General features: G+C 33.5%; 4 protein-coding genes across 4 annotated transcripts; 3 read left to right on the top strand and 1 right to left on the bottom strand.

Moving 5' to 3' along the window:
* Nucleotides 1-89: 89 nt before the first annotated feature.
* On the top strand, nt 90-1,023 carry LOC134237836 (histone-lysine N-methyltransferase set-17-like). The gene is made up of 2 exons (XM_062719980.1): nt 90-282; nt 736-1,023. The coding sequence occupies exons 1-2, from the start codon at nt 178-180 to the stop codon at nt 1,021-1,023; spliced, it is 393 nt and encodes a 130-aa protein (XP_062575964.1). The 5' UTR covers nt 90-177.
* A 32,706-nt stretch (nt 1,024-33,729) lies between these two features.
* LOC134237837 (microfibril-associated glycoprotein 4-like) lies at nt 33,730-37,512 on the bottom strand. The gene is made up of 6 exons (XM_062719981.1): nt 37,198-37,512; nt 36,661-36,797; nt 36,392-36,488; nt 36,020-36,187; nt 34,089-34,348; nt 33,730-33,939 (listed from the first exon to the last, which is right to left on the bottom strand). Exons 1-5 carry the CDS (start codon nt 37,484-37,486, stop codon nt 34,089-34,091), a joined length of 951 nt encoding a protein of 316 aa, XP_062575965.1. The 5' UTR covers nt 37,487-37,512; the 3' UTR covers nt 33,730-33,939.
* Nucleotides 37,513-41,921: 4,409 nt separating this feature from the next.
* LOC134237835 (uncharacterized) lies at nt 41,922-43,557 on the top strand. The gene is made up of 2 exons (XM_062719979.1): nt 41,922-41,981; nt 42,084-43,557. The coding sequence occupies exon 2, from the start codon at nt 42,163-42,165 to the stop codon at nt 43,555-43,557; it is 1,395 nt and encodes a 464-aa protein (XP_062575963.1). The 5' UTR covers nt 41,922-41,981; nt 42,084-42,162.
* Nucleotides 43,558-47,161: 3,604 nt separating this feature from the next.
* Nucleotides 47,162-48,151, top strand: LOC134237838 (uncharacterized). The gene has a single exon (XM_062719982.1). The coding sequence runs from the start codon at nt 47,162-47,164 to the stop codon at nt 48,149-48,151; it is 990 nt and encodes a 329-aa protein (XP_062575966.1).
* Nucleotides 48,152-55,821: the final 7,670 nt, after the last annotated feature.

The raw sequence follows: 55,821 nt of genomic DNA, 5'->3' as shown, positions 1-55,821 counted from the left end.
AAATCATGTAAGAAGTTGATTTTATACTTAAAATCATGTGTCCTTGACCTCTGTTTCGTGTCCTTGACATTATCTTGTACATGTAAGATTCCTCTAGGTTCCCTGCCTCACGAGAGAGCTAATTTAACCACGCCCGCAGGATTCGCCATCAAATCTTCGTCACTTCCGGGAGCGGGGATGGGCGCATGGGCGGAGACCTTTGTTCCGAAGTTCACGATCCTCGGTGTTTATGAAGGACTTATTCACACTGTAGACAAGAAGGAGGATTTTTATTCATGGCAGGTAAAATTATAAATCGAATCAACCAAAATGAAAAACGAAATGAAGTTGCATATTTTAGTTACATATTCCTAGACCCCTGTCATTGAAACCAGATGGACTAGAAAATTTTCCTCTGCTTTCGTTTCTCCCTGTCCGCCTGTTTATCCGTTTGACTAGCTTCTGTGTATTTTGCTTGACTTTGATGAGTTATAGATAAATTTTTATTTTTGATCCACTTCAATGATTTCAGATAAAATTTTCAATTTAAGAGGAAACCAGATTACACGGTAGGGGACTAGTATTGCTAATGTAACACTCTCACGCTTTATTTTTCAGATTCTTTTAATCCCTAAATATTCATTACCTCAAAGTTATTTTGATCAACATGGATCTGATTGTCATCAAGTATAAAATATATAACATATTCTGAACTAAAATTCATTCTTAAACATAAGGATCTTATTGTTTTCAAAGGTAGATAAACAGGGGAGCGATGGTACTTACAACATAGATGCAGAAGATCCGGCCTGTAGTAACTGGTTACGATTCGTTAATTCTCCCGCCAAATATCAACAGGAAAATGTCGTTCCTATCACGTGCGAGGGCATCATCTTCTATATGACGTCACGTGATATAGAGCCGGGTGAAGAGCTTCTTGTCTGGTATGGGGATGGATATGGGAGGTTTTTAGGCGTAAACCGCATACATCCGGGTAATGAAACAATACACTTTATGGTTAATTGTTTCCATCCGGGTATTTAAACAATCTACTTATCAGATAACTTGACCGTATACAATGTGGTCATTAAAACATTTTTATGCCCGCATGAACAAAGTTTCGGGGGTTTATAGTTTTTGTCGTGTCCATCCCTCTGTCTGTCTGTCTGTCTCTCTCTCTTTCTCTCTCTTTGTGTGTCTCTCTGTCTGTTTGTCTGTTTGTACGCGAAAACTTTAATACTGCCCATTGCTTTTGATTTAGTGGAGCTTTGACTATCATATTTCACATGTGTATTCCCAGTTTTACATAAAAATCCAAACTTTTACTTTGGCCATATCATTTGAACATTGGATACCAGGGTTGTTATAATTTACATATAAGTCACATATATATTTTGTTAAGAGACATTTCATTGGATACCAACAACTTTGACCTTGGAGATTTTAGTACTTGTGAAAAAAACGTGTATCCTTGTTATAACTTTTGAACAGTAAGGCCTAGGGCTTTTATGTTTTACCTAATTGATCCTTGTGACAAGAACTTTCATTTGATATTAAAATTCTTGACCTTGGAGTTTGACACATTTTTACACAAAAAATCTAACTTTTACTTTGGCTCTAATTTTTCAATGGTAGATTCTAGGAATATCATATTTTAAATATCAAGTCTTCGTGACAAGAGTTATCTATTGAAACCAACAATTTAAACCTTTTGGCCTTAGAAATTACGCATTTACAAGAAAACTTTACCTGGCCATAACATTTGAATTGTAAGATTTAGGTCTTTCAAACTTCACTTATGTAGTCATTGTGAGAAGACCTTTCATTGGATTTCTATATATATATATATATATATATATATATATATATATAGGTATATGAGGTTGTTTGTGGGCACCGAGCTTCTAAGCTGGTTTGTGGGATCTCGCATTTCTACATTACATAGCTATGCCATATTCATGATTTAGGCGTTATATATGGTCCTTATATAATATATAACATAATTTTTGAGTTTATATTAAAAATATTGTATATAATTGTGGGTCAAAACATTCATATATATAGAACATTGTGGGATAAACTATATAAATCGCACAATGCTCTTCATATATTAATTCTATGACCCGCAATATTTTTTATGCTATATAATAATATTATTTGCTGTAATTTACAATGAAAAGACATTAGAATTAATGTTTGATAAAATATCAATAAATATATTCATGTGTGTATATTTACTTATGTACAAAGTAGAATAATCCATTAAAAACAGTTTCGCTGATTTCAATATAAAATTTTCATATTAAATAATATTGGTTTACTGCGATACATTATTTATAAGAATCGTAACAAGATATTCTATGGATATCCTAGTGTATTTTATTTTAGATTTTAGTGTAATTCATACAATCAACTGCCCAACAATGTTATATATATATAGTGACCCACAAACAGCGATAATCATTACATTTATTACACATAGGGTGTCCCACAATAATGTATAATAACGTGCGGTATATATATCCCATAATTCATTATATACATAAACAATGACCCACAGTTTTAACTACCTGTAATATATTAAACCAACAATTCATTATTAACATACAATGTATATACAGGGACCCACAATAAGTTTTAATCAAGTGCAATGTATTTATTGCACAATGCGTTATAAACTTGTATACAGTGACCCACAGACTGGTATGATCACTACATTACCCCCCCCCCCCACCCCCCATTTTTTATATACATACAGTGAACCACAATCAGTAATATATTTATGTATTTTTTGTTCTAAACATAAAGTAGAGAACGAGTGCCACGTTTTATTAAATTGTACAGAATACTCAAAATACAGATCAGATTTATCAACTAGCGTTTATTGCAACCCAACATTTTCTATGTCGGATCTAAATACTTTTATTTTCCTTTTAACGCATTTTCCTAGGCACACCTGAAAATATTTATATTAATCATACATGCAAATGCAAGCTTTGTTGTACAGAAAACCGCTATGCAAAATATTTTTGTGTAGCGGTATATATATTTCATTTATTTTTTGTTTAATGTGACATATAGGTCTGAAGGGCCGAGTGTTTGAATATTTCTATTAAATGTTTCTGTTATGATTGTATTGTATGATAACACATGCCGCTATAATAGACAATTTACGTACTTATTTATCCAACAATTCTTTATAATATATAAACAGTGACCCACAATCAGTTATAATCACGTGCGATAATTTATCCCACAATTCCTTTTATATTTATAAACAGTAACTCACAATCAATTTTAATCAAATGCAATATATTTATTCCACAAAATTTTCAGTACTACTTTATAATTACTTTCGGGTCATATCAAGAACGAGTGCCACTTTTATTAAATTGTACAGAATACTTGAAATACAGATCCGATTTATTTACCAGCATTTATTGCAACCCAACTTTTTTTATGTCGGATCTAAATACTTTTATTTTCATTTTAAAGCATTTTCCTAGGCACACCTGAAAATATTTATATTAATCATACATGCAAATGCAAGCTTTGTTGTACAGAAAACCGCTATGCAAAATATCGTTGTGTAGCGGTATATATTTTTCCTTTATTTTTGTTAAAAGTGACATATAGGTCCGAAGGGCCGAGTTTGAAAATTTGTATTACCGTAAATGTTTCTGATATGATTTATTGTATGATAACACATGCCGCTATAATAAACGATTTACGTACTTATTTATCCAACAATTCTTTATAACATATAAACATTGACCCACAATCAGTTATAATCACGTGCGATAATTTATCCAACAATTCATTTTATATTTATAAACAGTAACTCACAATCAGTTTTAATCACATGCAATATACTTATTCTACAAAATTTTCAATATTACTTTATAATTACTTTCGGATCATATCAAATAATGATTCACTGCGATACATTACTTATAAGAATTTTAACAAGATATTTTAGGGATAATTTTATCCTCTCTCGAAATATAATTTATACAATCAACTGCCCCAAGATGTTATATAGATATAGTGACCCACAAACAGCGATAATCATTACATTTGTTATACATAGAGTGTCCCACAATCATGTATAATAACGTGCGGTATATTTATCCCATAATTCATTATATACAATATATACAGCGATCCATAGTTTCAACCACCTGCAATATATTATTGCACAATTCATTATGTACATATATACAGTGACCCACAATCAGTTTTAATCAAGTGCAATATATTTATCGCACAATCCGTTATAAACTTGTATACAGTGACCCACAGCCTGGTATAATCACTACATTAACCCCCCCTCCCCTTCATTATATATACATACAAACAGTGACCCACAATCAGTAATAATCACGCGCAGTACATGTATATTTAGAAGTAGAGAACGAGTGCCACTTTTTATTGAGTTATACAGAATACTAGCGTTTAATGCAACCCAACATTTTCTATGTCGGATCTAAATACTTTTATTTTCCTTTTAACGCATTTTCCTAGGCACACCTGAAAACATCTATATTAATCATACATGCAAATGCAAGCTTTGTTGTACACAAAACCGCTATGCAAAATATCGTTGTGTAGCGGTATATATTTTTCCTTTATTTTTGTTAAAAGTGACATATAGGTCCGAAGGGCCGAGTTTGAATATTTATATTACCGTAAATGTTTCTGATATGATTGTATTGTATGATAACACATGCCGCTATAATAATAGATTTTCTTACTTATTTATCCAACAATTCTTTATAACATATAAACATTGACCCAAAATCAGTTATAATCACGTGCGATAATTTATCCCACAATTCATTTTATATTTATAAACAGTAACTAACAATCAGTTTTAATCACATGCAATATATTATTCCAAACTTCATAAAATGCATATATACAGTGACCAACAATCAGTGAAAAACATGTGCAATATATTTATCCCTCGTCCATTATATACATATATATATATATAAACAGAGACCCACAAACCGGTACAATCACTACATCAAGCCCCCTCCCCCTTCAATTCTTCATATGCATAATTATACAGTGGCCTGCAGTCACTTTAAATCACATGAAGTATATATTTATTAATTTATTTATTATACATGTATACATAAGGGGTGTTAAGAAAGTTCGTTCCAAGATGACATATTTTCAAAAATTTCAATAAGTGCTTAACTAAAGAGATGGATTTTCAAGTCTGACAAAATCACAAGAGTGTGCTTTAGATTTATAGCAAATAATTTCTAGCAGAAAATTATAGGATTTTTCTTCCATATGAAAAAATATATAACATCTTTTAAGCACTCGAATGATAGAAATACTGGCCATTTTGAGTGAAAATAAAGGGTAGTTTACTTTTGTTTCTTCATAGCTTATCTTGCATCAGACAAGCTGATCAGCGTAGGTATAAGAACGATATATCACTTTTCAAAAGAATATGTTTGTTAATTTGAAAATATTTCACAGATTTGATAATTTTCGCATAGTATTTGAAAGGATGTTTTGACCTGCTTGCTGAATATATGTTACGAATATGTATCATCCGTAATTTTTCTGAACAGACATAATCTGTTTTTTGGAGTCTGTAAACAGGAAATATCACAAACTGTAAATATCTTTTCATCATATTTCTTTTTGAAAATAAAAGAAAAATGTGGAACGGACTTTCTTAACACCCTTTATATTCAGTGACCAACAATTTAATTAGTTAAAATCTTGTGCAATTTATAAATCCCATATTTCAGTATATGCATATATATAGTGACCCACAAACAATAGGTTTTACGGTATGCGCATTTAATTATAGTGAATCTCAGAGTGGTATGCATGTAAACTAACTTTATTTATCCCATAATATATTATACATGTATATTCAAATGTACAGTGACCCACATGTATAGTAACTATAGTTGTTGTCATATTATAATATGCAAAAGTTATGACCATGGTAAAACTGTTTAATTTTGAGGTTGTGAATGCCTTTAACCTAATAAAATAATCCATACTAAGCCGAAAATTCAACTCCTTTTTTCAACGTTTTTTCTCGCTTCATATACATGTATTTACCATGTTGACCATCGGAATTCAGCGCAGCACAAACCCGATCTTGAACCATTATGAAAAATTAAAAATGCCATAACTCTGTCAAAAATCAATGAAGCGAAACGACGTTTTAACTTGATCTGTAACTCATCAAGATACACTCACATACTAAAATTCAGCTCAATATCTGCAAGTGTTTAGAAAAAAAGTGCGGAAAACCAAGTAGAACAGACTGACAGACAGACGGGGGCAGACAGACAGACGCAGAGGAAGCCTATAGTCTTCTCCGATTTCACCGGTAGGGGACTAATAATGGTTATCTAACAACATGCAAAGATATGATAAAAGGTTGATATAAAGTCTGGGTACAAAACTGATCACTCTATTATTGAACTTCATATTTTATTTTCAGAGTTTAAGATGGGTAATGGGTTGTGGAAGTTTAATAGCTCTCTCTGAAAAGATAAAAGCTATATAAGTTTAGTTAAAGACACAGTAAATAGGATTAAACTCCAGTATGCAGTTACACCATATAATCGTGTAATGATTAAGGACATAGTATAACTGATAACCAATTATTCCTAGAAATTCTTCTTCTTGATATAAGAATTAACACTCCAAATTATCGTTCTAGAAAGAAATAGGAAAGAAAATGAGAAGAAAATCTTTTAGAAGAAGAAATACAGGAATTAGAAATCATCAGAAATTTCAGTGATTCTCACAAAACTGTTGAAAAATTTTATACTGCAAAATCTAAATTTGAAGAAGTTCATATATTCACATATTAATGGTCTGTTTGTAAGAACAAAAGCTAAATGGGTAGAATATAGTGAGAAACCTAAAAACTATTTCTTGAGTCTAGAAAAGATCTAGAGAAATTACATCGATAAACCAGTAACAATATTTATACCCCCCGCTTGAAAAGCGGGAGGGTATATAGTAATCGTTAATTCCGTTAGGGCAGTCCGTCCGTCTGTTAGCTTTGACCCATCTCTTATCCGTAACTCCTCTCATACCACTGAATGAAATTTGATGAAACTTTCACAGAATCTTTATTACATATTGCCATTGTGCACCTCCTATTTTACTTTTTGATCCGACACATATTTTGGGTTTCCCGGCCACAGGAAAACATGGACTTTTTCACCAGTTATAACCATATGGGAGGCGGGGGGTATGATTTAGTGAGCTCATCGCTCACAATACCTCTAGTTATTTATTGAAACGGTTTAAAAATAAACTCGCAACAAGAATTTCTTAAAGAAATTAAAAATATTAATCTTAATCTATACTCCTCCTGTGATAACACTTTATTAGATATAAATTTAAATAATTTACAAGTTAAGGACAACATTCACTGGAGTCAGCTTCCAAATTAGAGGGTCTGATAACCAAGGAAGAAGCATCACTTGCATTGAAAAACAAGAAAATGTATTGTTCAAGACTTTAGAATATTTTAAATTTGGTTGTGATTATTAGATGGGTTTAACTTTTATATAAAAATACCACATTATGTGTTTTGCAGAATGGTATTTTTCCCAGATTCTTTTCATAGGCAGAGAGTGTCTTCAATGAGACCCTGTCTCACCATACATTTTCAATCTTTGTGTCGAGATAATGGGTCACCTTATTAGACCAAATAAAAATATAAAGGGTATAAAAATTTGTAAAGAAACAGTCTGCTTATTGCAATATGCAGATAATACAGTGATATTTTTGAATGGGTCTGAAAAGAAGTTTTAAGAGTGCACTAGATCTTTTTTTCCAGTTTACTAAATTTTCAGGTTTAAAGCCTAATCTTTGTAAGACAAAAGCCATATGGACTGGTTCAAAAAGTAATTGTAATGAAAAATTGTGCAATGAATATAATTTAGAGTGGACATCAGAGAACTTTCCAATATTGGGAATAACATTTAATGCCAGTCTTGACAATATTGAAGAGATACATTTTATTAACAGAATTATTGATATAAACAAAGAAATGAGTCACTGAGGAAAATACATATAACACCTCTGGGTAAAAATATCTTTTTCTTTCAAAAATTACCCATTTATTGTTAACTTTGCCAAAACCATGTGATGAAACAATGAAAAACCATGAGAATTTTTTTTTAAGTTAGTATGGCACAATAAAAATGATAAAATAGCTCGAAATATAATGGTTTTAAATTATGGTGACGGTGGCTTTAGAATGCCACATTAGCCAACATTTATCAAGTCATTAAGCTCACTTGGATCAGGAGGTTGATATATACGGTCTCTATAGAACATTTATGGAACCTACAGGCTGTAATATGAAAAAAAAAAAAAAACATTTACAGTCTGGTTCAGAATATGCCTTATTTTTTAGTACAACAATAAATAATATGTTTTGGAAATAAGTTCTTTCTAACTATAAAGAATTTATTAATTTATTTGAACCAGAAAATATTCTTCAGGTCATGAAAGAACCTTTATTGTTTAGCAGTAGTACAGAGTATCAGAGTACACATGTACAATGTAAATCTGTTTATACGAACAATTACAAGCAAATGGTTTTCATATCGTGTCTGATCTATTGGATACCGAAGGTAATTTGTTATCCTTTAATTGTATTTTCATTAATCCCATTTACTAATTATGATGGGTTACACTTTCCATTTTGAAAAAAAAAATGGTCCGAAGTCAAACAATGTAGAACATCAGCTATTGGAATATACATTCCTACAAATAATCAGGTTCTTTGTCGTGATGATTCCGGCTGTAAATCATTATACAATTTCTGTCTATCTAAGCGTTATAACCAGTTAACCGGTATGTGTTACAAAATGGACAAGAGATTTGGGTTTGCAGAATGACTTTAACTGAAAAGACCTTTTTCAAACTTAAAATGCTTAAGTTAAAATTCAAATCTCAAATGGGTCAATTGTAAGATCATACATAGGATTCATGGAACTTGTACCTTATTGTTTTTATCTAAAATTAAAGATAAGCCACTGTGCTCTGTCTGTAATCTATAGAGCAGGAAACTTTGAAGCATCTTTTTTATTACTGTCTTTCAGTTAAGGGAAAATCAGGTATGGAATTGTTTAGAAGAATGGATTTTACAAAAAAAAAAAAAAAAAAAAAAAAAAAAAAAACTGGAAAAGATATTAACTTAGACCCAATTTCTGTTATGTAAGGTATTTCTGGCAAAGAAAACACATCTTTAAATGTTATTATCTTGCTTGTAAATCTAGAAATTGTACCTTTGATATTCAACGAAGTTAAAAATACAATATGTAAATACTATATAGTTTTGAAAAATACTTGCTTGCATTAAATATACATTGTATATGGAAGACACCCAGTTCAAAAAGAGATGGCTATTGTTAGACAATCTATTTGAATAATAGTCAGCTTTATAACGTTCATAAAGAAACATTGTAATTTTTACATTTGTTTGTTTTTTTCTCTTTTTTCTTATAGTGATAGTAAACATAATGTAATATGTATACACACATATATATTTGTGTGTACATGTATATTGAAGAAACTTTTTTGTATATTATATATATAGGTGATACTGAAATGGATGAGTGAGTGAAAGAATCAGTGAGTGAATGCTTAATAAAAATACGCAATGATTATTATTTTTTGTGCGCAATAAATTTACAGTTTTTTTTAACAGGTGGCATTGTAGCTCTCCGGTCTGCCAATATATTTTTTTCGGAGAGCTACAGTTCTGCAGATAGGTCAGAGAATCAGAGAAATCTAACACACACCCCTTGCCCCATCATGCCTGAAGATTTTTAAAAAAAAATCCAATATTACATAATGCGGTTTGGTTTTGTTTTTACGAAACACATTTCTTAAGATTTTCCCTAATACTAATTGTATGGTAACAATTGCCAGCCCTTGTTTAGCGGTTGAGAAGGGTACGTTAAATCCACTTGGTACTGGATATGTCAATTCACATTTTAATTTTTTAACACACGTTTACAGTGTAACGATTGTGTATATTAATTGTTAAGAATACCTGTTTATGAAACGGTAAACAATCTTTATCACATGTTTACCCCTTTATCCCACAGGTACATGTGGACAGGCCCTCCCCCCCTTTCGATTTTCAACCCCAGGGCTTGCTGGTTATTTTTTTCATTAATTATATTTATTAAACTTATTCATCATGTGTATCTTAGGAAAAATATTGTGAAAAATCCAAAAAAAAATCTTTCAACCACAAATAAATACCCCACTACTCATTTTAAGGGAAACTATAATGGGGTCTTTTAGTGTGATGGATGGAGTGTTTATGTGTGTGGAACGAATTTTTGGGGATTTTTCACGAGTATTGCCTATGGTACACATTATGAATAAGTGTAATAAATATAATTTGTGAAAAAAAACGTCCAAAAACTCTCGAGGTTGAATGGGGTGGGGGGGGGGGGGTGCAAGAAAATGATGAAGTAAATAGTGTGCATTCATAATATAAAACACAGTGTAATATATTGATTGTTATTTTAAAAAGATATGATAAGAAGAATTGCTTATAAATCGGGCTTGGGGATAAAAATCTTATATAATATCATATAAAATCAATATGAATGATATCCATCTACAAATCATTGAGTTCAAAAGCATTCAAACATTTTGAATGCCTCCAATCTAAAGATTCGTTTTATTAACAACTGAATGTATTTAATTTTCAACCTTCGGAAAATTGTCATCTTGACATGTTATATGTACATAGTGTTTGTGCATCCGATTTCCAAACCTAAAAATATCTTCAGAAACTTTTAGGTTATCTGTATGCTCTATAGGGCTTCTTGCTGATATGAAATGTCGCTTCAAAGTTCACATCAAAAGGTTATACTCCCAGAGAGGGAATCGATCCATCTGAAGCTTCTTGATGAAGCCCAAACCCTCCCGAAATTACCTAGCTACATCTGATATGGAATTAGTTGTCTTCAACAATAATTCTCTTGGATAATGTTTTAACTTGAAATACACACAGTCTTTCAAACACGTACACACCATATAATGTTTATATTAATAACGTGCATTTCAACTTGTTAATTAGGCATTTTAATAAGTTTAATAATCTACTGTGTAGAGCTACTGTATTTCATTAATTCAAATTTCTCTGTGTATATCAATCATACGTGCGTGTATCCACGAAAATCGTATTCAAATCGAGAATCAAATGTATAGATTTCATGAGATTGCATATGGTCACTAAATGACAAATAATTTTTTTTCAAGCATTTTGGCATTTATTAACTCCATGGAAGCAGCTGCAATAAAATGCTATATTGAAATTTAATTATAACGTGTAATCGGGCTGTTGTAGATCTAAAGAGGATGCTTAATTAAGAGATATGGATTCTTAAAATAGTCAAGAATCTAGCACTTTCTTCGACACCAGTAAAACATTCTTTAATTATTTTTTTTATAAACTATGCAGAAGTTCGCTGCGCAGACTTTGTGCTATCACCTTAAACATGATTCACTTTAACTTATTTATTGTTTACTTGTTTATTCCCTGCTATATGTCCATTTTATAGTTTTACTCATCAATATTATTGAGCATGTATAGGATATTGAAATCCCCCCCCCCCCCCCCCCACACACACACACAATGTTGAAAATATTTAATTAAGTCCTCAAATTGTTCTCTGAGAATAAAGTTTTCAAGATTTAATTTGTAATTTGAAACAGTTTTGCACCCTTTCCTCAAAATTGCGGACATTATTAATAGTTGCCTAGCACCACTCCCATGGGTAATATAAAGATTAGCGTTGATTGCACTTCGATTCAGTTCAGTCTAATGCCGAAGAAAATCACAGAATTTCTTCCTTCGAATCAGCATGCACGATTCACACTCACTAGCAGCCGACATCGGAATTATATACAGCACTACATGTATATGATTGTGGGTCATGACATCTGTGAAAGTGCAATTTAATAGTGGGGCAGTAAGTTATTAGAAAGAAGTTAAAAAAAACATGCGTATTTCTATTGCAATAGATTTTGAAAAAAATTGTTATATATTCTATGAAAAACTTGGATCACCTATTGTAGCCCCATCATTTCCCCATGAGACAAAAAATGTTTAAAAGATGTCACTAAATTTTCAGTAATTCATAACTACTTTCCTAGAAAGAAGGCACGGCTCTTCATTTGAACAAATTTGATGCCCTTAATCCACTGATGATTTGTGGCAAGTTTGGTTGAAATTGAATAGAAGAAGCTGAAAATGTGAAAAAATTACAGGACGCCAGACAAAATGTGATCAGAAAAGCCCACGGGCTTTCAGCTCAGTCGAGCAAAAAATGTCAACCCAAACACCAACAAGAAGTCTGTGACCCGATGCTCACTATATATATATGCATATGGATACACTATCATATTAATATATACTATTAAGTTCAGTTAATACAGGTAGATGCATCAATAGAAAGTTGATTATATTAAAGAAATCCCACCATATGGCATGCCTCAACAAAGTGTGTGCTAACATTTCAAGCATCTGTAATAAGAAGTTGCTGAGAAAACTGCGACAAAAATTATTGATATTTATGACACGGACAGACGCACGGATAAACAGGAAGCTGACATCAGTAGTGAACAAAAATGAATATCACCATATGGCACGCATCAACACATAATGTGCCAAAATTTCAGGCATCTGCGATATGCACAGTCGTTTGGCCAGTTCCAAATTTTGACGGGAAAAAATCAAAACTTCGCATAATTCGAGCACTAATAAGTATGCCTTCTTACCATAGGTATCAGTTTATTTTTACACATTTTAATGTATTAATTATCAGCTCTTAAATTAATAATTATTCGGAACTGGTCAAAATTCGGAACCAGCCAAAGGACTGAAGTGATAAAGACTAAATCCTGGACAAATGTTCTGACTAAACCCTTTTCCCTACTTTTTGCGACTTATGCAGGATAATTACAGCTTGTTTACTTATCTATCTGCCTTACACTTTGTCTATGCTTATGTGTAAGTGTGTGTGTCAATCTCTCTCTCTCTCTCTCTCTCTCTCTCTCTCTCACAAACGTAATAAATACACTCTTCAACACAATATATCTGTGACAAAATGTGCAAATGTTCACAGTACACACGGCATAATGTGCTCGACACATTCCGGCCAAAACATTTCAAAAGTTGAATTTAAATTCAAAGTACGTAACATCAAATTGACCATGTAAAGTGATAGAATAAACTGACTGTATTGAATATTGATTTTGTTCTCCCTTTTCATTGAACATGTTGAATTGTATTCTTAACTATAAAAATGTGTTTATGATTTTAAGCTAATGTTTTATTGATGTTGAATAAATGCTGTTATGGTAAAGACTGAATCAGCACAAGCTAATGTGATGATGGCGGGGATGGGGGTGGATGGGGGTGCCGAGGGGGGACACTTTAACGAGGATGGGCGGGGCCATGGGGAGTTAAGATATAAGATAAGATTGCAAAAACTTTAAAAGCTACCTGAGATATGGCCCGGAAATTAAAGTTTTATATACACACAGAATGTATGAAATTACAACTTAACCTTTTGACTTCAAAATCAATAGGGGTATTACTTAGGCAATAACTTTAGTGAGTTGTTGCATAAAATTTTATAGGAAAAGCTCAACTTCTTCTCAAGATATCGCACCAAAACGAAAGTGTTAAAATAGACAGAATTTATGATTTTGCGACCTTGACCTTTATGAACTTTTAATTTTAAAATTTATAGGATTCTTATAATTACACCAGGGGAAGTTTCGTTGTAAAAACCAGAAAGCTTTTCGAGATACCGCGCGAAAAAGAAAGTGATACAGACAAACAGAAAAACAGCTAGACAGTTCTACAGACGGACGGACCGAAAGTAATATTCCCCACTTTCAGTAAAAGTGGGGGACAAAAGTTCAGTCTTATGATCTACACATCTATTATTAATTGTAACATTGGCTTGATTAGGGACCTCAGAATAAAGGGATGATTAATATAATTTACATATCGCAGTGGATGTGAACTTCATATACAAGCTAAGATCACCTGAATCAGCACCCACACTCCCCGCCCAACGCTTCATTCTCCATAAGTTATTTGTATCAAAGATATTCTCTGTCTAAATTAGCGAATATATTATACATTTCTTCTATACTTCATACAATTTACAAAGCTATAACACATAGTTTTTTTTCACTAATTAAGTTTCCGAGCTTATACTTAAAACTGCAAATTAAATATATACACAATACCTATATGGTATTTAGAAAACGTTATTAAGATAAAAAGAAGTGTTAACTTTGCGTGTGATCGAGTCGATCACATGAAAGTTCGTGAACTTCTGTCATATCTTTTCCGTTTTCATATAACTTATTCTTCAGTACTGAGTTCAGATGTGTGACCAAAGGGTTATTTTTTTAAAATAATCAATTTCATAATTTATGTATATTAATTGAGTCAGTATCCTTCCTGCTTCTGAAAAAAATTGATGGGAAGATAATCTGAAGTCTTAAAGAGGAGATAGGTGTCCAAATGTACAAGCATGTCTGAAATTTTATGTACGTAACTTGGTGTCCACAGTGACTGTTTTTAAATCAATAAGCTATTCTTTTCTGGTTTATCCTTTTTGAAGTATATAAACACATGTTGGCATGTTTTATTGAATAACTTATTCCTGCCTTATTCCATTATAATCAGAAATTATATCCAAGATTACCAATGGACACCGTTACTTACATAAGCACTAAACAAGTAACATGTTACTAGAATTTAACAAGTTGTTAAAATATGAAAATAATGTAATCAAAAAGGTATGATGAAATCATGTTTAATTTTATATTAAATGGAATTTATTTAAAAAGTCACAACTTTTATTTCTACTTTCAAAAAAGGAGAAATTATGTAAGTAACATGGACACCAAACTCCGAATCAGGCTTTAAAAAAGACCAAAAAAAATAACAAGGCAATCGAACACTTGTCTTTAATACTTTAATATTTCATTTCAAAGCTATCTAATAGACTAGCTTTCAAAGAGAATTAATGCAGACAAGTAAATTGTCAGATGGATTGCTAAATATCCTACTGGTCTTCTATTTTGAGTCTTGGATCTTTGTGTCATTGTTACGAACATAATTCAGTCATTTCTTGTAAATCTGAAAGAAAAAAATATATAAAAAACAAAATACAACATGATGTAATCAACACATATGCTGTTTAATTATATTTATTATATACCTTTGATAAAACCAGAAAGAAGGCAATTAAAGTACAAATTATGTCACTACTTCAAGTTTTCGTGTCTCTGTTATGAACGTAATTGCGTAAATGATATGGCAATATTAAAACAAATATTCAAAAAGTATTCATCCTTTGATAAGAGCAGAACAAAACTAACAAATATAGAATAAAATATAGTACAATATAACTTTATCATTGATAGATTATACAAATAATGCAAAAACACATGTTCGTAACAAAAGACGCGAATCAAAAGTCAAATGTTAAACCAAAAGTACTCGACTCGGACAGATTTATGCATTTTGTATGGTCATAAGCGACATATTTCAGTTTCTGATTAATGGCTACATGGTATAGAGATACAATGACTGTATTTATGTGTTAAAAATTCACTAAAATTGATACAATATGAAAATACTTACCGAATCTATTATGTACGTAACTTTTGTCTTCCACGTGGACACAATGAGCATCGCCATGTTTTTTTGCAGACAGCTGCGCAACCTTTCTACTTTCGTTTTCAATTTATAATTATACCACTGCTACGGACTTCCTGAGCCAAACTTATGATTCATTGGCTGTTATTTTAGCAATCATACTGAAAGCTATTATGTTCGTAACGGTCAAGACACCAAACATTTTACAATCTGAGTTCATTTTAAAATTACAAAAAGAACTGAGTTATGTTCATGAAGCATATTGTTAAAAATAATTTATCACACATACTCATTAATTAAACACAGAAATTGAACTTGACAAATTATTTAATGTTTGTAGAGAGGTGTTAAAAAGTTCAATGCCTATGGACACCATGCGTTACGAACATAAACCACAAATTTTTAAGTTCAGAAAAAAATAATTAGGATAATTTTAGCATGTTTGACAAAATAAATATATTATTTCACTTATATGCTAAGATAATGTACACATATATCATGCCAAATGATTTTATTTTTAAATAAAACAACATCTTTATGCCTATTCGAAAATTATGTCACATTTTCTGCAATTGAAATCCCGTAAATGCAATACAACAATGATCAATATTTTTTTATTCCTCAACTCATATCCATAAAACTATTTATACTATATCCTTACACAAGTATCCAATCATATCAATATCAATCTATCTGCTTACACTTTATTTATTGGAAAATAAAGGAGAAAAGGAATATATTTTAAAAATACACCAGTATTGAAGAATGAGTTATATTTTATCCTAATTTGGTAGAAATATTTTTACAATAAATTCCAATGATTTTTATTAATCTTTTTAAAAGTATCATTATTTATTTCAAACATATCCAGATATAAAAACTGCAAAAATCGGTTCGTGGCGCAGGTCAAAATTCCTAAATGGAGCAAAAGCGAAAAAAAAACAATCCTAGACTTTTAAATTGAGAACTGTTACATTGATTCATTTTCCAAGTTATGCCTCGATATTTTGCTTCGTTGAATATAAATCCATTTGAGAAAGAGGTACATGTAGTCCTCATTGAAAACGGCAAAACAAGATGATGTTGTAGAACGTCACAGAAGAGCAGATAACGATGCAAATTTATCTTATACTCAGGAAAAATCCGGAATATACTCTTAAAATGTTAAAAGAATCAAAATATATGCCCACTGGTCACAAAACATGTTAATCTTAAAATGAAATAAATTGATTTCTATTAAATCATGAGTCGAAACCGGGGGGGGGGGGGGGGGGGCTAGTAGGGGAGGGGGCCCCCTTTTTCTTTGCAAAAATAACTATTATATAGGCATTGAAAATTGGGATTTACCTTTTTTTTTGTTGGTTAAGCCCCCCACTTTCGGTTAGTCCCCCTCTTTCAATTTGCTCCCGACGCCCATGGAACGAAACTTCACTAATCAACAAAACAGATTTGTACACATGATGTTTATTTTAAATGTCTTGAAAGTAGTTTAATGAAGATCGACATCATCCACAAATTTTTCGAACAACCCTGGTATTCGTACGTGTGAATATTCGAGTTTCTCGATGGTGAGTCCATTCTGACGGGGTTGCATAGTCATAAGGGTGAGTTGTTTAAGCGACCTGTCAAGCACTTACATGTAGGTACATGTTTAAGCTGCATTGCATCCAGTTTCAATTCGCTTATATATTTTTATTCTGTGTGAAGCTTAGAACCCTACACCCTTAAAGAAAAGTTACATTTGTCAAACTCATGAATTTTTAAAAGTTGTGAGATTATATCTCATTATATTCTATGTATACTTTCTATGTCCCAGAAGGTCGAAGATCTGGGCATAATGATTTTGTCCATCCGTCTGTCTGCAAAGACTTTAATTCTTTAATTCTTTAATTTAATTTAAAGACTGTAATTCTTTAACCATATTAAGTTTACTGGAAGATTGGAATACATTTTCCAAGCCATATTAAATGTATTCATAAGTTCCCATTAGTCCATCTGTTGTCTTTGTATAGCTCGGAAAAAACACCTCAAATGTATTAAAAGCAGCAGTTGTTAAAATTTTATGCAAAACAGAGTCGCTTCGTATTCAGTTGATTATCCCCTCCTTTGCAAATTTTGCGTAATATTTAATTTACATTCTTTAAGGTATGGACAAGAATCTACAAATCAGAATCCACCCAACATTTATTTCAATGTTGTTGAACGATTTTGTAACACATTCGAGGTTGTCTTTCCGCTGATCGGAGAGCAATCGCATCATCTCGGCTCTTTCCGTCAGAGGTCGGAAAAACATCGACAATCCTCGGCTGACTCCGCTTCGTCCACTCAAACCTCGGGTGTAATAGGTGATGGAATACGGGTCAGGTCGATATATTTTTCTCCGCCGGAAACTGCCTAGTTACTCATTTTATAATTTCGTTATGCATAAAGTTCATCAAAAACTTTTTTTAATTTTTCTAATTCTTCGATGTAAAAGATGCTTTTAATTACAACCATTTGTTAAGGGGACGATCATTTGGTTCTGAGGGGGGGGGGGGGGGGGGGGGGGGGCTGGCAGATTTTCGAAATAAATAATCTGTCCCTGAAAATATTGAAAATAAATAGTCTCTCCTCCACTACAGAGAAAATAAATAATCTGACCTTATAACTTATGATACTTAAATATTGTGAAAAATACCTTTTTTATTTACGTGTAATTTAATCTCAAAAGTCTTCAATTCAAATTTTTTTTCGCTCGCTTCGCTCGCCATTTTTGAACCAAATAGTATTTAAAATCAGATTACCAGACTGGATACTAAAGTCAGTTTGTCAACATGACAATGTGCACTTCGTAGGTGTGATGCATAACAGTACTTTAAATACAAGCCAATTCTTATACACCACAAAAGATAAATTTTCTTGTCGAAGAATTACACTTCCCCGATAAATTTATACAAAATATATACTGGTGGATTTAAGTGGGACGTACATGTGTACAACCCCTCCCCTAAAATTTCAAAGTATGATACGAATAATAATACTAATGCCATACTTTGGGACAATACCAATATTTTTGTGTCTAGTTTTACTCTTAAAATACACAAAAACCCAAGAGCTTCAGGGGGCTTTGCCCCCTGGGCCCTTTTCATTCAAAGTATATGACTAGTATTAATAATGTCATACTTTGGTACATATCTAATCAAGTCCTACACAATTGTTTTTGGTTTTACTCTTTTACATACAGAAAAACCCAAGAGCTTCAGGGGGCTTCGCCCCCTGAACCCCCTTCATTCAAAGTATGGTATAACCATTAATAATTATGTCATACTTTGGTTCATAATAACTTATACCACTATAAAAGTGTCTGGTTTTACTCTTAAAATACAACCCAAGAGCATCGGGAAGGGGCCTCCACCAGGGCTTTGCCCAGGACCCGGGGGCCTTACGGCAGCCCCAGACCTCTTGCCTAAACGAAGTTATACACGCCCCTCCCCAAATCCTGTATCTGCCTATGATATATAAATGATTAGTCCTTTAGAATCAATTGATCACGGTACTGGAAGACAAAGAAGAAAATAAATAATCTGTCTTTGATAATCTTGAAAATAAATAATCTGTCCTCGACAGGCATGAAAATAAATAATCCGTCTCAAAAAAATTTGCCAGCCCCCCCCCCCCCCCCCTCAGGATCAAATGGTCGTCCCCTAATAGTCTTTGAAAGCAAAAACTTAGTGTTGTGCGTACCACAATTCAAAGTAACTCAGACTTCAAAAGTTTAACATTTGAATGAAATTCAAATATGATCACATGACTGAATCATCAAGATGGTAGAACCCCTTTGACGTCTGAGGTTAGTGTGCGAGTCGCCTGGTTCCCTGTCCCTGTACTCCTTGGAAAGGATGAGCCAGGTGATCAGGCTTTTGTGCTAGCTTTGAGTGCCTCGAATGTATTAACATAACATTAAAAAATTACCTTTCCAGTTTATTCAAAAACAGAATATACCCGTCGGAGAGAATGAATATACGGACTTTAAAGTCCCTTCTACTGTATATTTTAGGTAATATCAAAGTTAAACTCCATAATCCACATACTAGTATAAGAGGTACCAGGTATTTCAATTATTATTTAAGTAATACATTGAAGTTGTTTTTCCGCTAGTCGGAAAGGCCAGAGAAGATGCGGCTTATCTTCGAAGAGATTGAATTCGTTGCCTTTTCAATATACATATGCAGGTATATAATACTAATGAAACTGGAGAGTTCCTATCAAGGAATAGTTTTTGGAAAAAAGAACAATCTATTGAAAAGTTCAGTTTGATATAGTTTGAATTTTGAAAGTCCAGGTACATATACATGTAAATGGATTTTGATATGTAAAAGTAATTGTCAAGTTGGTACGGTGGGACAGACTACATTATCATGGTCAACAGGTATACCTGAGGAATGGTTGGCGTTTATTTACCTGCTAGGAAGTCATTACGTACACCACTTTGTTTAAATCCAGAGATAGCTAATATGAACTCCTTGGATGTGTAGCACAACGTACAATCATAATCTCATGATTAGGTCCCGGTGCCAGTAAAAGGAAAAAAGTTAGAAAAGACCCCTCAAAATTAGGACAGAACAATCATTTTGACCGGTGTTAAGGATGTATTCTTATGATACGCGGAAAAAAACGTGCATTAAACTTTTCAAATGCTTATATTTTTCTGAAAGTGTAATATCCAAGGAATAATTTAAAGACAAGAAAAGTGTATGTTAGTGTACATCTAAGAGAGGTTCAACCCTTTGAACATAGGCCAAAATAAAGCATGGGAAATTTCCTTAAAAATGCTACTAGACAATAAAATACCTCATAAAACTTATAAATACAGTGAATTAAAACTTAATTTGGCTTAAATGTACTTGAAAGTATTGCAAAGTTGATTTTTTAAACAAAATATGAGCAAATAAATACCAATTAGATAACTTGTACCCAAAAATGTTGTTCACCCATGTCAAAATTAGGCACATTTTTCCCTATAAAATTGCTCGAAAAACCAAAGAAAAACATATTTCTACAATTAAACTTTTTAAAAAAATTGTTGTACAGTTTATTTAGGTATTATGGCTTCTTTTCATAGCATGAAAAGTAGGGGTTAGTGCACATATAAGAAAGTTTTGATATTTTTTATATCCCCACCCCATGTTTCTTTTTCAGAATTAAATGAAAATAAATCAAGCACTTAGGCATCAAAGTATGTGTTTTATTCACCAGATATTCAAAATTAGTGTGATAATTTCAGGTAATAATAACCATTTTGTTAAGAAAAGATTTTTAAGAACAAAAAGTAATCAATTACGAGATATTAAATTAAAATGATTTATACTTTTTAAAATATCGAATAAAACACAAAATGCGATTATGGTAGTCGCCGCACCTTAATAACGTCATAAAACGGATATGCGCCGTCACACACTTTTAAAAACGCCTTCCCATCGTTTTATTAATAAAAAATTAATAGTCACAAAACATTCATATATTTAATTTTCTTTAAGAACAATTGGCATCAATTGTACACTTTATCTATAATTTAATCCTTCATCAAAATTCTTTGAACAATACCACAAGACAAACTTAAAGGTGTCTCATATCACTCAAACTGCCACTAATCTCTTTTACGACAACGTCGACGCCATTGAACGTTTCCACCCGACCTCCTATCATTCGGTTTTTCTGTCCCCAAATGATCATCTATTTACCTATTACCTGCCCAAAATCTCTGAAGTCATCTATGAACAAGTCTCTCGTTAACATTCTTTCCTCTGCGAGTTTGATTTACCATCATAAATGTTTCTACTTCTGATTTCCCGATTTTGAAGGAAAAATACATTACAACTCGTTTCGGTGTTTTATTCCATTTCGACATTTCCTTTCTGCAATACATCAGATATAAGCAATACTGTTTATGATGAAAAAAAAACAATGCTGCCATTTAATTTTTAACTGAAGATTAGAAAATTTCTTAAATTTTGTCTTTTAGAATATAGGACGATTAGACGATTTTTTAGATGCTTTTTAAAATGTATTTGTCTTTTTCCATTCTACTAGTATTAACTTTAAAACGTGACGTTTAGTTGTAACGCGGCGACACCCCCTATGTTTGATGTTTTAAACATCTATAAAATGAATTCAATTGAACATTATTAGATGAAATTTTCAATTTTGATTAGATTTATGTTTGTGCATCTTTTGGTGCATTATATTTGATAATATGACGCCAAATATTAAAGATATGGACACAGTGACATTACTTTTGGATCAACCCTCGTGCGATGTGACAGTATTCTATGTATTTTGAAACCTTTGTATCTATAACGCATAAACATTGCTATTTTCAATAAGTTTGAAAGCATTGTAAACCTACATTTTCGCTTTTCCACTGCGTCAACACACTTCGGCGCTCTTGGCTGGCATGTTTGGGTACCGCTTTCGAGAATGTTCCTGAAGGCTTAAGGGGGATGTACGGCCATATTTAGTGCAGTGAGAACAAAATGTAAACATTTCTTCAAATGGCTAAAGTACATTATATTTTGATCAAATTCTAAACCCTTATGATAAAGATACAATAAATATGCATAACTGAATGCATGTTGTGCATATATAATCTATACTTTTGCAGAAAAATGCTTTTGATATGCTCCTAAGAACTGCGCAGCTACAGAATTCAGCAGAGCCTTAAAAAATCCAAAAAAATACGCAAAGTGTGCATTAATGTTCTCTCTACAACCATTTGTTGAGAAAATGTCTAAATTTTGCACTTTTAAATGATAATTTTAAGTTCAAAACAAGGTATCGTTGTCTTCAAAAAGAGTGTAAAGAACCCTGAAAGTAGTTCATTGATAGCAGCACGTGGTCTATTTTTAGCACAGAATTTTGTTTTCCAGACCTCTTCTTAATATGGAGGGACATAACAATCTTTAAATGTAGAAGAGAATTACAGTTGAAAAATATTTCAAATAATATGAACACTTTTCAAAGAGGAATTGTGTTAAAGTGTGGCTTGAAGTAATTTATTTTAGTATTATTATCAACCAGTTGTTAAATAGTGTACGTATTGAAATAAACTTTTTGATTCCAAGTAAGGAAAAATGAGCACCATCAAAGTTTAAAATTAAGAGTTTGTAAGTTTGCCACAGATGACTTACAATATCTATCAAAAGTTTATTTATCACCAATGAAACACAAAGAAATTAAACACATAAAATCGATATGAAAAACCTTGTGTTAGTATCTACTAGTACGAGGGGTGATCGAACTATCTCTATATCTACAAAACCACAATTTAGATTAGAAACAAATATGGTGCACACTCAAGTTCTATAAATTGCATATGCCGAATAAAGTTTTGCTCACAATGTGAAAATAAAGTCATTATGCAGGTACTTGTGACGAAAAATGGTTGTCTCAGTGGAACTCATTCAATAAACAACTAAAATAATTATGGTATATCTTAAAACTGCATTTGAAGTAACGTATAAGAATTTGTTCATAGTTTATTAAGACAAATGACTTCCTAATAATTCAATCAATGATTGGATAGATCGTTTAAGTGAAGGAAGGCAGATGGTTGAATATGATACTTGTTATGTTGCCCGATGAAAGCAAGTTTGAAAAGGGTTTTTTTTAAATTAAGCAATATGCTATCAAAGGTCTCCAATTTACACTTTGAAAAATACTTGAATATTTCAACAATAATATAACTATCAAATACCTAAGATATCGTTTACTTTTGATCACCCCCCCCCCCCTCCTATATACTCTGTCAAATAAACATTTACAATTTTCATTACAGCGTAGCAACATTTGAAAAGGAATAAAATCATTCAGAGTGGGTTAGGAGATTTAATGAGTAATTTTTTTCTATTTGCCCATTTTGTTAAAATTACAATTTTACAGAGTAAAGAAAAAAATCAACACAATTAAATATTTTATAACATCTTTAAAAAGACGTTTGCTGGACCTCCCAACTCACGGAAAATTATTGGGTCCGTATTTATGGTGAGAAAAAAAATTCCTTAAAATTCAAACATATTTGTTGACGGAAGAAAAAAAAATCCTGTAATTGGATGTAAAATAAAATTGAGTCGGGCCATTTTTAGGCAGTAGATCGGGAGAGAGGGCAACCAAATATATTTACAACAAATGGTCTTATAAGGCTAGTACATGTTCCATCACATACTTAGTAATGCAAAATTTTTTAATCTTTGGCACTATTTTGAAAAAAGAACATAGGATTTTTGGAAGGGGGGGGGGGGGTAGTCTCTCATTTTTTTGCGATGATAGATAGACATTGCATATGCAATGGACCTTTGTTTGCAAACATTGTGATTGCTTCTAAATTAAAAAAAAAAACAACTCTATATATTTTATCAAGCTTCGTATGTTCAATGATCGAGAGCTTACAACGTAGTCAACATAATGAGCCATGATGCGTTTTTATGTCCAAACATTACTCCATACGATGTGTTGGTCATTGCAAACAATCAAGCTATTTATGTGAGGTGCCTGAAGGAAATCCTTTAACTGCCTATTTTTTCTATCTAACTGCTAAACAAAATAGACATATGTACCAACTTTTCGAATGTAAGACATGTAATTGCAATTTGTTTTTCATGCACCGCATATTGTTTAACATTTTCAAATTAAATGCTAAGCATCCTCCTTGCAGTGCCCCATTTCAAAATAACCTCTATCGCCACAGAAAAAAAGACCCGACGTAAACACATATGTTTAGGGCATTTTTTAGCGTTTTCTTGAGTTTTAAAGAAACCAACAAATTATCAAGACTTGTTCCACGAAAAATTAAATATAATCATGGTTATAAACGCATCTATCCACAGCAGATATATGCACATGTCAAGCACGTGCTCAGTGTATTAATATTTACTAGGAAACTCGAGCTGTGAACAGAACAGTTTTTCCCGATTTGCTGGAGTGGGGTTAAAATCGCGTTTTTTCATTAATCAAACGAAGCGATGCAACAAATAAAAGTAGTAAGTAATATTACCTAATGATTATTACTAAGTAATGTCTTGTCTTGATGTTTTTATGGTCGCATTTATTCTAAAATCAATGTTATTCGAACTCTGTGCGACAGAGGAATGGCGGACGAAATAAACACATGGTCTCAGGAAGACACACATATGAAAAATCAAATTTTCAAGAATTCTAGATAATGACAAGAAAAAAGCGAAACAAATGGTTGTAGCCATATTATCAATGAATCAAACTAACACCATTTTCAATGCATTTTTCATCTCGTGAATGCTGTAGCTGCGCAGTTCTACAATGATTAATTTCCTCCTAATTAAAACAAAATAAACTTAATTATTTACTAATTTTGGTCTCTAACAGTAGGTAACTAGTGCATTAACACTTTGAGTAACTTTGGGCTAGTTTAGACGAGTATTTAGCGCATTCTTGGCATTTCTTATTTCACACCAGACTAGATCCAATTGGCTTGTACATCCCCCTTAATTGTGATCTCGACAATTTTTTAAATGTTTTAAAATTTCTGTCGGTTGGCTCTTTTAATGGAGTGTCATTCGGCATTCCTGTCGCTTTGAAACGGGCGATCCCGTCTTGAGTCTTCCCCTCTCGATGTCGATTTCACTTGTCGACTTTCTTAGGCCTATGTCGTAAATATCGTAATTTTGCACACGTTTGGTCATTTATACAACATAGAAAGACTTTTTATTTAAAAATAAATATAGTTAAACATATAAATCATAAAAACTTTAAAAACTTCTTTGTAAATTGTTATCAGTTTGAATTTTACGACATGGCTAAGTACGAAGACCCACTTGGGGTAAATTGATCAGAAGAATTCATCCTTAATGTACATCATGTAATAGGCTTGTAAAACAACATTTCCCTGATCTGCGTCTTGCATTAATTTTATTGCCTATGTTGTATTCACGTTGAAATCCTCCTTCGAAGCGTAGCACCCTGTTTGTTTAAAAGATTGTCTTCCTTTTCTTTAAGTATTTTGAAATTTATATTGTTTAGAGACAATTTTTAATTATAAATCTTTACAAAAAACGGAACATGATATTAATCACCGAAATATAGGTAAGATAGGCTATGACTACATGTACTTTTGATAAAGCCATACATGGCGTATCTGATCTTAAAAAATGAAAATTCGGTGTAGATTCGGTTTAGATTTACTTGATATTTGTTATTTACGTTAAAATTAAAATTTTCATCGATTTTGAACCTAAATATACCGATGTTTCTATGCTTAATTTGACTTGAAACTGTGTGTGATATTTAAGTCCGAGTCGGAAATAAATTGGTTATTGTTTTTAAAATCTCTGATATCTATGAAACGAGATTGATTTTAACTGTGTAATTTACAGGAAAGTCCTATCTTAAAAGTATTTTGCACTGGTGTATAGAGGGTCCTAAATAATATATAAACATAGAATATAGCGACCTTGCTGATTTAAAAGAATTTAACTATTCTTTATTACGGTTCTGAGATTTTTTTATACATCCGATGCATCATTTAATTTCATATTTTAACTAAGACGATTTGGAGAAGGGGAGAGGGGGTATTCCCACTCAGGGACGTCGTTTACATGCAGTATTTACATAACATCTGGTTAATTTAATATTTCTCTATAAAAGATTGTCATAAAGGGATTTATTCGACTACTTCTCTTTAGTTCTGACTATTCTGCATATATACACATTTGGTTGTTTGGTTGTTAGTATTAGGTACAGTAAATCACAGGAGCTTGACGTTTTTAACATAAATAAATTAAAATATCCCCTATACTATAATGATAACATTAAAGGGTATATTTTTATTTATGAAAAGAAAGGTTAAAAACGTCAACCGTAGAACGTAAACCCCTGTTAAAGAGTTACATGTAGAATCTAGAAGGTTGGTAGGATGAGCCATAGTTATGAAATTTAATTAAATGAAAGGAGCTCATCCCCTCCTAATAAGTTCTGGTTTGAGAAAGAATTTTTTTTAGCTTGTCAAAATGTTTCTCAGATGGAGTTTTTGTTTACTGATCACCCCCCCCCCCCAAAAAAAAATCAAATCAAAACAATAAACATAAAAAAACCCAATCAATTGTGGGGCCGTTATTGCGGCTATAGAAAAACCTTGAAAACCTTCTAAAGACGAAAAAGATTCCAGTTTATTTCGTCAATATACTAGAAAGTCATAATTTTTCCTGATATTGACAAAATCATCAACTCTTTACTTCGCTACTGTAGAGCAGACGTTCTAACCACTGCGTCACATAGGATATTTTTGTTAATTATGTTTCTCTTTGTCTGTCTATATGTACACATTATAAGAAAATTAAAAATCACCACATTGACGGAAAAAAGGTGTTCCGAAATTGCAGAAATTGCAGAAATTCTTTCTAGGCAATTCCAGGAGTCCTCTTCAATTTTATTGAGACATTTTAATTTGCTTCCGTTGCTTTCCATTTCAGTGCAGGGTACATCCAGGACTATTTGATTTACTACGTGTTTTATAAAGCTTATATTTCGACAATAGGCAGGTAATGGACGAGAATTATCCAATAATTTCGGAAATTAAATCTCAACGACTCCGGTAGGAAAATTGTATACAGTAAATAAAATTATTAGCATCTTGGCGTCGGAAGCAAATTAAAATTGGTGGGGGGGGGGGGTTAAACCAAAAAAAGGTAAGCCACAATTCTCAATCCCGTTTTTATGTTTATCTTTTCAGACGTGGGCTGGGGTTCAGGGAGGGGGTAAGCCCTCTCTAGCACCACGGCTGCAACACCTATGTATAGTGTGGAGCGAGACACTCCCTGGTATTCAAGAGGTCGAGTGTCACCCTTTCTTGGAAATATGATTTAAAAAAAACTAGTGCTAATTGTAACGGGAACCGTTACAGATGTTCCCCAAACGCTCCCCAAATCCCTTTTTGTGCCATATTCCCTGTAAGCTTCATTAAATAAGACAAACCCTGCATTTGAGACTTTAACAACTTTTACCCAGAAGTGTACCAAGTTCAATCAAATTTTAGCATTGCACGCGTGCGCATGTGAATGCATGTGCGTAATGATCATATCATCTAGTTTACACAATCTATATATTTCAATATACTAAATATTTAAGTATTTAATCAAAAAGTATTAAAAATATGCTCATTCAAGTGTATTTTTGAATGTACTCATTTCACGTGCATGTACGGGCATACATGAGCATGGTGACCATACCTTATTGTAGAAGTTCATTACATCTATCTATGTTCTAAATCCCACCCCGTTTGGTTGAAAACCAAGGAAGTTATAGCTGTTTTAAGTTTCAGCCATTCGGATTGCAGCCCAAGTACACGCACGTGTATGCATGTGCATGGTGACCATACCTTCTTGTAGAAGTCCATTATATCTATCTATGTTCCAAATCCCATCCTGTTTGGTTGAAAACCAAGTGAGTTATAGCTATTTAAAGTTTGAGCCAATCAGATTGCAGCGCACGTGCATGCACGGGTTTTTATGAAAATTGCTATATATCATGTTGTAGAATATCTTAATGCATGGCAAAGTTCAAAATTTCAAAGGATTTTGTCAAAAAACAAGAAAGATATTGAGACTTTAGTTTCAGCCAATCAGAGCGAAGCGCACGTGCATGCGCGTGAGATCTTGCTATTTTGACCATGTCATATTGTCTGTGCTACTAATATATCTTAATGTTATGTTTCAGTACATTTAATAAAAAATGTACAAAGTTACGCTTACATTCATTATATTGATCATTTCTCGTGTTGCACGTGCGCGCTCTTGCAAGCACGTGCGCGCAAAATGACCTTCGTTCCACAAATCTACATAACATGTCTACTGACCCTAAAAACATTTCACCTTAGTCGGATGTATAGTTAACGAGATCATTCGCGGACAAAAAAGTGCCCAGGAAGAAGAAAAATAATAATAATAAGAAACAGAGTAAAAACAATATGTTCCCCAACTTCGTTTGGGGAACATAAATATATGGATTTCAGTGATTTCAGATTTTCAATATAACACAAGTGAACTTGTGTTGAAAATTTATTATAACGAAAATCAAGCAATGAAAGTAAAAGTTGTATTTTGAAAAATAAATCAAGTCAAGTCACATAAATCAAAGACGAGTTTTATGCTCACACACGGACACATACACAAACGTTTTGGTAACTCGGCATAGTCCTGAGTAAAACTATATATTTTCTTGATGACGGAATGTCCAGTGCATCTGATATTCACGCCCGGGATTGTCCACGGCGGATCTAAAACTAAACGCTCTCACACAACATACGAGATTAAATTTCACTCAAACTCTTTGAGGTAGAGGATTGACACTAATTTCTTAAATAAATATTGAGTGACAAATTACTTTTTACTGTATAAACATTAATTGACTGATAAATAATTTTCGACATATGTTAAAAACAGGCATTAAAAATAATTCTATTTATAAATTAAAATTCTGTTACATTTTAAATAAATTTAGTAAAATTTACTTTGTGACAAATATAATTAAGTGAATTTAATCACACAGTACAAAAAATACACAATCCTGGAACCAAGCCCCATTGACTAATATTTGAGTAAGGTATATCTGTCTAAGCATAAACCAAAGAAGACCGAGTACGACATTTTTTTTCTTATTTATGCATGATCATGAACCGATGTGTTTATGTCTTATAAAACAAATATATGGTCAGATGCAGCAGAATGTGTTTTTACTCTTTACACGTAAAAGCAAGCATATACCGGTATTACTTAATCCAACTTTTATTTTGTAAGAGACATTTTCTGTCATAAATGATGTTTTTTTTAAATTAACTTATATTATTTAAGATTTATATATGTATGTATGATATACCGGTAATTGTAGGTCATTAATTAGAAGTATATATATAATGTTGCGGGATCAATGTACAGAAGCGAGTTGTGGGTCAGTATACAAGTATAATTCTGTTCCATTTCTGGCTGATTCGATATGTATGGTAATGAGTTTTAATCGGCAATTGTCTTATTGATAAAATATAGCGATATTGATCACCCGAAATTTAATTTCAAAGAAATGTAGCGTAAATAAATTGTAATTTTCGCAATGTAGCAGTAATGTTGACCTCCCCAAAGATATAGAAATTGCGGGATCCAAATACAGGCAACTATACATTATTCTGGGTCAATACATTGAATAATATAGAACACCGTCGGATACTGAGTATATACTTTTCCATCTATAAAATGTAAAATAATTCTTGATTTGATTACACTTCCCTTAAATCTTAATGTGTGATATTTTTTTCTGAATAAACCTAAATTTGTAAATGATTTTCTGAGAGTTCGACCTAAAGTATATTTTTAATTATCGAAACATCGCGATTCACATCTCACGCGCGATCTTTATAGAAACATTTTAGTCGTTTTTTTTTTCTTTTTAAAAATGTGATTGAATTGATCTAATTGTAGCTTTCTTTCACATCTTTATAAGAATTTATATTTAGATATATAAACTTTAGGAAGAACACAACTATCGTACGATAAAAGGTTTAGAATAAATTAGCCTTTTTTTTTTGTAGATTTATACAATGTAGTACATTAAAAACAATAGCTCATACATATAAATAGAAAAATCGTTAAGATTTAACAATGATTCACTGCAATTAGGCTATAAAATCTAGCCGTTTTCCCTTATCCCTCCAATACTCATGGGAAAGTATATAAAATATTGTGGGTCACGCGCGAAATCCTGCCAATGCACTCAGCGGTAAGATTTCATATATATAAAATTGCATTGTGGGTCATTTTTTGATTGTGTAATTATGGGTCAAAAAAATTTTTTTTGTAAAAAATGAATATACTTACTATTTTATTATCATAAACAAAATTTTAGGCACATGGTTTGTGGGTCAATATATAATGACCCATAAACCATGCATGGTACCCACAACGTGAGTGAAAAAGATGCAAAATAACCCACAATCCGCATGGCACAAAACTATATATATATATATATATATATATATATATATATATATATATATATATATATATATATATATATATATATATATATATATATATATATAACACTTTTAATACTTTGACCTTGGTTTTTGACCTACTTTTTACAAACGAATCGGAGTTTATCCTACCTTTAAAAACGCCTACCTTGGCCGTAACCTTTAAACAGGTGGTGCAAGGGTTTTCTATGTTATATTTGTATTTCTTGGAAAGGCCTTACTTTATGTACCAACATATGTGATCTGAACTGAAAAAAAAGTTATTTAGATTTTTTTTTTTGCTTTCTACAAATCTGATTTTAAACTTTAAAAAAAAACTGCACATTAAATCTGGAAAATATATTTCTGCAGTGTATCAAAATTGTTCAATTCGAATTTCACCCATAAACATTATATTCATATGTTATTCAAATTGAAATAAAATTTGGCCTAGGTTTGCTTATGCTCGTTAGAAAATATTCTATTGTTACAAATACCACGACGCAAAAAGGAAAATACTTTTCCTTCAAATGTCTACTGAATTTGGATACAGCGGATCAAATCTTATAATTTTTAGAGCATTCTGGATGTAAAGCAACGACTCATGTTGTATCGGTGGTGTTTCAAATTTGAGGATGATATAATTTTTTTCTTGTCCTTTTCTGCAGAAGTTGATCTCAACGGTTCATTTGCATTTCGTGCCAATGTTTTGACATTTGACGACAATGAAAGACTCATTTTTGATAATTGGACACCAGTGACGTATCAGAACTGGAATCCTAACGATGAGGGCGAGACAGCAGTTGACCCAATCTTTGGCCTCCTTTTGACTTATCATAACGACGGCAGGTGGCGCTGGGTGACTGAGAGAAACTACACGTACTATACAGGAGAAGACGGACTAAAACTCCCCTTTATTTGTGAGGATTCTCCATTTTATTTGGAGCATGAAGAGTGTTCTGTTACATAATGATTCATTCTCTCTAAATTAAAATAAACATTTGCAACCATTATCTTTTGTTATATAATTTCATTAACAATGGTGTATTTAGTTCTAAATCATTAAATGGAGTATTCTTAAGTTAACGTTGGATCGTACATTCCTCTCCTCGGAAGAGATCTAAATTTACCCTTGGATTGTATATTCGTCTCCTCGGAAGTCATCTAGATTTATCCTCGGATCGTACATTCCTCTCCTCGGAAGAGATCTAAATTTATCCTCGGATTGTATATTCGTCTCCTCGGAAGAGATCTAGGTTTATCCTCATGTTTTAAATAAACTATGAATAGCATGTACAGAAAGACAAGCAGTGCATTATATTGTTTCGTTATTTTCCCAAGGAAACTGACTGGGATCTCCTCTAACCATACATACAAACATTTTAGCACAAAGTGTTGTTTTTAAAATCTCTATCCGTAATCCAAAAAACAAGGGGCAAATATATTTTCCTAGGACGGTCGGTCCAGTTGTCTGTTTGTTTGTTGTTGTTTTTTTTTCCTGATTTATCTGTGGTAAATCAATTAGCCCTGACTACAGCCTTTAATTGGTTTGAGCTATGAATTTCATATTTCACAGGTTTTTATCTTTATTTTGACGTCAATTTCGAATTCGAAATTTGAGCCTTGGTCATATGAACTATGGCTTTAATATTTCACTGGTGTATTCAACGTGTAAAAACTTTTCCTAGGGTAAAGTATTTTTGACTTTGACCTTTATGTTTGACTCTCTTTTAAAGAAGTTTTCTAAATTTTATTCTTAGCCATAGCTACTACACGGTTAAATCAAGTGATATCATACTCTTCACACTTATATTTTGATAAGACCTTCTCCTGAGTACAAACAGTAATGACCTTTAACCTTGATCTTATGGATTTGACCTACTTTTCAAAAACGTTAACTTTGGATGTATTTACTGAAAATTTAGTACAAGGGGTTAACCATTTTACCGGTTCATTTCTTGTGGTAAGAGCTTCTCTTGAATACCAATATTTTCTTTTTATTTTTTATCCTTTTATTTGGACATCAGACTTTGACCTTCTTTTGAAAAACTTTGGTGATAACTTTTGAATGGTTGATTCCGTGACTTTTATATTTCACCTGTGTATTCTTTCTGAAATTCTTTTGGGTATCATCAGTATTGACTCCTTGACCTTGTCCAGTTTGACCTACTTTTGAAAATCTCTAACTTTGGTCTTTAGTACTGAACTGTCGCTGCTTATTTGTTTTTTATTTTAGAAGGTAGACTCATTGTGAGGAACTTTTCTTTTGGTACCAAAACTAATTTTATATTGACCTTGGTGTTTGACCTGCAAACGACAACATTCATCATGAGCCTCTTTGTTTCACAAATTTATCTTGAATTTTTATCATTACCTCCTAAAACTTTTCCTATTGATTTAATAACAAATTTCAAGTTGTAGTCAATCAAATTTTTGGATATATATATATATATATATATATATATATATATATATATATATAGATATAGATATAGATATATATATATATATATATATAAACCAAAGTCTACACATTGCATAATAGAGAATGACTTGTCATATTGAATCATTTATTTTAAAAGATGTAGTCTCATAATTGCAAAAGTATTTGCAAACATATTGATTAATGTTAGCTCGCTAAGTTTTATTTGCAAAGACAGTTGCAGATATAAGATAACATCTTTCCAAAAATAATGAGTCAGTGCTTTTTTTCTAACTCCTTGTCTTGTTTTGCAAATTTGATTTCTTCTTCAACTTACATGAATTATCTCTAACCTAAATAACAATGAATTTAAATAATTTCAAATTTTGGGTTTCGCTTATGACATTCCCCTTGCATTGTGTCAATTGAATGGCGGACACCACAGTGAAATGTATCGCAAATGTGTCGGATTAAACAGGTTCCGCTGTAATAGGTTTGACAATAAAGTAATCTACATCCTAATTCTCCGTCCAGACATCTTCATTTATTAGTGTGAATAACAACGAAATATTTCTAATTTCAAATTTATTACAACATATATAAAGTACATCATTTGCAGAATACAATCAGTAGAACAAGATCACAATCATTTATTGCTTTACATAATCCTTCATCCCCTGAAAACATATTTGTTTAGTCACTTCATGTCAAACAGTCTTACAGAAAAAGAACCCCGTGATAAATGTTAAATTTAAAACCGTCTCTTGAATCAAACTGGATTCGTCTAATTGATCGATGATCTTTCGTCTGTTAAGAAAAAATAGAATTAAATTAATGTTTCACAGAAATAAGGACATATTTCACTTTGAAAAACCTCTTATAACCTTTTGAAATTTTCACAGTAATACGAAAAGAAAGAAAAAAACTATGTTATATTAGGATTTAATGATGTTTACCTAGTGACGTCTGACCATCATGAGGGTCTCCTTTATCTGTTTACTATCAGTCACTGTAGGATACCATGGCCAGAGCCAGTACCCCGGGGACCACTGACCGTTAAGGAAGGCGTCGGCACACCAGTTGAACCACCAGCCTCCTCTACGGTTACTGAGAGCAGCACAGTTACCTAAATACCCGTCGTTATCCCTGTCTGGGGTACTGAAGTACATCCCAGACAGATCGGTCCTAGAATCACCAGTGTGTAACATAGAGTCTCCTGTAGAAAAAATGAAAATTTAATATTTGTCCTACACAGTGCATTTAAAAAGGTGTGATATGAAATACTAAGTAAATCATTAATAACGAGATCAGATATGGTGTATCTGTGAATGTTATAAGATGGTAGATTTCCTATTAAATTAATGTAAATGTGAAACGCGTTGAGGTCTTTTGAATTTGGCTTTTTAAGCTTTTTTTATTTGAAATTTTATCCGATCAAATTTTTTTTGTCATCAAATTTTCGTAAACCTTTGGACATTTAAGATCAATGACACACTGTAGACTTCCTATTCCGTAGTAGTAAAAAATGTTAATCATTGAAAATCAGACTATCATGTTCTGTAAACTTTTTCCGTATAAGTTACAATGTGAATTATAAAAAAATATCTGGAAACCCAAGCTGAATAACAATGTTGAACTAATGTAATTTTGGGATTTGTCTGTTAAAAAAAATAATATAATTTTCTTTGTACATAAAATGTATAATTAGAAATTGTTTACACTTGACAATTAGAAATTCAATATCAGCTGCGTATGTTAATTGTACCGGCCAATGATATTCTGAAATGTTAAACATGTTTAATTAGCATGGAATCAAAAACGTTAAGAGATTATCAGAAAAAAAACACATCCTTTTCTTTTTTAAAGAATTTTATGATTTATCAATACACAAAAGTATCATTTTAATGATATACGTAATTTGAACTTAATTTCAAAGTATGTCATTCGTCAGCTTATTAGAAAAGTTCACGTTGGACCTCTTATCTAAAAAAATTCATTAAAATACAATTATTATAACATACTTTAATTCAACAATGTTAATGGTTTAACAGTCAACAAAAACACTACTCAAAAAGCTACAAAGAAGCAAGTTTTATAAGGGACTACTTCTTGTGGTTGAAGAATACGTGTAAGCAGATAATTCTGCAAATCTGCACATTTTTTAAATTGAATATCCTATAACTTTAGCCTCACATACTTTTACTCGGAGATATGTTCCGTTATGATATTACTGAAATATTTAATATAGGTTTGGATATATATTTTAAGAACACGTTTTACACCTTCTTTCAACAAACTTTGCCAAAAAATGAAGATATGTCTAATAAGTCAAGATAAAATTTACAGCATTTTTCACCCAAAAATCACATATTTTGACTAATATTTCAAATTTAACATCACTGACCCGAACTTTTTCTTTCATTTTTTTAAAGTACTCGATTCTTGTGACTAATCAGCACAAAAGTGGAAAAAAGATTGATTAATAAAATGTTTTATTGCCTTTCAATTAATTTGATACACCAAAAATGTTACTTTTTTGGTGCAAAAAGGTCACACAATAATTTAGGCGCATTAATTTGCAAGTTTTGTTCAATGATAGGTATTATTAAAACTTTTTTTACGTAAAAAAAAAATTAATTTATTGCCTTGGTTACATCTGGTAAAATATGATAAAGGTTAACTCAATTTTTCAAAATTTAGAGTTTGAGTGCAAAAAGGTCAACTCAATTATATCGTAGATCAATAGGATGCACACTGACCCCCTATTTCTTTTGCAATTTTGAGTCACACTATATGAGAACTTATTTAAAATATACTTCTAAAAAATCCTTGATTTAACAAATTTCACGTGTGACATACCTTTAGAAATTAACATGGATACACTTACCCAAGGTTCCCGTGGCAGGTCCTGCAAGAAAGAGTTGATATTTTCCTGCTTCGTCGGAGACAGAGAATCTGTCGTACGTTTCATACAGCGTTGTACCATTTTGTAGAGTTATTGTCACGTACAGGGATGAGGTACCTTCTTTGGTTAATTGATGGATTACATCATTTCCTGATTTAAGATAATGATTTTCTTCTTTTCTTTTACTCTTTATTTGATATATCAGTCTAACATGATATGTATATATCGTAGAACACATATTACCAAGTATTAAGCTCAGATCTTTATTATGCTTCAATCTATTACCTGACACATGTATTTTTTTTTTAATTTTGAAGGAATAAAAGTTCCTATTTGCAAGTAATTTACACTTACCAACCCAGACATCCTGTTCTGGGGCGCCAAAACCATTTTTATATTCCGTCCAGGTTCTGTCAAAGTCCAGGGTTCCATTAATTCGTTTTTGGATTGCCTTTAAAGTTAACACGTATAGCAAATCATTGTTTTCAACATTTGAGGGATCAATATATATGATATAATCTAAGAATATTTATACTTTTTCAGTCCATATTCCGTTAAACAACAAAACATTGAGTGTGAAATAAATTGTATAATATGCCTTTATATTAAAATAAACAACAAACCGTCCATCCCCCGCCCATTGTAGTCATATCGCAGTACGCCGGGACAGGACTGGTAATGGTACCATAGGGGTAGATTTCATACACCCCTGAATTAAAGTATCCATCTGATTGAAGATCCTTACAGTCTATTGGAGTGACTAAAGCAGAAAAAAACTCACAATCCATAAAAAACTAAAAAGTAATACAGGAACCATAATATGTGTATACAATGTACAGAAATAACTCATAAAATGTAATACTGGAATCATGCTATGTATATACAATGTACAGAAATAACTCATAAAATATAATACTGGAATCATACATTGTATATACAAGAATTAAGTGAGAGGAGTGACGTTATCTCTTAATTAAAGCTAATATATGAACTACAATGTAAATTTTGTTAAGCATGTTTTTATTACGGAAATTGAAGTGATTACAAATAATAAGAAAGGGCTATTACTTAGAACTAATTAATGATATTGAGCAATAAAGATTCATGATATTTATCTAATTTATGGTGAGTAAAAAAAGTAAAATAACAGATATACATACAGTCACGTGAGTAGTATCTCCATCCATCCTCATCTGATGCTTCAGACATGAGGTTCCTCTTGTGGGTTCGACATTTTTTCATTTGAGAGTGGAAACCAAAGATACTACACTCGCTTTGACAACGCGCTGCACACTCTATTACTGATGTTGAGTTGTGTTCTCCTAAAGGTTCTTCATTTGACTTCTTATCATTGAGTTCCAGTTTGGCTTTGTATTTCCTCGAAATAATAGTAGACTGGCACACGTCAAAAAAGACCAAAACTAAAATTATTGCACAAAGAGCGCCCATATCGTAACTTGTACTTAGAACTACTGGCTTCGTCGTTGGGTACCTGTAGAAATATGCTACGTAGTATACCAAATACAAAATATAAATATCAAATAAACATCAGTTACGGAAAATGATTGGATAATGGTTACGTACATCGTATGTTTCATTCATTTAAATATTGATTTGTTGAATCTGAAATAAACTAGTGATTATTGTAACGGGAACCGTTACATATGTTCCCCAAACGCTCCCCTAGTCACTTTTCGTACCCTTGTAAAGAAAAGTAATTCCCCCATAGAATATTGACGAGGGTTATTTTTTCGACGTCGAAAAATAACCCCTGCTCAATATTTTACGGCAATAATTGCCACCGGTCATTATTCGACGTCGAAAAGTATCATCACTCTTAAAACTTGCATAACCCAAGTGACAAAAAATAACCCCCGTAGAATAATGATTTCTTGTGGATTTAGGTTGAAATTTTTACAGGGCAATAAAAATATTTTTTAAAATGGGCTGAATAGGAAATAAATTGGTTATCTTGATCTCATTAAATTACACAATTATTGCTACTTTAAAGCGTCTTTAATGCCATGATTCAGAATCTAAAAGAGTAAAAGATTTATCGAGCCTTATGGGCTAGGTGAACATTGTTTGATTATGGAGAGTCATCGTACTGGCTGAAAAATGCAGTATTATATAACTAGTTTTGTACAACTGTCGAAAAGCGGGAGAAAATGTAGGGATGATTATGTCCCTCTGTTTTTTACGCTTTGAGTTAACCCTTAAAGTTCTTTATCTTATTTCTCACCATTCAGATCCAGTGTTGCGATGTATTTCCCGAAATAATAGTAGACTGAGTCATCGCAGAGAAATCAAAAATGAAATAGATATCCAAATGAGTGACTATATCGTAATATGTATTTGAAAAAAATTCACTTATTGCTGGATACCTGTAAAAATTTGCAATGAAGTAAACCTCACGCCAAGTATTAACATATCAGGACATTTACTAGTGAAAAGTGATTAACTTACTATTACCTAGACCGTATGTTTCATTCATTAAGATATTTATTTGTTGAATCTTATATGAATTACAACCCCACAATATGCTATGCATTCAAACAACCAATTTTTGCAGCATTAAAATTGCATTTAAAGTAAAATTTAACACGAGCTTTCATACAGTGACCCATTATACAGTAATACAACATTTACAGTTCTCCACCTCCCGCCCATTGTTGTCATGTCAAAGTAATGACATACAAGACTAGTTATTGTCGTCATGTCACAGTAAACACAGACAGGACTAGTAATTGTCGTCATGTCACAGTAAACACAGACAGGACTAGTAATTGTCGTCATGTCACAGTAAACACAGACAGGACTAGTAATTGTCGTCATGTCACAGTAAACACAGACAGGACTAGTAATTGTCGTCATGTCACAGTAAACACAGACAGGACTAGTAATTGTCGTCATGTCACAGTAAACACAGACAGGACCAGTAATTTTTGTCATGTCACAGTAAAACACAGACAGGACTTGTTATTGTCGTCATGTCACAGTTAACACAGACAGGACTTGTTGTCATTTCACAGTTAACACAGACAGGCCCAGTAATTGTCGTCATGTCACAATAAACACAGACAGGACTAGTGGTTGTCGTCATCACACAGTGAACACTGACAGGACTAGTAATTGTCGTCATGTCACAGTAAAAACAAAAAGGACCAGTAATTGTTGTCATGTCACAGTAAACACAGACAGGACTTGTAATTGTCGTCACGTCACAGTAAACACAGACAGGACTGGTAATTGTCGTCATGTAACAGTCAACACAGACAGGACCAGTAATTGTCGTCATGTCACAGTCAACAGAGACATGACTAGTAATTGTCGTCTTGTCACAGTAAACACAGACAGGACTAGTAATTGTCGTCATGTCACAGTAAACACAGACAGGACCAGTAATTGTCGTCATGTCACAGTAAACACAGACAGGACCAGTAATTGTCGTCATGTCACAGTAAACACAGACAGGACTAGTAATTGTCGTCATGTCAGAGTTAACATGGACAGAACCAGTAATTGTCGCCGTGTCACAGTAAACGCAGACGGGACTAGTAATTGTCCTCATGTCAAAGTCAACACAGACAGAACTAGTGATTGTCGTCATGTCACAGTAAACACAGACAGGACTAGTAATTGTCGTCATGTCACAGTCAACACAGACAGGACTAGTGATTGTCGTCATGTCACTGTTAACACAGACAGGACTAGTGATTGTCGTCATGTCACAGTAAACACAGACAGGACTGGTAATTGTCGTCATGTCACAGTAAACACAGACAGGACCAGTTATTGTCGTCATGTCACAGTAAACACAGACAGGACTAGTAATTGTCATGTCACAGTAAACACAGACAGGACTAGTAATTGTCGTCATGTCTCAGTAAACACAGACAGGACTTGTAATTGTCGTCAGCTAACCGTGAACACAGACAGGACTAGTAATTGTCGTCATGTCACAGTAAAAATAAACAGGACCAGTAATTCTTGTCATGTCACAGTAAACAAAGACATGACTTGTAATTGTCGTCATGTCACAGTAAACACAGACAGGACCAGTTATTGTCGTCATGTCACAGTAAACACAGACATGACTAGTAATTGTCGTCATGTCACAGTAAACACAGACAGTACTAGTAATTGTCGTCATGTCACAGTAAACATGGACAGGCCTAGTTATTGTAGTCATGTAACAGTAAACACAGATGGGACTAGTAATTGTCGCCATGGCACAGTAAACACGGACAGGACTAGCGATTGTTGTCATGTCACAGTAAACACAGACAGGGCTAGTTATTATCGGCCGCAGCAGCGGCCGATCGATTTGTGGTTGTGTTAGAAAGTGCACATGGGAAAATGAGATGTTATTATTTTATTAGGTCAGTAAAATAATTTTCAAATGATAACATGTATAAAATCATGAGTAAAATATTTTAAAAAACTTGCTTTAAATTAAGATTTAATCGTTGTTATTTTGTTTCAATTTCATTATCATTTGGCAGCAGATAATTGATAATTTATGGTTAAATAAAAAGAGTTTACAATAGGTACTCCCCATCCAGGGAGTGTGTAAGATATAAAAGGAAATCGTTATGATTTTCCGGATAATAGTGAATTGCACGTGGTAAAAGTGCATGGTGAATAAAAAATTGGAAAGTTGCTCTACTAGTAAAAACTTGTTTGAAAATGCTACAGCTGCGAATGACACAAAGATTATTTTTATACATTTTGCACCGCACCATGCAGCAGTGTATCAGCACGTGGTATATCTTTAAAGGTAAACATCTTCATTTTGATAACAATGATTTCTCATATCATACGCGTCGGAACCGGGGGGGGTGGGGGGGGGGTGTTAGCTCCCCCCACTGTTTTGCAAATATGTACATTATATAGGCTTTGAAAATTGGCTTTACCATTTTTTGTTGGTTTAGCCCCCCCCTTTCAGTTTGCCCACCCCACCCCCGACCCACTTTCGATGTGCATCCGACGCCCATGCCTATTCATCATAGATTTTTTTACATCAATAAATCCATTGGATGAGCAAATGCACTAAAATTTCTAGTTTAAAATATATTTTATTCATTGAATTGGAATGAACAGCAGGCATGATACTAAAATTTCTATCATTTCTTTAAAAAATATTTATCTGTTTATTTTGCTTTAAAGACGGCCTGAAATAAACATGATCAGTATTTCAGCTTTGAATATCCTGTTCTTTTCTTGCATGAATGCTTTGAATTGTGAAAGTGCTTTTTTGACATGTTAAATATGTTAGCGGCCGATTTCATGCTTTGCATCAATTAACTTGTTGTAGTCATGTAACAGTAAACACAGACAGGACTAGTAATTGTCGCCATGTCACAGTAAACACGGAGAGGACTAGTGATTGTCGTCGTGTCACAGTAAACACAGACAGGACTAGTTATTGTCGTCATGTCAAAGTAAACACAGACAGGACTAGTAATTGTCGTCAAGTCACAGTAAACACAGACAGGACTAGTGATTTTCGTCGTGTCACAGTAAACACAGACAGGACTAGTAATTGTTGTCATGTCACAGAAAACACAGACAGGACTAGTAATTGTCGTCATGTCACAGTAAACACAGACAGGATTAGTAATTGTCGTCATTTAACAGTAAACATGGACAGGGCTAGTAATTGTCGTCATGTCACAGTAAATACAGACAGGACTAGTAATTGTCGTCATGTCACAGTAAACACACACAGGACTAGTAATTGTCATCATGTCACAGTAAACACAGACAGGACTAGTAATTGTCGTCATGTCACAGTAAACACAGACAGGACTAGTTGTACGTTTCGGAATTGTACATTCCGTCCGTATCGTTTCGGACTTTATTATTTCGTAAGTAATATCCGGTTTGAGATGCATGGACTCCTCAACGGCGAAACAATGTCATGTATTTAGCCCGTCAATGTGTGAGTTATTTAGTATTTAAAACATGACTGTTAATAATAATGAGAATTGTATAATTATCAACAAACTGTTATTTATTGTAATAGATATCTATCCATTAACAGGTCGAAACAATAAAATGTTACTACATGACGGTGTGAATTTCTGAACTGACCAAGCGCAACATTTCGACACAGAGGGAACATGCCGCCACCCGAAGAGTCGAAAGATCCTGAGCTACAGGGCAAGAAGCGTCGACGTTCAACGCAAAAGGGCAAGTTTCACAGAATATACAACAGATTTAGAGAATTAGGTTATATGGAGGACCATGGTGTACTACAAAATATTCTTAGTGATCTAGAAAAGTCCTATAATGATTTAGAAAGAAGTCATGCAGAATATATAGAACTTTTAGATCTAGAAAATGAATTACAAGCAAGTGAACATGAAAATGTTGATAGAGACATGGACAAAATGTACAGTGAATTATGTGAGTGCCGTTTACATGTGACAAGATTAGCAGAAAAGATTAAACAAAAGGAATTAGAGACAAAAACAAAAAAGGAAACCGTTAAAGTTAAAAAACTTGATGCACCTTCATTTAGCGGTGCAATACGGGAATACCCAAGTTTCAAAAGAGACTATGAATGTATTATGGTACCATCGTATGGCTTAGACCCATTTGCTCTGAAAAAGTGCTTACACGGAGAGGCATTAAAAGTCATTCAAGGAGTGGATAATGATTACGAAGAAATGTGGCACAGACTGCAGTTAAAGTTCGGCAGACCAGAGAAACTAACAGATTCAATTTTGAGTGACATCCAGAAGCTCAAGGTCATAGCCGATGGGGACCATATCAGCTTTATAAATAGTGTAGAAGTGATTGAACGATGTTATTTAGATTTGAAACGAATGAAAATGGAGAGAGAGATGAATACGGCGACAATGGTAAACGAAATCGAAAAAATTCTACCCCCTGTACAAAAGAGAGAATGGGTTTTGCAGAAGAAAAAACACGCTGGGAAATTAGAGATATTTCTTCCATTACTTGAATTTCTGTTAGAAGAAAAGAATGCCATGGAATACATGCAATCAGAAATAAGGAATAACTCCGAAGCAAGAATCCACCATGTAGCAGAGACAAATTCACATTCTCCAGTTGATCAACTAAGTGTTCAGATGAAGCACAATCAAGAAGTCCTCCAAAAGGTTGTAGACGGCCTAGCAAGCATCAATGAAATTGTTCGTCAAGGACATCAAACAAATCAAAATCTACCAAGATTTAGTCGACCCTCGCCATCACAAAGGAGTTGTTGGTACCATAACAGTGATACACATGATATTTCTCAGTGTTGGAATTTCAACGGAAGGGATGTTGGTGCTAAAATGGACTTACTCAGAAAAAATCGAGGCTGTTTTATTTGTTTAAAAACAGGACATATCTCGAAATACTGTCCTCAAAAGAAAGGATGTGAACATTGTGGAAAATTACATCACTCATCACTGCATCAAGAAGGTCAAGAGGGAAATGTTGCTAACATTGTGAGAATTGTTAATAGCAAAGAACCTGGAGAAGATGTCCTATTTATGATTATTTAAATTGGATAATTGTAATTATGATTTATAACAACATATCGTTATATTTTATATTTAGAAGTCACGTGATGCGGCAGTAACGTTTTAACATTGACTTGAAGTATTTTTACATATAAATGTCACTAGTGCAACATAACCAAGTTAAATTTCCAAGTTTAGTATATAAATATTTTTAATACGCATTGTAGTTTCTAAAAAGTGCTGCGATCCTGTCTAAATTCTGCAATTTCATTGTTAAAATTATATTTGTATGACCGAATGCTATATTTTTTGCTGGTCAGCGGCATAAAATATTTATATAATTAAATTGTTTTTAAGATTTCATCAGGATCGCAGCACTTTTCAGATACCTTAATAGTCCTATAGTTGAAATGTAAAAGCTTACTTTGGTCCATAACTGATCATCACATTACCCTCCGATGTAGATCAATTAAAAACGTAGGGAAATATATTAATAAAACAGTTGCTAACAAATTATTTTATTTAATTAGAGAATTATTTTGTTAATAGCAAAGAACCACGTCACGGTGTAAGGGATCAGATTGTTTATAACTTGTAACGTTGGATTTAACTTATGATTTCACTGTGCAAGTTAAGTGTAACTTATATTTACAAGCTATCAACCTTCAGTGAAGTTAAGTGTAAGGATATTTTGATCAACTTTGTGGATCAAATATTTCGTTAATTTCACATCGTGCAGCAAGGAAACTTAATTTACAAGGAAAAGATGTAACCCTCAGTATCACGAAGGTGGGAAATGTTATGGAATAACTACATAGCAAAGAATATATAATCCCCTTGACAGACAAGGATGGCAATACCTGGCAAATTAAGGGATACGGTATGGAGCAAATTACAACAAATGCAGGCAAGATAGATGTTAGTGGAATAGCACAATTATTTAATGGAATTACAGACTCTGATATCTGCAGACCATGTGGAGAGGTTGATTTACTGATTGGATCAGACTGTAGCATTCTTTTACCCACAAGAGTTGACGGCGTCGGGAATCTTCAACTGATGAAAAATCAATTTGGTTATTGTGTGAGGGGAAGTCATTCTCTGATTAAAGTATCCGCAATGCCAAACTCGTTTTGTATCAATCATTTGTCGGGAAGTGAATTAAATTCCATGCATATCATGAATACTAAATCGCTAAAAGATCTGTTTGATAGTTTTCTAGATATTGAAAGCTTAGAAACCTACTGTCAACCAAGGTGTGGAGGGTGTCGATGTGGACATTGTGTTGTTGGTTCAGGACATTACACCATTGAAGAGGAGCATGAACTGAACATGATTGAGACTGGATTAAAGCATGATGATGCCAACAAATGCTGGACCATAAATTACCCATGGAAACGGAATCCTTCAGAACTGCCTAATAACATACAAGCTGTTATAGGCCGTTTACGGTCAACGGAACAACGACTGAAAAAAACTGGCGATGAACACACTCAGGAATATCAAAAACAGATAGATGACATGGTGCAGAGAAAGGCTGCTAGAAAATTATCACCAGAGGAAGTTACTTCATACAAAGGACCTGTGCACTATCTTCCACATCATGAGGTTTTAAAACCAGAATCATCATCCACACCACTTCGAATTGTGTTCAACTCTTCTGCTTCCTACATGGGTCATGTTATTAATGACTACTGGGCTAAAGGACCAAAAGTTTTAAATGATCTTCTTTCCATCTTGTTGAAGTTTCGAGAAAATCAGGTTGGTCTTGTAGGCGATATCTCCAAAATGTATAACTCGATTCATCTTTCCATAGAAGATCAGCATACACACAGATTTTTATGGAGAAATTGTGAAATCGACAGACCACCAGATCATTATGTGCTGACCAGTGTTCCATTTGGAGATCGCCCCAGTGGTGCTATAGCTATTATAGCTCTCAATAAAACAGCTGAAATGCTGGAAGATGTTTACCCCAAAGGCTGCTAGTGTTATAAAAAACAACAGCTATGTTGATGACATTTTAGCATCAGATCCCACATTTGAAAATGTATTGCAATTGGCTAAGGATATCAATCAAGTATTGGACTTTGGTGGCTTTCACATAAAGCATTGGATTATATCAGGAGACCATCATCAGGAAATTGATGAAATCAACATAATGAATGAATAGAAAAATCAGAAAAGGTGTTGGGACTAGTGTGGAAACCTGTTGATGATGTATTTACATTTAAAGTGCGATTGAACTTCTCCAGGAAAACAAAGCATAAAAGCCATGAAGAGAAATCAACCAATTAGTCGGAGGAAATTCCTGAAAATTTGACAAGAAGAATGGTACTCAGCCAAGTTGCAGGAGTGTATGACCCTTTAGGACTGATCGTTCCTTACACTCTTAGTGCAAAATCTCTCATAAGAAATTTATGCCAAGGAAACCAGAGTAAGTCTGAAGTGTGGGATAAACCTTTATCCGCAGAAATGAGACAACAATGGATAGAATTTTTCAATGGACTCTTTCAGTTAGAATCCCTGTGCATTCCCAGATGTTTAAAACCAACTAATGTCTTTGGAAATCCGGTCTTGGTGCTTTTTTCTGATGGCAGCAATCTTGCTTTTGGAGCGTGTGCGTACATAAGATGGGAGACTGCTTGGGACATTTATGACGTCAGATTAATTTTTGCAAAAAATCGGATTGCGCCAGTTAAGCAACTTTCCATTCCAAGGCTTGAGCTTTGCGGTGCTGTGCTGTCAGCTAGAATAAGGGAAAAAATTGTGGAAAGCATGACTTTTACATTTCAGAGAGTAATTCATCTTACTGATTCTGCAATTGTCCGTGCCCAAATTCAAAAGGAAAGTTACGGTTTTGGTACATTTGTCGCCAATAGGATAGCCGAAATTCAATCAAAGACACAAAAGGCTGAATGGTTTTGGATTCCTTCTGATCAAAATCCTGCAGATCTTACAACAAGGATTACACATCCCAGCATATTAAACAATGATTCAAGGTGGCAGAAAGGACCAGAATTCTTACACTATCCTATTGAACAGTGGCCAATGAAACAAACTGTTGATGTTTCAGAAATTCCAGATTCATTGGTGCACAGTGTGTTGACAGAAAATATTGAAGTGAAGCCAAAGGAATCCTCAACTCGGATACTGGAATTGATAGACACCACGAGAATCTCATCCTTGAATAAGCTGTATAGACTCACTGGTATTTTGCAACTTATATTCAAGGCGCACTCATTCAAGAAGATTCTGAAAAATGTGACAGCTGAAGTTATAAGAGAGGCTGAAAAGGCTTGGATTTTACATGCTCAAATGGACCTACCAAACAATGTTATGCAGAGGTTTCGACGTCTTGGCCCTGAACGAACAAAGGATGGAATTATTACAGTTGGACAAAGAATGAGTAAATGGATTGAAGAAACCTGGAATCAGTCCACATTTGCACTTCTTCCTACAAATCACGAATTTACAGAATATGTAGTGAAAGCAATACACGATGAAGATCATGCAGGGATTGACGTTACTCTAGGAAAGATCCGTAGCAGATTTTGGATACCTAAAGTAAAAAAACATTATAAGCAGAATTAAATTTAGGTGTGTAATATGTAGAAGAAAATTCAAATCAATGCAAGGTCAACAGATGGGTCCAATGCCAGAGACAAGACTTAAACCGACCCCTCCCTTCTACATGTGTGCTGTTGATTTGTTTGGACCTCTTGTAATCAAGGATGCAGTTAAGAAGAGGACCCATGGGAAAGGTTATGGTGTCTTGTTTAATTGCTTAGTTTCAAGAGCAGTATATATTGATGTACCAGAAGGATATGACATGGGCAGTTTCCTTATGGTACTACGACGTTTTGTTTCCATCAGAGGATATCCCAGAAAAATGATTTCTGATGCAGGTACTCAACTAATTGCTGCCGGGAAAGAATTACAAAAAGTTGTACATACTTGGGATTGGGAAGATATCAAGAATTTTGGGAAAGCTAGAGGCATGGATTGGCAGACAACAAAATCAGCGGACGCACCCTGGGAAAATGGTTGCAGCGAGTCGCTTATTCGTTCAACAAAACTTTCTCTTGAGACTGCCATTGGATCAGCAATTATGACATTTTCAGAGTTACAAACTGTTCTCTTTGAAGTTTCCAATCTACTAAATGAACGTCCCATTGGTACAAAAAATTGCGACCCTACTGAAGGTACATATCTTTGTCCGAACGATCTATTGTTAGGTCGGGCAAGCACCAGAGTCCCTGTAGGAGACTGGGATGATTGCAAGGACCCCAGAATAAGATGGAAATTTGTTCAGCGTGTGGTGAATACATTTTGGAGAAGATGGACACGAGATTTCTTTCATACCCTTATTATAAGACAGAAATGGAATCATGAAAGGAGAAACATTCAAAATGGTGACATTGTAATTGTTCAAGATTCAAATAATGTGCGTGGTCAATGGAAACTGGCACAAGTTTCGGAGGCAAACCCAGGAAGTGATGGAAAAGTTCGGGATGTAAAACTTAGATACAAAAATCTGAACCAAGATCCTAAATATTGTGGTTGTCCAGATACGGTGGTTTGCAGATCAGTTCGACGATTAGTTGTGATTCTTCCAATTGAAGAACAGGTGTAAATGTAAACTGTGAACATGTGAACTTTTTCATATCCCCGGACAAATGGTGGGGGGAGTGTACGTTTCGGAATTGTACATTCCATCCGTATCGTTTCGGACTTTATCATTTCGTAAGTAATATCCGGTTTGAGATGCACGGACTCCTCAACGGCGAAACAATGTCATGTATTTAGCCCGTCAATCTGTGAGTTATTTAGTATTTAAAACATGACTGTTAATAATAATGAGAATTGTATAATTATCAACAAACTGTTATTTATTGTAATAGATATCTATCCATTAACAGGTCGAAACAATAAAATGTTACTACATGACGGTGTGAATTTCTGAACTGACCAAGCGCAACACTAGTAATTGTCGTCAGGTCACAATAAACACGGACAGGACAAGTAATTGTCGTCATGTCACAGTAAACACAGACTGGACTTGTAATTGTCGTCAGGTCACAGTAAACACAGACAGGACTAGTGGTTGTCGTCATCACACAGTAAAGACTGAAAGGACTAGTAATTGTCGTCATGTCACAGTAAAAACAAGAAGGACCAGTAATTGTTGTCATGTCACAGTAAACACAGACAGGACTAGTAATTGTCGTCATGTCACTGTTAACACAGACAGGACTGGTAATTGTCGTCACGTAACAGTCAACACAGAGAGGACCAGTAATTGTCGTCATGTCACAGTAAACACAGACAGGACTAGTAATTGTCGTCATGTCACAGTCGAGACAGACAGGACTAGTGATTGTCTTCATGTCACTGTTAACACAGACAGGACTAGATATTGTCGTCATGTCACAGTTAACACAGACAGGCACAGTAATTGTCGTCATGTCACAGTAAACACAGACAGGACTAGTAATTGTCGACATGTCACAGTAAACACAGAGAGGACTAGGAATTGTCGTCATGTCACAGTAAACACAGACAGGACTACTAATTGTCGTCATGTCACAGTTAACACAGACAGGCCCAGTAATTGTCGTCATGTCACAGTAAACACACACAGGACTAGTAATTGTCGTCATGTCACAGTAAACACAGGCAGGGCTAGTAATTGTGGTCAGGTCACAGTAAACACGGACAGGACTAGTAAATGTCGTCATGTCAGAGTAAACACGGACAGGACAAGTAATTGTCGTCATGTCACAGTAAACACAGACAGGACTAGTAATTGTGGTCATGTCACAGTAAACACAGAGAGGACTAGGAATTGTCGTCATGTAACAGTAAACACGGACAGGACTAGGAATTGTCGTCATGTAACAGTAAACACGGACAGGACTAGTTATTGTAGTCTTATAACAGTAAACACGGACAGGACTAGTAATTGTCGCCATGTTACAGTAAACACGGACAGGACTAGTGATTGTTGTCATGTCACAGTAAACACAGAAATGACTAGTAATTGTCGTCATTTCACAGTAAACACAGACAGGACTAGTAATTGTCGTCATGTCACAGTAAACACAGACAGGACTAGTAATTGTCGTCATGTCACAGTAAACACAGACAGGACTAGTAATCGTCATCATGTCACGGTTAACACAGACAGGACTAGAAATTGTCGTCTTGTCACAGTTAACACAGACAGGACCAGTAATTGTCGTCATGTCACAGTAAACACAGACAGGAGTAATAATTGTCGTCATCTAACCGTGAACACAGACAGGACTAGTGATTGTCGTCATGTCACAGTAAAAACAAACAGGACCAGTAATTCTTGTCATGTCACAGTAAACACAGACAGGACTAGTAATTGTCTTCATGTCACAGTAAACACAGACAGAACTAGTAATTGTCGTCATGTCACAGTTAAAACAGACAGGACCAGTATTTGTCGTCATGTAACAGTAAACACAGACAGGACTAGTAATTGTCGTCATGTCACAGTAAACACAGACAGGACTAGTAATTGTCGTCAAGCCACAGTAAACACAGACTGGACTAGTAATTGTTGTCATGTCACAGTAAACAGAGACAGGACTAGTAATTGTCGTCATGTCACAGTAAACACAGACTGGACTAGTAATTGTCGTCATGTCTCAGTAAACTCAGCTATATTAAGGAAGGTCAGAGTTCAAATTCCTTGTACATCGTATTGGAAGTTTAATTGTGACGTCATTGAAATTTAACAAGCCACAAAAATTAATTAACAACATGATCATGCGTAAATAACAACTTGAATTTACTTATTTTATCGATTATTCATAAAATCTTGTAAAATTGTAATACTTGATAGCGATACAGTCGAGTAATAGAAGAAAGCCTTTTGTCAAATATGACGTCATCAGCCTTGGTATGACGCAACACAAGTTATCCAGAGGACTAGATTCACTGGTTAAATTATTACAAGAATGCTTAAATAAATATGATACCATTGCTAATTTTTAGACCTAATCATAAAAACTAAAAGAAAATAATTTATTAAATACAATGTGTATAGAATATGAATTTATCTAGTAGCATTAAAGCTGCACAGGGATAAGGAATATAGAGAATATCGCTAAAACGATGAGCGTATTCGTGATTTACATCAAAAGTGCAATTGCATAGACTATTTTGTTTGAGCTGAAATTTGGAATATTTATTGCTCATATAGTGTATATTTTGAAAAGTGCTGGGAGCTGATCCTGGTCTGCATAACATTAATTTTATTTATAACAGAATTTAAGCGAAGTGGAAATTTTTAGCTATAATAAGCATTTTCGGCAAAATTCTAAGTACTTCACAAACAGCACTGACTAGCTCCCAGCACTTTTTGGGTAGAGGATATAAACCTCTTTTAATCTGTAACAATTTTTTTCTTGAAAAACAAGCGTATGCCCTTGCACTATCCACATTTTCTACATTCAGCTTAAGGACAGATGATACAAACAAATTTTTTCTTTGAAAAAGATCTAATATCATGTCACAAGTTTAGAAATGAAGATGGTTCTTAGAATTTTCTCTCTTAAGTACTGGAATTTGAAAAAGACTTAAAAAATATTAGTAATATTTCAATGAAAAAACAAATATAGACAAATCACATTCAGTAAAGGTTTACAGGTGAAAACAATTTTCAGAATATGTTAACAATGTGCTAAAAGTGTAATATAAACTTAAGAAAAATATACCAAGCCAGGTGAATTTTATTAGGAAAAGCTAAATGGTAAAAATCAGCCTATGTGATATTACTAATTTTTTGTCATTTTGATCTTCCTCTTAAAATTCACCTGGCTTGGTATATTTTTCTTAAGTTTATATTGCACTTTTAGTGCCAAGATAACATATTCTGAAATTTGTTTTCACCTGTAAACATTTACTGAATGTGATTTGTCCATGTTTGTTTTTTTATTGAAATATTACTAATATTTTCCAGGTCTATTTCATTTTCCAGTTCTTCGGAGAAAAAATTCTAAGAACCATCCACTTTTCTAAACTTGTGACATCACATTAAATCTTTTTCAAAGAAAAAAATTGTTTGTATCATCTGTCCTTAACAATTCTATTTTTATACAAGTCACGTGACAAACAGCTGATACGTGCGATATAACTGGTAATAACTATATTACATTTTCTACAAGTATTCAGTTGCTTTGTTAAAATTTTGTAAAAAGAAGCCATGCATATTAAAACGGCGCAAAGGTCACCTTTTCCATATCTGTCCTTAACATAGCTGAGAACACAAACAGGACTAGTAATTGTCGTCATGTCACAGTTAATACAGACAGGACTAGAAATTGTCGTCTTGTCACAGTTAACACAGACAGAACCAGTAATTGTCGTCATGTCACAGTAAACACAGACAGGACTAATAATTGTCGTCATCTCACCGTGAACACAGACAGGACTAGTAATTGTCGTCATGTCACAGTAAAAACAAACAGGACCAGTAATTCTTGTCATGTCACAGTAAACACAGACAGGACTAGTTATTGTCGTCATGTCACAGTAAACACAGACAGGACCAGTATTTGTCGTCATGTCAGAGTAAACACACACAGGACTAGTAATTGTCGTCAAGTCACAGTAAACAAAGACAGGACTAGTAATTGTCGTCATGTCACAGTAAACACAGACAGGACTAGTAATTGCAGTCTTGTAACAGTACACACGGACAGGACTAGTAATTGTCGCAATGTCACGGTCACAGACAGGACTTGAAATTCACAGACAGACAGGACCAGTAATTGTCGTCATGTCACAGTTAACATAGACAGGAGTAATAATTGTCGTCATCTCACCGTGAAGACAGACAGGACTAGTAATTGTCGTCATGTCACAGTAAAAACAAGCAGGACCAGTAATTTTTGTCATGTCACAGTAAACACAGACAGGACTAGTAAGGGTCTTCATGTCACAGTAAACACAGATAGGACTAGACATGACTAGTAATTGTCGTCATGTCACAGTAAACACAGACAGGACTAGTAATTGTCGTCATGTCACAGTAAACACAGACAGGACTAGTAATTGTCGTCATGTCACAGTAAACAAGGACAGGACTAGTTATTGTAGTCTTGTTACAGTAAACACGGACAGGACTAGTTATTGTAGTCTTGTAACAGTAAACACGGACATGACTAGTAATTGTCGCCATGTCACAGTAAACACGGACAGGACTAGTGATTGTTGTCATGTCACTGAAAACACGGACAGGACTAGTAATTGTCGTCATGTCACAGTAAACACAGAGAGGACTAGTAATTGTCGTCATGTCACAGTAAACACAGACAGGACTAGTAATTGTCGTCATGTCACAGTAAACACAGACAGGACTAGTTATTGTCGTCATGTCACAGTAAACACGGACAGGACTAGTAATCGTCGTCATGTCACGGTTAACAAAGACAGGACTAGAAATTGTCGTCTTGTCACAGTTGACACAGACAGGACCAGTAATTGTCGTCATGTCACAGTAAACACAGACAGGAGTAATAATTGTCGTCATATCACCGTGAACACAGACAGGACAAAATTCGAACGACTTGTAAAGATATAAAATTTTATCAGTCCAATTTGGGCCCCTGGAGGAGCAAAACAGATTTACCAACAAAAGAAGGAGGAGGATCCAATTGATAGAACAAACATGATCTTACATATAATGAGACTCGGAGCAATTGATAAAAACGAATACCGGTATAAGAGATATACTGAATATACAACATGTACTGTACATATATTTTATAATTATTTATGCATGTAGTCAAGGGCAAGCAATTAGGAAAAAAGGACATATATGCATATCAAAATATCTTCAATTAAGGTAGATTACCAAGGAATCTAGCAAGTGATCTAAGGATGTCAGGGTCTTCATTAGTCATGAGCCAATCAAATTAATTATTATAAGATAGAGACTGAAAAATTTTACATTTAATTTTACAAATATTTATGAGTTCAAGTCTTTTTACATTAAGATGAGGACAGACAAGGAAAAAAATGAATTTCATATAAAATATAACACATTGCACTGAATTGATGACTGATTTAAATAAAATAATTCAAATAGTTATAGGATATCTTGCAGGCTCTTCCATAAATAATAAATCTTATGAATAGTGCTTCAAAGGACAGTCACTATATTTGGTAATGCTTTTGCACTTTTCAATGCAAACTATGATAACGATATCTTTAATCATGTTCGTAGCTTGGAGAACGTATGCAGACAATATATAATATAATTATTTGCATTTTGTGCTCTTTCATTTTAAAGTTAACACACAAGCTCATTAGTTAGTGCTGTCAGAGACACAATTTGTTTTCCCCAATCATGTTTTGATTTATTTGGTAAATTCAGATTCATGTTATACTTTATACAATCATATACACTCTATGAAGTTGCTCTTTGACTAAATTTAAAAAAGCATGTTCATAAAGAATTATAACACTGTATTAACTGCAAGTTTCTTTTGGTTTATTCTGAGAAAAAAAATTGAAATTACAGACAGCACAAAATTTTTAGATTTTTATTTTTAAAATCATTTTTTATTAAATAATCAATTTCGGAGAATGAAAATCAGGCGTGTAGCTACGGTTTTCAAAGAGTGTTCCAAGTCCTAAAAAAAGCACACACTCAGAAAAAAAAGGAAAGCATTGTCTAGACATGCACCACGGCCCTGCAAGTAGTTATATAACAATTTGAATTACTTGATTATTTTATTTACATCGATGCAATGCAATACGTTATATTAATAAACCTGATGTAACAAGTAGTTCGAATTTTGCTGAAAAAATTTGGTCGTCTATGTGAAGTCTTCATATATATTATATTGCACTAATGTCTGCGATTTTTATTTTTTGTGGCTTAATTTTTACACATTATTTTAGTGCGACATTTAGGAATTCAACTTTGATACATCAAAGTGTATAAGTCGTCTAAAACATATCAGAAAAGTATTATTCATTAGAGATAGTTGTCATAATTAAATCGCCAAACCTTGAAGTAATTGTATTTGACAACATTTCTATATCATAATATCGCGTTCTAAAACAACAACACGAGACGGTTATACGTTTCAGTGCAAAGAATTGCAAGAGCACAAAGAAAAGTTTATATACAATTTTATTAATGTATGTGGTCTTGTTGTTCAAATTCTTTTTTTTAGGAGTCAGTTCAACGTTTGGAGAAGTCTAGAAAGCGATTTTTTTTTTTTTTTTTTTTTTTTTTTTTGTAAAACTAAATTAAAAGATTTATGAGAAGAAGGAATAAGAATCAGAAATCAACTGCATTAAATTTCTTCAGGACAGCGTCCAAACCTGCAAGGTATGAAGAGTAAAGGAGTTTTTGTTTAAACAGAAACAGGGTTTATGTTTTGTCATACCTACAATATTCACTAGATCTTTCAACCTTTGACAAAGGGCGATATAGAAAATTGATTTGACTTCTACAAACAATTTGGAATTGAATAAAAATATCACGGACGGGTATTTTATTGAAAAGAGAATATTTGAGTAAGATCATCAAGACTAGATTAATTTTTTTTTTTTTTGGTTTCTTTCCGAGTACCGATGAAATGATTTATTGAACAACCCACGTACGGTCTGAAACGGAAGACTTTAATAAGAAAAGAAACTGTAGAATTTTGCACTTTAAGGTCTTCTGTCGGAAACGGAAGATCTTGATAAATAGTGGAATTACAATAAGGTCTTACGACTGGAAAGGGGACCATATCAATAAAAAGAATAAAAACAAACTTCGCTTGGGCAACATAACTGGAATTAAATTTAAGTTCAAACTTATATAAATCTTCAGACATATATAAGTGACTTAGATGTTCTCGGCACACAACATGACATCTGACGTGGACATGTCGTCTCACCATGTTCTGGGCACACGACAAGACATCTGACGTGAGTATGTCGTCTCACCATGTTCTGGGCACACGGCATGACATCTGACGTGAATATGTCGTCTCACCATGTTCTGGGCACACGACATGACATCTGACGTGGGTATGTAGTTTCACGGCTGATGAGGTGTTTGCGACCTTCAAGTTTCCTTTGGCTGATTAGGGTGGCTCGGACATAAATTCATATTATTCAAATTATATAATATATTCCCTGGGCTTCTGAAATTCTTAGATGATGTTCACAATTTGTAAATTTTACAAAACCACTCAGTTGGGGTTTTCTATGGAAATGATCTGGACATGTTGACATTCCTAACGAACCACTGATTTTGTGGCGATT

This window comes from Saccostrea cucullata, unplaced genomic scaffold, assembly GCF_032062105.1.
Source record: "Saccostrea cucullata isolate Sc308-1 unplaced genomic scaffold, CSIRO_AGI_Scuc_v1 ctg3340, whole genome shotgun sequence".
Classification (NCBI taxonomy): domain Eukaryota; kingdom Metazoa; phylum Mollusca; class Bivalvia; order Ostreida; family Ostreidae; genus Saccostrea; species Saccostrea cuccullata.
Note: the sequence above shows the minus strand (reverse complement) of the source record. Positions and strands in the feature narration are given on the sequence as shown.

What these genes read in the sequence shown, in the direction of transcription:
- LOC134237836 (XM_062719980.1), top strand. Translation starts at nt 178, where the DNA reads ATGGGCGCATGGGCGGAGACCTTTGTTCCGAAGTTCACGATCCTCGGT. An exon ending in AGGATTTTTATTCATGGCAG is followed by an intron (nt 283 to 735) that starts GTAAAATTATAA and finishes TTGTTTTCAAAG; the next exon opens with GTAGATAAACAGGGGAGCGA.
- LOC134237837 (XM_062719981.1), bottom strand. Translation starts at nt 37,486, where the DNA reads ATGGGCGCTCTTTGTGCAATAATTTTAGTTTTGGTCTTTTTTGACGTG. An exon ending in GAGATACTACTCACGTGACT is followed by an intron (nt 36,798 to 37,197) that starts GTATGTATATCT and finishes TTTCTGCTTTAG; the next exon opens with TCACTCCAATAGACTGTAAG. An exon ending in CAATGGGCGGGGGATGGACG is followed by an intron (nt 36,489 to 36,660) that starts GTTTGTTGTTTA and finishes TTAACTTTAAAG; the next exon opens with GCAATCCAAAAACGAATTAA.
- LOC134237835 (XM_062719979.1), top strand. Translation starts at nt 42,163, where the DNA reads ATGCCGCCACCCGAAGAGTCGAAAGATCCTGAGCTACAGGGCAAGAAG.
- LOC134237838 (XM_062719982.1), top strand. Translation starts at nt 47,162, where the DNA reads ATGGGTCCAATGCCAGAGACAAGACTTAAACCGACCCCTCCCTTCTAC.